Here is a 71,376-nt window from a genome sequence, read left to right on the forward strand (position 1 = left end):
CACCCTGTGTAGGGTGACACATGGGTGACACATGGGTGACAGCCCTGCCCAAGGGCTTTGTGCACACCTTGCACTAGGTGACAAACATCCACACATCAGCCACTGGAGCAAGTGTTTCTTATTTAGTAAATTTATTTTAAGGCATAAAAGCTGAGACAAAATGAGGCAAAGGCTGGAGAATGACTCCCATGCTTCCCTGTGCTCCCTGTAGTCTCTATCCCAGAGGGATTATATTCATTCCCTTTTAGTGTTAGAGGATGAAGCCCTAAGCAGATACTTGAGCTTTTTGCAAGCCCTGTTCCTCAGGCTGGTGGGTGGTGATTGCTATGCATGCTCCAAGTGGCAGGAGCTCCTCGTTGGGGCCTGGCCCCAGCCTCAACAGTCCCTATGGCTGGGGTGGAATGGTCTCGAGGCAGGCAACTCCTCTTGGGCAGGAGCTCTGCTGTGAGAAACAAAACAGAGAAGGTACTGAGCCATGGTCAGGGATGTCTCAGAGCCAGATACCCTCCTGGACCTCAGCACTGCAATTCACAGAGGTACTTCACAGAGTCATAGAATGGTTTGGGTTGGAAGGGACATTAAAGTTCATCCAGTTCCAAACCCCTGCCATGTGCAGGGCCACCTTCCACTAAACCAACTTGCTCAAAGGCCTATCCAACCTGGCCTTGGTTGGATTCCCTCTAAATAGTTTGGTGGTCAGTAGTAGCTTAACTTTTCTCCTGTACCAGTGCCCTTTACAGCCCTCGGCTGGAGGCTGAAGCCATCTCCAAGCCCAAAGCTGCACTACAAGGAGCAGAATGCATCAGCACTGCACACACCATGCAATTTTAATGCCCTTTCAGTTTCCAAGGATACAAAAAACAATCAATCAGCCACAATCCCTCGCTGCGGGTCTGGCTGCATGGGAGCTCTGTGAGGCAGCCCATGTCTGTGCCCCAGCCTGGGATGTGCAGTGATCACAACACTCTGTGAACTGGAGCACCCACATCCACATGCTGTCATCCCTGGCCCTTGCAGGTATTATATCCCAGCCACACTCACAGTGGAGCTGCTGGTTGTTGCAGAGATAAACTGCACCCAAGCAGAGCCCTGAGTCCCTCCATGACCAAACAGGCCAGAGACCAGTCACTGAAAACAGTCACGAGCCACACACCAGGGTGATGGGAGGGCTGGGTAACCACATGGAGCACTCAATTTATTAGCTAGTTCTAAAAAACATCCCTGTTAAATTAGGCCTGTCCAGATGTGACATGGAGACAGATTACACTGTTGACAGGGATGTGATTGCACCCATGACCTATGCCTGACTGTGTTGCTGTAAAACCCAGCACCGAGGGAAGGTATTAAGGCGAATTAGTGTTTATTATTTATACGATGCCCACAGTTAGTCAGGGTGGTGCAGACAAGCGTAAAGTCAAGGGCACCACACAGTGCTCTGGAACTGACAGCCCAGCTGACAGCAGGCACTGGGAGCATAATTTAGGGCTTTGTGACGAGGTGACAGCCTTAGAGCCTCCAGGAGCAGCAGCAAGAGGGGAGAGCAGACGGCTGAATGCCAGGAGGCACACGGTGTAGCTTCTGTCCCACCTTGGCTTTTGGCTGGGCTAAATTGCCTTTTGGAGAGGTGGAGTTCTCTGGCAGACTGGCAGCCCCTGTCCCCAGGAAATTTGTCTGTTCTTCCTCCCCAAACACGCCCCTGTCGGCAAAATGCTTCTAGTGCATAAGGGAGTGAGCCCTGCCCACCAAGGCAGCTCCAGGCATGCTGGCTGGGGCTCCAGGGGTGGCATCCTGCAGAGCTGCCACTGGTTCCCCACTGTCACCCTGGAATCAAAACAAAAAGAGTAAAGCAGACACGGGCTTGATAAAGAGAGTCCTGGCTGAGTGATGCTGGCTGTCCCATTAATGGACCCCCATCAATATAGGAACCCATTACCTAAATGGCTCTCTCACACTAGGTGCCCAGGATCCATCTGTACGCAGCTGAGAGAGGCAGGAACATCTTGAGAGCTATTTATCCCACTCAGCTTGATGGGAGGAACCGTCCTCCACCACCACTTGTCTCTCCCTTGGCCGCAGAGGAACAAAGGGCCCAGCACAGAGTAGCTGCCCGACTTCAGACAGCTTCAGTTGCCCCATCTCCTGAGCAGGAGGCTCTGCCTCCTCACAAGGAGCTTAACAACAGCACAGAGACAGGGCTGCAAAGCCAGCCAGGATCCATGACAATGGGAGAATGTGAGAGAGACACAAATGCAGAAAAACTTCAGAAATAACCAGAGAACCCTCTTGAATCAGTATCAGTGCTCCAGAGCAGCATTAGCATTTGCCCTGCAGCCGGAACGACCAGGGAAAATGAAACTCTCATCCAGTGTGACCCACATGGGTAGATGTGTACAGAGGATGAGGTTGTCCCTGCATCCCTGCAAGTGGCAGAGCCACCCTCTGGTGCCACTTAGCACCCATGACACAGCCTCCAGCCCTAAAAGCAGGCATATACAAGCAAGTCAGCTGGGCATTTTGAAGAGACATAAAACATTTTCAAGACGTTTCCCTGTGACAATAAATTAAACATCAGCTCATTACCACGGGAGGGCTCACTCCAGATGCAGCTCCTGGTGTCTTATTTCAGATTACGATCACATTAAAATGGTCTTGGGCTGGCTGATTGAAAAGGCGGCCTCCCATCTAGAGATCATTGTATCTGGCCGACTCTGCCTGAATCCTAGCACAGATCCTCCACTGGGAATATTATGGCCTTGTAGCTGTTCTTCCCAGGAAGGGAACAGGATCTGCTTAGAGCAAATAGAAGCCATTACGATCAGGATAAATTAGTAATGGTGAGTGGGAGAGAGAGAGGAGGGAAGGGAAAGAGGTTACTGTGATTTTTCTTGCTATAAAGTGGGTGTCTGAGCTACTTACACTGCCAGAAAACAGCTCCCTGGCTTCCCCTCTGAGTCCAAAGCTCAGACTGCTTGCTTACAGCTCAAGAGCTACTTTGGATTTTTAACAACTACTATAATGGTATTATGGGTTGTTAGATACATGAAATCTGATTTCTGTTCCTGCTGGTAGCATCTGCAGTTTAGCAGCAGCACAGGCTGGTCTGTAGAGAAAAGGCCAAACACTGCAGTCGCTCTGCCAGCACCGCTGAACACGTGCCTTTTCATCAGAAACTGCCAGGCCTGTTGAGGATTAGTTGTGGGGTCTTTAAGGTGCTGCAGGGGGTAGGACTTGTGGCTCTGTGGTGTTGTATAGTTTCCATTTTTAATATACAGGATGCCAAGTAATTCACTAAACCCTGATGGCAGTCCTGGAAAAAAGGGAAAACTAATCCACAGAAATGCCTTCATGCACAGGATTCCTTCCTTTCCTCCTACAGGAACCTAAAGCAGGGCTGGTTTAGCTAGTTTGGGTCCACAACAGAGGCTGAATTGCCACAGCCCAGAGACAAGTTCAACCATAATATGATTTTACAACATTTTAAAAAGCAAGTATCTGCCTGCTTAAGCGAGCACATATTTCAGGTCACTTGCAGGGCAAGTAACATCAGCCCCTTTCCAGCAGGAATATTTACTGGAGCCCTTGAGCATGAACCTGGTGAGACCAGCAAACCTAGCAAGCTCAGCTCCTGCTCCTGTTTGTGTTTTTCCACTCCTTCTAGGATGCTGCTGCCTGCTGACAGCTTCACCCTTCATTCAGACTTTACTATCTGAGATGAGGTATTTAAGCTGAGTGAATGGGAAATTAATGCAAAATGAAAAGGAGGTTGGTTTGGGGCTGCCAGTCTCCTGTATGGCTCCTGAAGGAGATATATCCAGCTCTCCATCATTCCCATCCCTCTCTCAGAAGAAAATCTCATATAAACAATTTATAGTAATTTCTCCATGGGCCTTCTGGAGACTGATGCTCAATTTTTGCACCTTCCAACCAGCCAACATGTTCAGAAGCGTGGGTGAAGGTGGCAAACACCCCAAAAGTGGGAATGGCCACTCTGGAGTTGCCCACTGTTGCTCAAACCTCATTGCTCCAAATCAGCCATCTCCTGCTCCGGACAGGCCAGGAGCTGGTCCTGCTGTCCCTAAACACCTGAGCCCTCCTGCAGCCCCACAAACTTCCCCCTGGCAGAGCTGTTCCTTGTGGCAGAGCCACCACTACCAGGAACCTCCCAAAAAATGCAGCCCCCTGGGAAGCAGTGGCTGCTCCTGGCTGACCCCATGGGAAGGGATTTCTGTTTCAAGGGCTCTCTAGTGGTCAGTGGATCTCGTGCAGCAGCAATGTTGCTGGGAGCTCCAGGAACACGTCCCGTGCACATCTATGCAAGCACTGATCTTGCATGGGGCTTCACAGTGAGCTTCCCAGTTTCTGCTGGCAACCTCTGTGACAGTGCTCAGAGTGACATCTGCTCCCAGGCATCCCCTCTAACACCTGAGGGGTACAAAGTAAGAGGCAGAAAAGAAAAAGGATTGAGCCATGAAAAATCTTTAAGTACAAACCAGACAACTAAAACAAATAATCAAACCAGGTGCTGAATATGCTCATGCTTAGTTATCAGGCCCAGAAATGTATTTATTCAGTTTTTGAAGCACCAGCCTATTTGATACATTTTTCAACTTAACAAGCCTGCAAAAATACGGCATTTTAAAATTTCAACAGATCACATTATTACAAGGGTTTATTTAGCCAGCGTTTTTTTTAATCTCCAAATCTCTACAGTACTTCAATTTTTTTCCCCACCTTGATGAAGGATAAAGCTAGGCAAATACTTAGTAATGGATAATTAATTCAGCCACTTCTTTCCATCTCCACTGAGGCACTCATTCAAGGTTCAACAATTCTTTCTTTCTCTTCTTTAGTTAGCTTCTAAACTATTTTCATTAGCTTCTGATACCTGATACGAATACTTTCTGACATGAATAATTTTGATGGCCACACATTATATTTGCCTGAGGAGGCAGAAATACTTTCTAGAATTTTGCTTTTTCTCCTTTTTTTTTTTTTAATCCTGGAAGAGTTCCAATAAAAAGTTTTATAAATCAGACAGTTACAACCCCACTCTTGTTGCCATCAGCACACACCTACAGGCCAGAGTCTCAGTTAGGTTCAGCTGACAACAAATGTCAGCATCATAAACCACATGCAAACAGGCCACTAACCTTATACCCACAAGATCCTCTGCTCCTCCACAGGACACTGGCAATAAATGTGCCTTAAATCATTTTATGATAAAGTGCTTTCTGTGCAGTAAGTGAAACACAGAGAGAATAGCAAATTTTACTGCCTCAGAATCAGCTGTGGGACACAAGTGTGTGTGGTTTGGCAGTGTAATCTTTTACTTTGATAAACTATTAAATGCCAAAGAAAGCTTCTTAAGTTAATCAGGGCTTAATTTAAACAAACAAGCCAGCAAAAGATTAACAAAAAATCCTCAGTGGAATCTGAATACAAGAATAGTCTCACAAAGTCCCGTGCCACGTTCATAAAAGTAACTCTGCTGGGATGAACTGGCCCACTGACCCCCTTTTTCTCCCCTTACTGGCACCACAAATGAAAAAGATGTTAATTTTCTGAACCACCAACAGAACCATTTCCAGCTCCATTGATGGAAACAGCACTTTTGGCAACATTGCCATGTACTAATGCTGCATGAGGAGGAGGAGGTGGGTTAACTCCACTTTCATGAGAGAGGAATCAGCTGAACCCACCGGGAAGAGACCTGGACCTGTCTGAGGCAGAGCCCCTGGTGTTACCAACCACTTTCCCAGCCACAGCAGAAATTCTGCCCCCAGGAATATCCCAATCCCTGCGGACAGGGAAGCACCCAGGAAGAAAGAAGCACTCCCATGGGCAACTTCACTGCCACAAGCCACCACCCACCCTATGACCAGGGCTCCTCACCCAGTAGGAGGAGGAGTAGGTAAGTTATACAAATGTATAAATACTCACATGTTCAGCACCTAAGCTAAAGATAATATTTTTAATACTCTCAACTTAGGCCCAGTATTGTTATTTTATCCCACAAAGGTAATAAATGACCAAATCTTGGTGAACAAAACATGTCAGGCTGGAGCCCATTCAAAGTATTTTTGGGCTGACATGTTACAGATGTATCAGCTCCTTCATTAGACAGTCACTGCTTAAATCTGTTGCTCTATGGACTCTCTCTTAGTGCTTTTATTACCATGTCTGGTACATTTCCAAGCATTGTCTTTTTCCAACTGCAGAACCACTTTAATTCTTTATTTTTTCCCATGAAAGCTGCTGATTATCTCCCAAATGTTTCCATTTAAAGAAAAAGTCTTGTTACTCCAAGTGTACATTTTCCCATTAATTTATTTACAACCATCTTTGCTAAGCTGAAAATTCACTAGGCTTGAGTTAAATAAAATCAATTCATTAAAGAAGAATATCAGAATAATCAGAGAGCCAAAATCTAAATTGGGATAGTTATAAAAAATATTTCTTCATAACATTTCACTTGCCCTTTGGCAAAACCACTTCATTATGACACAACAAAATTTAACACCTCTTTTGCTTGCTTTTTTGTTATTTAGAGCATGATAAAAATAGGTACAAGAAGACAAATTGATGACTAAAGAAAAACATTCTATTTAATCACAATATGTACATCCAAAATAGAAATTACAAAGCTGCAATTCAAAAGGTATTCACCACTCCACCACAGTCAATGTGCCAGATGCAAAGGTTTTTTGCAAGCTACTGGCAAAAGGGAAATTCCAGGCACAGACAACTCACTAACAGGCATCAGGTGAAAGGGACACTAGAGGGGCAGCAGGGGAGGCAGAGGTAGGAGGCCCCCAGGAAACCGCAGCTCTGCACTCCCTTCACATTCACTCACTCCCTACTCACCTCTCCCAGCAGCTCCCAGTATCTTCTGTGTTCCAGCGTGGTTTTCACCTTTCATCCCTGACCCATGGTGCCAGGCTAACGTGTGAACGTCCCCTACCTCATTAGTTCATACTGAAATGTGTTGCACACAAGGCATTGCAGAGGTGTGATTAGGCACATTAGCAATGTAACCATATTTCACATTTGGGCAAACACTTTAGTTTATATTGCACTCAAACTCTCACAAAGAAACTTGCCTGAGGTCACTGAGGAAGCCTGCGGGAAAGCCAGGAAAACAGCCCCTGCTTGCAAAATCCCACTAGCTGTAAGACCATCCTTGCACTCTTTCAGATTAAAGCAGAAAGAAATTAATATACTGAATTCCTCATTGCCATCCTCCTCAGGTTGCTTCATTTTGTGCTGCAAATAGTCCTCTCTTTCTTTATATGCACCTTGGAACTCAGTTTTCCTCATGTTAAAGAGGTGTTATCACCAGTGACAAATGCAAAGCTCCCGTTCTCAAACTGTGCTGGTGACTTGGAGCAATTGTACACCAAGTACAAAGTGTACCCCTTGCAGGGAGTATGAATAATACCACGCTGCTGCTTCAGTACAACTGCATCTCTGTGAGGAAAAAAATGGCACAAGAAACAGTAAAAAAATAAAAGTATCTGTATCTCCTTTTCCTTCTGCTAATGCTCCCAGAGCTTAATGGAATTCAAATATACTGAATACATAAATGATTAAACAAAAAGGCAAATTAAGTTTCTTCTTGGTCAGAATCACGTATAGCATCAGTTTGGCATCTTCCATGTCCTCCGTCAGTGGATTAGTATTTAACATGAACACCTCCAAGGTGATGCCCATTAATTGCCTTATCACCCTGACACTTGCAGCCCTGTGGATGGTCTCTTTCTCCCTGGTGCAGGAAGTTTCCCAATTCTAATGAACACTGGGCATTTCTATGGCACCAACGATGGGTTATTTCAGTTTTTTCCTCCCTGCCAGTGAGCGCAGTGGTAGCAATCCCTCGATCCATTCATTGGCAGCCAGCATCATCTCCTGCCAAAAGGCCACCTCCTCCTGTGTGGAATCCATCCAGTCCACAGAGATGCCATAGCTCAAACCTGAAAAGAATGAGAAAACTTGGAGAGCTACACAAAGAGTTCCCACCCTGTGCAAAAATACTCAATTGGATGTAACTGCTGCAGGCAGTGTCTTAACATAAAAGCTGCTGACTCCCCCTCAGCAAGTTGCACCCTGAGCACCTCCTGTTCTTCTGCCAATGGCCATTCAACACCAGAGTTCAGAATGAAGTCAATGCAAAAGCCATAAAATGCAAGAACCCTAAACACAACCTGCCAAGGAAAGCAATATTGGGCTCAAGCCCTTTCTGCATCATTTTGAATGGTAAAGAAGGTCTTAAAGGTTTGGTTTTCCCCTTAAAAGATTTTCTTGTGGACAAGGTAGAGTGAATTCTCTTGTTCTCAAAATTCTCGTTTCATTTCTATAGGAATCAAACATAGCAGAAAAGTGTGTACATCAATTTCAATTCAACCAAATTTTCAGGTGCCAATCACTTGTCAATGAGATTAAAAAAGTCTAAATTTAGATCACAGCTAATCTTGGGTTTGGTATTTTTATATCTTATAGTTCTTGCCCCTTCCCTCTGGAGAGCTCCCAACCCTCCTGGTGACGTTAGAGGTTGAAAACAGAGAATGCACAGGCAAATCCAATAGCCACAGGTGCACCTGCAAGCTACCATGAGCCTTGTCCCCCAAAGAACACTTATCCTTGACTGCAACACTGAGATCTCTCAGAGAGCACTTCAAGGCTGGACAGTCACCAGGTGGTGCTGTCCCGTGTGACATTCCAGTCCATCCCTGAGCACTCTTCCCTGGGAGGAGCACCAACGTAAGGTTGGTTTGTCATGCAGCCTGTTTTCCTGTAACAGCAGGAAAACTCTCTGAGGGACCCAAGGAGATTCTTGAGTTTTGCCAGACCTCAGATGTGATGTTGGCAGAAAATGTGGGAACAGAGGGTTGTTAACATGGTACCAGGGCCATCCCTCCAGGACATAGTGCAGGTACCAGTTACTGAGAAACCCCATTCCTGCTATCTCCCCAACAGGAAAATACTCTGTAACTTCCCACTTTACCTCGTGGCTCAGCACCATGGTAACAGTATTGAGTTAATATAAAGGAAAATACTCACCCGTCCCAAGGCCCAGCCTGATTCCTCCAAGGAAATGGTTGGTAAGCTTTTCATGATCCCACACAGTGAGTTCAACACATGCATCCTTCAGATCCTCAGTATGAAAGCCATCATACACAATGGTGTGATTGAAAACAGGGTTTGTGTCTCTCTTTATGACTCGGGTCTTTTGGTAGCTCTTCTTACTGGTGTCTGGCAGCACATAGCTTTGAGAGGAGAAAAAACACAGTATGAAGCATTGAACATTGACCAAGAGCTTTATCACAGCAAGGATTTTCCTAGTTTGGCCACAGGTGAATAACAAGGGCAATTCTCCCCTGCAGTTCTCCCAGTGCAACACAAAGGCTTTCCAGTATGGAGGCACAGCTTGGTGAGCCTGAGAACAGGGAAGGAAACACAGCCCTTTGTGTGGGCACAGAGCAGGAGCAGCACTGTGCTCATGCACTCACCACTTCACAAAGGAGTCAACTCCAGATGGACGCAACTGCAGCAGGTCCTTGACATCTTTGACCCAAATGTGAACTTCGCCAGAGGGAGGATTCTTGGGCCCTGCCATTTAGGAGATGAGAAAAGCTGTCGTGCCACTCAGAGCCATAGCTCCCAGAATGACAGGCCTGCTCTGCAGGGACCTGTGGGACCCTCATGGCTCCTCTGTGCTCACTGCCCCTCCCTGCAGGTCTCAGCACTGCAGCCAGCCCTGTCACTCCTGCAGCTGCAGAGGCTCCTGACACAACCTGCCAGTGCTGCATCAGACAGGAAAAGAGAAGGAACTGCTGAGCCAACCCAACCTCGTGTCTGCCCCACAGTAACATGGGTTCTGTGCTGCTCCTACCACATCACAGCACCCTACAGTGCCCACATGCTCATAACAGCTGATGAGTTGGAAGTTGTTGAGCCCCTCCTCTCTCCCCAACACTTTCCCAGTAAACCCAGATGTGAAAAACAGATGTAGGCTGCAAACAGTGCTGTCAAACACTGCTGGTTGTGCCTTTGTGCTGATGTCTAAGATCTTGCTCTAATGAGATTGCTCTTCAAGCAGCCCCTAAGCAGATGAGGCATTGCAAGGTGTGTGTTTGCACATGGGCAGTAGTCCTTAATGCATGAACCGCATTTACCTAGGCTTCCAGGGGGCACATACTTAATGGACAAACTCATCACTCCTCGATGATCCACACCATTAACAGCAGAAAGGCTCTGAAACAGAAAGAGTTATGACTGACTAAACGAAGGATTGTGAAACACAGCAAGGCAAACAGCTTTTCACTTCCGTGGAGGAGCACAAATGGACAAACTCTGATTTTCCACGGCTGGAGCAGCCCGTTCTTAGGGCAGCTCCTTTCTCTGTGGGTTTGTTCTCAAACTCAGTCTCTCAGAACCAAAAGCCTGAGGATCCAGAGTATAAGGCTGCCCTTCCAGACATGTCCAGCTGGATATAATTAAGCATCTTGGTTCTGAAAGATTAATGTCCTCTATTTGCTTAAAAGAGATCTCAAATCAGACCTGTGAATCCAGAAGCATGCAGGAAGCTGTACAGACTTTACAAACAGTGGCACCTGGGTATTTACCTCTCAAGGCATGTCAGCTGTTTCACCTAGTACTCTGCTGTCTGTTTTTGACGGATGGTCTTCATGTGAGTGGAGAGAATGGCAAAGTCATGTCAGAGTTGCTGTGATTAGTGTCAGGTTGCATTTATGAAAGTGTCCCTACAGATCAGTCACCAAAACAGACCCGAGAAGGCCATTGTTCCAAGCACTAAACTGCACTAAGGTTCCAGGGGTTGCTCCCTAGTACAGTTCAGGTTGTTCTGCTCCACCACACCCAAAGACCTTAAAGGAGTCAGGAAGGACTTTTGCCACCCTCAAGGCTTCAGGGCTGGGCTAGAAAGCAGGACTGCAGCTGAGACACACTTACCCGGGGCTTCAGTGGGTACCAGTTGAGTTTCCTGTTGCTCCAGTCCCAGCTGGCCAAGTCAATTTCAATCTCTCCCAAAAAACTGTTACGTCCCAATGGATCATTGTGCCAAACAGAGAGATTTAATTTTTGGATCAGCAATACCATTTTCTCTATTTTATACTAGAGGAAGAAAGAGAAGTCAGGTTGTTCAAATTTTTCTTCTGTTTCTTTCACAAACAGAAATAAACTACTCAAAAGCTTGAATAAGCTCTGAGACACTCAAACTCACCCCACACATGCACTACCAATGGACTGGCTTCAGTCTGAACACCTCTTTTTTTGTCCTGTAGCAATGCTACTACCCTGACAAAGCTTTTCTGCTGAGCACAGGGAAACCTGGCATTCCATTCATCACAGGGCAAAACCAATATTCTTTTAAGAATTATTAACACAGGCCTGGGCATTGTTAAATAATCCTCTATGCTTTGATGAGTATGATCACATAATGCAGACCCTTCTTACTAGTCCTATGCCTTGTGACTGCATGCCAGGGAAGGGAAGGACAAACAGCCCTTGCTCTGGCTGCAGGTCCCTATTGCATCCAAAGATCTGTGTAGTTTTGCAGAGAAATCACGAATCTCGGGTGCCACACAGATGGGTGCAGAGGAACGTTAACATCCCAGGCCTCTCAAACCCCAGGGAAGAGCAGTGCAGTGTTGGCAGGAGCCAGGCAAAAAATCTGGGCAAGAAGGCGGGATCTGATAGAGGTGCCTACTACAACAGAGGTTTTTAGAGCGTGGTTTGTTCTTACCCGTAACACCTCATTGTAAATGGGATTCACTGTCCTCTTCTTCACTGATGTTTTCCTCTTACCCATCCTAGCTTTGTCTGGGAGCAGGTAAGTTTTAACATACCTAGAAAAGGAAACAAACTCCAGTTGGATATTGCCCCACATCGCCAAGCTCTCTAATTAGCAGGCACACAGGAAGGAAGGAAGAAACCATGACATTTAAAGAAAATAAAAATTCTCCAGAACACACAATGCAGCAATGGAGAAGTCACAAGGCACCAGAACATCACTCACGGGTCAGATCTGCCTTTCTTCTCATCCACTACAGCCAAGTCCTTGCACTGGGAAACGTGGACCTGGAACTCCCGGTTCTTCTCGTCATAGTCTAGAGCAAATTCCACGGTTCCTTGGGCATCCACACTCCCAAAATCGCCGCTGTAGACACTGAGCACACTGCCACTCACCTGCCAGGGGGAAGAGCAAGGTCAGTGCCACTGAAACAGGCACAGTCTGACTCGGTTCTGGACAAAGACAATAGTCTGAGAAACGCATTCCCAGAGAAAAAATATGGCATTCCCATCTTTGTGCAGTGTGATGTTGACACAGAGATGGTTCACAGCTGTGGCTGCTCTCACACAAGCCAGGGCTGGGGAACCCAAATGAGGGTCTCACAAGGATGTGCTATCCTAGACCAGGACTCAGAAGCACTGAATGCTCAAGAAATTCAGAAGTTTTTTCACTCCTAAATCCCAAAACTTTGGGAAATGGACTTAAATATTACTGGGGGGACAACACAAGTCTCTTCTGTATGCTTACAGTACAAAAACTGATATCCTCACCCAATCTTATCACTAAGAAAGAAAGATATTGAGAGAACTTGAACTATCTTATATGAACTTGTTATTTCAGGTAGATACAGTCACACAATTGTCAATCCATTTAAAAACAGGCTAATAAGAACCCTATCAGACTAGAAATGTAGGAAGAACTATTCCTTTCTTGTTGCTTACTCACAATGTGCATGGAGCAGTACCAAACAGATACAACCCTGTCCTGAAGAGCCACTGCTCCACCAGAGACAGCCCATGCTTGCCCCAAAGGCACAGGAACATGAGGTTTCTCCAGATACAAATCTGGAGCTAGGCACCCAGAGTCACTTGCTCTCCCAGAACAAACTGCATTTTGCCCAGACAACTTTGGCTTCTTTTTTCAAGTCTTTGTCTTTCACTGGTGGAAAGTAATGAAGCACAAGCAAAGCTCAGCTACAGAAAGATGAGGTAATTTTCTATTGCACTCATGACTCCTGACGGGATATCATAAAAGCCAATGCTGTTTACAAAGCAAATCATTAACCCTCGTGGCACTTTTCTGTGGTACAGTCATGAACATTTATCAAAAAACTTTCCTAGTAATTAACCCAATTCTTCTCTGTCTTTCCCTACTTACTTTGGTTCTGAATTTTATTATAACCTCCAAAAACCTGCTAAACATCTCCTGTCAGACCTTGGAGCTGCATTTACCATCCCATCAGGATACTCACTCCAGCAGAGAATCTTGAACGAGATTTTCAAGAACACCTGCATGACCTGGACTCATTTTCAGCTCCCAGATGCTCCAAATTAGGAGAAGAACTCATATGCCCCGAAGTTTTTAACATATTTATCTACATTCATGACCTTTCCCTACCAGCTTTGCTTCACATATATTCTTTAAATCTCAAATATACTCCTTGGAGAAACCCATAACAGTAACACAGCAAATACAAGCACTTTTAAGTAGCTCCCTCCCCAAATACTGTCTCTAAGGAATCTTTTAAAAATGTTCAACTAAACACATTTGGCTTTTTTCAGTTTTCCTCAGAAGCTGAAGCTCCAAAACATGCCTTTGCTGTCCAGCTCTGAGTTCCCTCTTATCTGCTGATAAAGGATGAGCTTGCAGAGGGCACCCATCTGCAGTTCTGAACCACAAACATGTCCTTTAATAGCTGTGTGCCTCATTTTCCCACCTAGAAACCCCCTCCCCCACCTCCTGCACCGCCAGGATTCAGAGCATCCACACCTGGCAGAGGGGGCTGTCGCTTACGGGGAGTTTGACCAGCGACGACTCGATGGGTCTCTATTTTGAGATGGTACCTGGATTCACTCCATTAACCCGAGTGAGTAATTAACCACCCCTGTTCTGTTAATAATGTACCCTGCAGAAAGCAGCAGGATACCCTGGAGGCCACACCATCAGCATCAGCTGAAATGCAGCGTCACTGCATCCAACGCAGGAGCCCTGTCCGGGAGCCGCCGGCGCTTGGTACCTACCGAGGAGACAGAAGCCATGTCAGACGAGTGGCTGCCAATGCTGGGTGTCTTCTTGTGCCTGTTAAACTGGAAGCTGATTTCTGAAGCTGTGTCTGATTCAGTCTGCTCAGAAAATAAGAAGCATCTTTAAGCTCTGCCGAATGAGCACTTTGCAACACTAGAGAGAAAAACCAATTGCTCAGCAGAGTCCCATTAAGCAGAGATCAGGTTAGGAGAGTGGAGGAGAGTGCAGAGAGCCTCCCCAGGGCATCCCCTCCAACCAGCACTGAACGTCATCATTAACTGCTTCCAAACAGAGCTGCATGCCCCGCCTGGGCTCTGGGAAAGGGCACAGAACAGCATGGTTTGAGACACAGCAAAACACTTAAACTCCTCCAGGATGGAACAGCTGCTCTGGGTTACTGGGGGCTTTTCTCTTAAGGCTTTTCTCATTTATTCATGACAAAATGAGCTTTTCTCATTTATTCATGCTCTAAAGCAAGTACTGCTGGTGTCCAGGAGAGACATTCTCATGAAACCAACTGCCATTCAGGGGATGCTGTGAATACTATTTCAGCCACTTCTGGCATCAACCCACCTCAGACAACAGGACAGGAGAGGATCTGCTCAGCTCTTTGACTCTTTCAGGTTCAAGAAATTGATGTGGTATCAAATGAGGTTTATTGTATGCTGCAGGTACAAAAAAAAGACATCAAGATAGCTTGTCAGAATCAAGCAATTATAAATCACACTTTAGTTTAAGGGCACAAGGAAGGATGAAAAGCTTGTGGGAGGCACTGGGGTACTACCTACTTGCCCTGTCTGTGTCACCTGTCATTGAAGCTGATCCTTCCCAAGACAAAAACTGCTAATTAACATCCTAGAGCTATTTTCGGTGTGTTTTAATTCACTGTGTGGGAGTGTAGAACTCCCTCTAGTGGCTCATCTAATGCCCTTATCAGCACAAGGACGTCGATGTTGCCTGCTCTATGTAGACTAACTTACACTAAAACCACGCAAATCTACCTCCTTGTCAAAGAAACCAATCATGTCCACATTTTTATCTCACAGCACACTGCCCTGTAAAAAAGAGCACTAAAAATATTTAGACCCACAATTTCACCATTGCATACACTTCTTAAATACTCTGATAGACACAGAGGTGTACAAAAACCACACTATCTAAAAGAAGGTCAGAAACCTTCCTATCAATAGAAAGATGGTTACCAGACTGCTTAAATGTTTAACTAAAACCTATTTTTTGTATCTTTGCCTTCTCCCACTAACTCTCTTGAAGATTACTTTCTCCATCCCAGAAGAATTTGTTTTGAAAAGATCTATGTATATGAACATGCATGTTCATATACACACTTGTTTAGCATGTTAGGCATGATGGCACATTCTTTGGTGCTCAAAATGCCCAAGAGCTTCTTGATTTACCACTCATTTGATATTTACTATTCTGTGTCCAAGCTTGAATAAATAAGTGTAGCCAGCCCGCTCCACAGACTATTTGCTATATTTGCAAACAAGGAACTGTAACTCTGTAGAGGAGGGTTTCCAAGGATGGAGTTTGGGGCCCTAGATTAAGGGAAGCTGAAATCTTGGTTGTCTGTGTGGAGACCATGCCCTTGAACAGCAATGTGGGGCCTGGAGCCTCGAGCCACCGTGCTCTGTGACATGTTGGGCACCACAGGATGGGGCAGAGCTCGGCACGAGGTGCCAGCCAGGGTGGGCACAGCCACAGGGCTGTGCAGTGTGACCTGCCTGCAAGCTGCCCCTGACAGAGCCCCAAAGGGGACTGTCCTCCCTCCCATAACCAGGGGTTGGACTTCAATTATCTCAATCAAAGCCTCCAAGTGGCTTTACCTTTCCTTGGGGCATTGCCTTCCCATGCTTCTCATTTCAGTCCTGGCAGCCTTGGCCTCAACACTTTCTTTTTAAGCAAGCTCTTAGCTGTCTTTTTGGGCTTGCCAGCTTTCACCCTCTGGGGATTGTCGTTGGCTTTCTTGGGCACAGAGGTTGCTGCTGCCTTCCCTCAGGTGCTTTCCATGGCTGCAGCTTTCTTGGGCTTCTTCAGGTAGGCTGGTGCTTCCTTGGTTGCCTTCTCTTTATCTTCTCTAGGTTTCTCAGGGAGAGACTGTCACCATAAAACATGTCCCAGTTGGCAGCTGGGGACATCAGTCCAGCCACGGGCTCTGCTCTGGGTGAGGGGACAGGCCCCATGAGCAGGAGTCTGTGGCACAACTTGTACCAGGTCTGGCACCTTAGATCAATCCACAGGCTGCCAACACATCCCACAGCCCTCGTGCAGGAACAGGAAAGACGAGCACAAGCTTCTTGCCAACCCTTTGAAGCCCTTGTGTTTTTGCTGAAGTAACAAACCATCAATCTAGCTGCAATTTCCTGGCTCTGAATTCAATTTTAGGCACTATAAACTTTCTAATTTGATGATGAAACAATATGTCATTTTCCTAGCCTGGTACACACACACAAGCATGGTGATGAAAAACTGGCATAATATATTACCTTCAGCAAATGTAAACCAAAAAGAAGAAAGAAAGACGTTACTCACTCTCTGTGGTTGTGTAAATGTTCACCATGCTCTTTGCAAGATTAATGCTATTTGCTCGGGCCAGTGCCTGAGCAGCAGGAGAATGATCCCCATCTTCCTCTGGAATACACGAAAAGCCAAGTCAACATGGTAAATAAATAAACACGAATGGGCAGTGTGTCAACAAGCCCATGTGGGTGTGGGCCTCCCTTGGTCACTCTGCTAGAGCACACTGCAGTTACACTGCACAGGGCTGCTTTCCAACCATCCGGGTGTCTGATGTCTCCCCTGAGAAAAACTCTTCACACTGTGTCAGGAAATGTAAATACTGGATTAACCCAGTCCCCAAGACAGATCAGCTCTTGTGAAGAGCTTCCAGTGAAACACAGCCATCTGCTAATATCATCCTGAAAGGAATGAATTAATAAAGGAAAAAGCCCTGAGAAATATTAGAATGATCTGGTGTATAAATGGTTGGACTTAATGATCTTAGATGTCTTTCACAACCCAAAATATACCATAAAGAAAATATTTGCATTGACCTGAAGTGCAACTCAGGATTTTCATAGGAATGTTATCTGAGCTAGGAAATTAGCCAAGAAATTACATAATTAAAAAATAAAAACTAGGTGAGTCTGTGGAAAATCCTCTCAAACAGGTCTTACCCAGGTACATGAGAGCAGAAAATTTGGAAAAAGGAGGTAAGATGCTCTCTCTTTGTAGGTCTTCGCTTGGAAGAGAGCAGAGCTGTGGGTAATCAGAGCCCAAATGTAAAGTGAGTTGCAAACAACATTTTCTCATAATAATAGTCACTACAAGAGCCCATCAAACCTGGAGCAAGAGGCTGCTGAAATGGTGATACTATTGACACCACCATGGTTGAGAACATGGTATCAGGCCCCAGGAAGATCAGACTCCTTTTTCAGTCCGCTTTGCTTAAAGTTTAATATCGAAGTTCACTTGTGCATTCCAAAAAGACCCAAAATGTCCTTAAGGCACTGACAGCCAGTGGCAGTATCAAGGTTCTCTAAGAGCCAGCGTATTTATTAAACACTTTACCTCACATTTTATTTCTTCTATTTGTGTTAGACTTATCTCTACTACCACAAAGAATTCCTCCAGTCCCACATTTGAAGAAATTCAATCTTGCCAGTGAGTGAAATAAAGTGAGTTCCTGTGATGTGTTGTAGGTAGTGCAGGGCTGTCTCGAGGTGAGGTGCTTGAAAGTAAGGCACAGGGGCTGGGAGTGGGGAAGAAAGCAAGAGAGTATGGCAGTGTCCCCTTCTGCACTCACACTAGGCTACGCTAGATTTGTTTCCAGAGCTCTTTGCAAAATACATTCCACACAAGCTAACTCCGCACAAATTGCAATATAGGATAAAGGGACAGATGAAGAAAATGTGCAAAATGCAGAAGGGTTAGGGAAGAAAATAAGCTTAGGGATGGCTCTCTGTTTGGATTTCACAGGGTGAGGTCACAGCCCTCAGTACCTGAGTAAACAGCTGAGTCTGTTCCCTGAACAGCCTCTCTCTCTCCAGATGGTTCACCGGCTGCTGGCTGGTCTGAAGACTCGCACATTTTTTCCTCAGGTAGCTCTCCATTTATTTCCATGTTGTCAAGAGTGCCCAAATCAGATCTTTCCTCTTTTGCATCATCGCCTTCATCATCTGTGAGCACAGGCTCGATCAGTATCTGCACCCTGCTCGCCTGGGACCTCGCAGTGGGCTTGTGCTCTTCTGCCATGACCAGCTCCTCCGCAGGCGTCCCTGGCTCCAACATGTTGCCAGAAACATCCTTGGTAGGTGACTCGAGTTTGATGGAAGGCGCCTGCACAGGCAATCTGGATTTCTTGGAGCAGTGCTGCCCCACCTTCTCTTCCTCTGGCATCAGCAGCTTCCCATTGCTTTCACTCAGCGAGTCATTTCTTGTAACCAGGCCGCCTTTGCTCTTGGCATACGTGGATCTGGGAGTGAGGGAAACCGAGCCCTTCCTTGCAGGGGTGGCACAGCTTGGCTCTTCCTCGCTAGAAGACAACGTTACTGTCCTTTTGTAGGGACTCTTTGTTTTGGTGAAGGCGCCAGGTTTTTCCACAGCGTCCTGGCCTTGCCCAGACTGCACGGAGAGCGAGCGGCACAGCTTGAACTGCCGACCGTCTGCCTCCGCCCTGCCCAGCTCCGCCACCGAGCTCCCCACTGCCACCGAGTCTGCTCCCTTCTCCCAGAAGTTCTTCAAGTTCCTGAAGTGCTCACGGTCGAGGCCGATATCCTCCTCTTTGCTGCTCATCGATGAGATTGTGTAGTTCACGCCCTGCTTCCCAGCCTGGCTGCTTTCCCCCTCTGTGGGCAGTGGTCTGGGGCTTGCCAGCGGCTCTTTCTTTGTAAGGCTGTTCTCTGCTGGCCCCACAAGATTCACAAACTGCTCGGATCTGGGGAAGGTTCTGCTTGGTTTCTTCTTAACTGGTATCTTGCTGGGAGTGTAAGCTTCTTCGGGTGGAATTTTTGGCCGCTCTGTAGCGCCGGTGGCCCCATCAAGAGCTTCTCCTCCAGCTGCAGTGCTGGGCTGAGGCACAGCATCCTCTGAAAGCTTGGTGGGCAATGAAGATACTCCATGACCTACAACAACAACAAATGCTCAGAGCCTGTCCCACTGCATCACATCCAATCTCCCCAGAAGGTCTGGGCTGCAATTTCTCAATGAGAAGCCAGGGGAATTTTCAGAAACCAACAATATATTCCTAATTCTTTTCCATATTCAGACTCTAGAAATCCCTTCCATCTGAGAAAGCCATGAAAATCCCAGTTCTTCTCCCTGCAACAGGGCACAGAAAAAATCCACTGAGCTGTAAACTGTTGCTGCAAGTTGTGGATTTGTTTGCAGGTTCCCTTTCAATTTGACAGCTTCCCTACTGGCTATTTGCTATGTTCCAAAACTACACTATACATTCAGTGCTGGAAAGAGAGGGCAAGTTCTCTTCTGGATTAAAGAGTTGAGAGTCAAGCATTCAGTTTAAAATGTACTGAGAGCCCAGAGAAGTTTCAGTCATCAGACTGCCTTTTGCCTTGTTCCCTGCTGCCCTGGCTGTAATTCATACAAATGTTGGCAGCCCATTCTTACATGCCAAGGTACTCCTTGTTATTTATTTGTACAGACACTGAAAAGCATCTTGTCTCTTGGTGTTTGATGTTGAATAACAAAAACACCAATAGCTCACTGAACAAAAAACTTACCTTTCCTAGACAAATGAAAGCTGTTTGTTGCAGTCACAAATGGACTTATTCCAGTGTCACTCTCTGAGGAAGAGACGTCATGTATGCTGGATCCCTGAACAGAAAACAAATCTTATCAGTGTATATATACTGGCAAGACCTGAAAAAATGTATTTTATTTGAGCAGACACACCAGGGCAGGCAGCCTGTGGAGCCCCTGTCAGTAGGTATAGACTGTGTGAAGCTCCAAGAAATAACAAAACAAAGTGCAGAGGCTGTGCCTGTACTACCTTGTATGATGCAGACAACTGGACAGGAAGTCTTGGCTTCGGTTTTGGCAAAATTTTCTTTTCTGTGGTTTCAAGAGTAGGTCTACTGGATCTGTGAGAGAGGAGAAATGCCTGAACAAGGAGGTCTGTGGCAATGATGTGCCTATCTGGGGGCTCAGGCAGTCTTCAACATGACCTCGGTTCTGCTCAGACACAGAACTTGCTCAATAAAAACAATGTGTGTCAACTACTAGATTTATTCAGGTTTTCCCCTTCTGGGAAGTGCCAGAAGAGCCCAAGGGCCATGCAGAAGGGAGAGGCATTTCTATGCTAGGGCCCAGGAAGGAACAGGCCACACCTGGCTTTAGATTGAATGAGAAAAACAAAGCAAGCTTTTCAGGATTTAACCAACCCCCCCCCCCCCCCCCCAAAAAAAAAAACCTCCTGAATGTTGTGCCAGCAAAGCAGGAGCACCTTAGGCTTGTTGCCTCTGGATCCTTCATTAAACAACACCCACTAATCAGCTGCAAGAGGTTTCCCAGTGTTGTCAAGGCCCATATTTAATATTTAACTGGAGCAACTGCCACCTGTGAGAATGATTCCTCATTCTACTGACAAAAAAGGCAAATGAGATGGGAACAATACATGAATATGTGAATTTTAATTGCTTCTCCATAGCCCACGGATATTGAGCGAGATCACTGACTTGCTCATTGGAGTGCTTTTAGTAGATGTTTCTGCTCAGTCAGCACAACGTGAAATCCTACCAAGCCTTGATGGAGAGTGCTGAGGACCGGACACAGAGGTTGGCACCAGCAGGAAATGAGCAGTTTCCTCAAACAGTTCATTTTGTTAGTGTTGCTCCATAGCAAAAATTAAACAAATAAAACCATAATTACTTTGAAAAACTAACCAGCATATCCTGACATTAGAGACAACTTCCATTTCACTGATCCCTTATCAAATCATGCAGGAAAAGACCTTTGTGGGATAAGCACATTAGCACTTGATTATTAGGGGTGGATTGATATTCTGACAATTCCTGGAAGAAGGACTTAAAAAATATCCTATAGAACTTATTACTTATACAGTCTTGGAAACTCAGTTAAAGACCAGAGTTTAACGGGTTGCATTCAATCTTCATTAGAAATAAGAGCAGCAGCCAGAGCACTGCACACGCAGCAGTGTTACCTTCCCTCTCCTCTATCAGCAACATCCTCAGGAAAGGCAGGACTCGGGACAGCTTTGCTTTCCAGACCCATCTGGATGTGCTTGTTGGCCTCATCTGTAATGCAACAGACAACTGAGAAATGACATTTCATTAAACTTGTAATGCTTGGTGTGTTTTGTTTGGGGAAAGAAGAAGTTTTGCCCAGTGAAAATGAGTGGCACAATCCCTGGGGGTTCAAGAGGAGAGGGCTGTCAGGGGTTCTGCCTGCTCTCCCCAAGGATGGGGAGGCCCCAAGGCACTTCCACACCCCACAGGTCCAAGAGGTCAAAGCTGCCCAACGCCCAACTCATGCCAGGAGCTGTCACATCACTGGAAACCTCCACAGGATGCTGCCACAACTGTCAATAAAGTTAATCCGTTCCAGGATTTAAATTTAGCCATTTCCTGTTTTGACTCAAGTCATCCGATCTTGGCAAACAAAGGAGGAGGCCAATACAGTTAATGAGGAGATCCCTGTTATTTTTACTGGCACAAGGCTCAGCTATCTCTTCTAAGCTCCCAAAGACCCCAAAGGAAAAACAATAGAGGACGGTACCCTTTACAGCAGACTGCCAGGGTACAAAATTGCATTAGATATTTTGTTAGCAAATGGGTTTTCTCGCTACAGCAAAACCAAAAAGATTAAACTCTCAAGCAGTGAATAAAAACTAAGCCTAGTCTGGTCAAAAAGATCTGCATGTATTTATTCACATGTAGCTAGGTCTATTTTAAAGAGAAAATCTACCTGTTACAAGAACTGTCACACCATTGTAGGATATATTTCATTAAACATTACAATAGAAAAAGTAGTTCAGAGGATTCAGAAGTAATATTAAACAGCATAGCCTCTCTTTGTTATCTGGCTGGAAAACCACATGAGGCCCAAGAGCAGGCCAGTCCTATGGTCAGACAAGACTCCACACAGGCAGCGTGGTGCCATCCAGCACCAGCACAGTCAGCCTGCAAGTCACAGGAGTATCCAAAGGTTCATTCCCCCTTGCCTGTGCATTCCTATGGAGAAAAATGCTGCATTCCCAATCTTCCTGTCTGCCCAGCGCCTGGCCCTGAGGTGCAGGGACACAACAGCAGCTGCTGCTCAGAGCTGTCTGCATTAGGACTGCATGTCTGGCACACACAGGAGGTGGCAGCCGGGTGGCCCCGTGGTTTCCACAGCAGCAGGAAGTCAGGGAGCCACTCCTGCTGAAAAACAAGAGTCTGGTTGTGTAGGAACGAGCCAGTTTTAGAGAGCTTGTTTCTGAGAGAGGGACTGTTCTGCCCATGCGAACGCTGATGCGCACAAAGCATCACTGAATGCTGTTTTAGGAGAGCGAAGCCGAGGCATGGTTGGTGGCACGTGCAGGCCATGGCACGTGCGGGCACAGGAAGGCACACTGAGGAGATTTATTGACACAGTGAGCCACATCCTCCTCTTCTGTCTCACACCTGGGGGAGGGAGGTGCCAGCAGGTAGCTGTGCTGGAAGTAAAGGAACCAAACACAGAGCTCCCACACTTTCCCTTTGCCTGTCATGGTTGAAAAGACCTTGACAACCAAAGACTGCATTCATTTCTCACCCCACTTGCAAAGGCACTGTGTCATACTTGCTCTTCACTGACACTTCCCCCTCAGACAGAGCTCTTCCCTCCTGGCTGGCAGAGGCAGCAGGAAGCCTTCCACCCATCCAAATCCCTGCCCTGCAAAATGGCTCAGCCACTGACACAGCTTCGCCTGGCTCCTAACACCACAAACAAATAAGCTATGTTAGTACGTTATAATCCATCAAAACAAGCAATATGCCTTTGCTAACTTTAGGATGAGACAACATAAGAAGCAAATTCCAACAGAAATTAGGAGTGGCCTGACCAGTTTAACTTGTTCATACATATATTTTTATATGTGTGTACAAAACTGACAGGCACTCCTGCTTAACACTTTTACTCATTTCCTACCACTCTAAAATAAAGGTTCTCCATGTCTGGGGAAAGCACGACTAACTGTGCATCAGGGCTCACTTGCCACAGCAGGTGGATAAAATGGTCTCTCTCACAGGTGGTTTTTATCCCTCAAGTTATTGCACATAAGCACAAGGAGAAGTTACCATCAAATTCATCCATCTGTGCTGCTCTGCAGGCTGTAGTTTAAACATAGGGTATCTATCTGTTTTATAGATTAGAATTACTGCCCATGACTAGTGTTTTCTACTATAATCAATACCAACTGTGAAAACCCTTAGGGATCCCCACCACCCTCCCTTCTGAAGGCTAAAACCCTCCTCTAGAAAAGATCACTGGGAATTTTCCTTTGCAAGCACAAATTTTCCCCCCTCCTCAGCCTGCTCACCTCGCAAACGGAATGCCAGCAATTATCTCTGTGGGGCTTTTCCATGCAGGAATTTTCTCATTTAACTCCCTAACACAGACTCAAGTCTATAAAGACTTAAATCAGGAGTTATGAACACAGATTTGACTAAATGAACTTTCATCACATTGAAAGCCAACAGAGGTGAATGACTGATCTTTCCAGGGGAAGGAAGAAAGGTGTCAATATGGCAAGCAAAGGCCCTTATCTCATCTAAGGTGAATATATTAGCTGCAGAATCTTGATGCACAGTGATATAAAATGGCAGAAAGAGGAAGGAACAAAGTCACATGTTATACCTGTGCTTTATCAAAATAAGTCTGAGAATAGAAATAGAGGGGAAAAGGGAAGAAAAAAAGTTGAAAAAGGAATAAAGGCTAAATCTAAACATAACTATTACAGTAATATAATAACATTTGCTCCTTCCTTCTTAAAACAGCATTAGTCAAGTAAGGCACATGCAAAGACTATCTTGCATAATGCTGCTAAGGAGATTATTTAAGTGATGAACTGAGACTTCATCTCATATGTGCACATTAGCCCAAAAAGTTAAATCTAAAACCAACAGTACTTCAAATTCTGCTTTCCTGAAGTGGGCAGAGAGCTAAGGGTGCAAGGCAAAGGACAGACAATTCTATTCACTGCAGGCTAGTAGCTGGGTTGCAGGTGACAGAGTATTTGCCTGACCTGGGCCCTGGCAGAGAAGCTGCTGAAGCTCTGCCCCTTCATACCAAGAGGGTGCAAGCACAAATGCACATTCTCAAAAAGAAGAACACGCTCTGCAGAAAAGCCAGGCACCTCTGCCAAGATGGAAAAGGTTTTATATGTTTTAGCATTCTGGAGGTATGATAAAATAGTAAATTTAATGACATCATGAATTCATAATACCAAGGATAAAAGCAACTTCATATGAAATATGATGGGCCAGTTCTGCATGAGAGGCTCCAATGAATCTATGCTAAGTTATGAGAGCTGCCAGGGGTAGGTAAAGAGCAAAAAGAAAATGAGGCTCTCAGTGAAGTCTCTAGTCAGCATTTAGCTTTCAGAATGTATCTAAGTAACATGGAGCAAGGAGGGCTACCCTAAACCCAGGCAATTCCTGCTACAGACATCCGGGCCAAGGAGGCCCACCAAACAAAGGAGTGATCTGTACTGCTGCTCCCCCCCAGCAGGAATGGGAAACTGGGCCCAGGAAAGATGGCTGAACTGAACTGCTGGAGATGACATCTGAGTGCTGGACAGATGCCCCTTTGTCAGGGGCAGTAGCCTTCACTGCAGAAGAGCAGAGCCCGGGTATGGGGCCCTTGTGTTACAGACAGCAGCAGACTTTGCTCAGAGCTGCCTGGCAGGGCCAAGGCTTCCTAAGGGCAGCAGCAGCCAGCAGCTCCCCAGCCATGGCTGAGGGTCTGTGACTGCCCACCCTGACAAATCAGGAGGTTGTGTGACACTGGGCTGTGGGGGTGGGCTGGCCTGTCCTCATGGTGAGGACTGGATGTGAATCATCCCCAGTTCTGCTTTGCACAGATGTTCAGCACAAAGTTCCAGCTCCAGGCTGGTTACATTTTGACTCTCAGCACAGTCCTGTTTGTTTCACACAGGGCTGATCTCTTGCCCTGAGCTGACAAATCTGCTTTGATCTGTTTTACACAGCACCATGAAAGTTTATCTGCACGTCAAACAACATGCAACACATCTGCTTCTAATTAGCACGTGGTCCCAGATACAGCCTGGCTGTGGCACACAGCCTGGGTACCATTCAGTCTTGCCCACAAAGCCCTTTTTACTTTGAAAACCACATTTTGCCTTGGAATTATTTCCATGTAAAAAGCTAGGCATGGACCCTCTCAAGTGGGCAAATACTTGCCAGGAGGAGAGAGGCACCATCTCCCTTTGCAGAGATGTGACTGACCCCACCACCCCAGAGACCTGTGAGAGCAGCTCTTGTCAGACCACTTCAGGAATTGGGGCAGGGGGATGTGTTTAACCCACACATGTCAGTTTGATGCCAGAAACTGTCCTACATCATCCCCTTCTCCTTTTATTTCTGTGGTAAGAAATGATACCAGTGACCTCTAGCAAACAGAAATTTTGGGAAAAAGAAGCTGAAGTGGGGAAAAGGCATTGGCTGCAGATGGCTTTTGCTTTGGTCCTCTGCCACAGTGTAATTTTTTCTTTGTGCCCTGATTTTGATAACAAGGGCTGTTTTTCTAGTACTGAAAACATAGCTGAGAATCCCCTTATTACAACACAGGGACTGCTTCTCAACAGACTCCCAGTACAAGGAGGCTCCCATCCTGGACCAATTTTTTGTGGTCACTCAATTTGTTTTCTTAAGATGCACGCTAACATACTTACTTTCTAGTTTGCCCTTTTTCCTTCTAATTGATGCCCGAAGTAGATCCGGCCCCTCCAAGTCTTGCTGAAACCGTTTTGCCTTCACTTCCGAAAACCATTCACCTGTCACAAACTTCTTCTTCTTTTCATCCTTGATGGAGCCTTGTATCCTCCTGAAAGTCAGTAAGAGCATTACACACCAAAAAGATCTCCAAACTTTTGACTTCCCCTGAGCTACCTTTGCAACATGTCCATGGGTTCACCTCTCTGACTACGAAGGATCCAGAGATGATTCTCTGCAATCACAAGAGCCAAACCAGCATTAAAACAGCAGCTGATTTATTCTTTATCTGAAATGGCAACAGCACCTTGTAAACACAAGCTTTCACCTCTTCCAAATTTCACAAATCCAAATCAGTCACCTGGCAAGGAGATGTGTCCACTTGCTTGGCTGCCCTGAGGATTAAGGAAGGGGTGGGGCTGTCTTGCACTTCTCCATTTTATTTGTCTATTAATCTCTTTATGAGCAGCAAAACCTTTTGAATCAAATTTGCTGCAAACTACAGAAATAAATAATGATATTTAGAGAAGCAACCTGTCCCTGCAGCAATCTCCTTGGACACTGCTCCTCTCCCTGCTCCTCCTGCCATGCCCATTTTGGCACTCATGGTTAGCTCTCCTTCCTGAGCATGGCTTCTCCCACTGTAACTCACTCAGGCACACCCCGGGCTGGTTTTAGGCATCTAAGCCTGTCAGTGCTCTGTTTGCCAGCCCATACTCTAACCCTCCTCACCATGGCTTGCTGAATTAGCTGCCTTTCAGCTAGCACTGCCTCCCACAGCTCACCACAGTTCAGGATCCCTGTGAAACCTGGGAGGCCAGAGGAAGCTCCCACCTCAGCCTGGTTCTCAGCAGGAAGAGGGGGCAAACCCCCAGATAACCCTGGAGCCTTGAGGGGTCACACATGGCTGCCTAAAGGCCAGGAGGGAGCAGGTATGGGATAACTGGGCTCAAGCCTCTGCAGGCTGTGCTGGGGGCTCAACAGGAGCTCCCATCTAGGCCAGGGCTGCACCTGCCTCCATGAGGGTCTCAAGGAGCTGGGCCAGAGGAAATAGATATTTTAATCTTGTTGACACCAGATCAAAGAAATGCCATTGACTTCATTTTTCCCAGCAGACAGGTTGTGTTGGAACCAAACATGTCTTACTGCAGGTAGCCAAACTGACAACAAGGGGCTCTGGGCAGGACCTAATTCACTCCCAAATCAAAGCCTCCTGTGCAACAGCTTCCAAAGAGAAGTGAAACAAAACCAAAATAATCCAAACACTCTTTTTACCAAACCTCCACTTCAGAGGAAAAATTTATTCCATTTCAGAAACAAACAAACAAAGCCCAAAATAATTAAAAAACAAACCTTTTTGAAATTGTTTCAATTCAGAGGAGAGGTGAGAGCATGCAGACACATACACCCCAAGTCCAAGCTTCTGGCTTCCAGTTGTTTCCCCAGCCCTCACCTCCAAGCAGAGGCCAGGGCACACAGGGTCCCAGGAACCTGCAGCAAAGCTTCCTGCTCCCCTTTCAAGCTTTGAGCATCCTTCCTATACAGGGCTTACTCTTCTTTTGGCTCAACAGCAAGTCGAAGACTCACATCCTTAGTTGGGGTAAACTGGCACACTGCCACCCACACTCACTGAGCTACTAATTTCTTGCTGTAGAGAATTCGTTGCCAGATCCCTGAGCCTGGTGCATACTGTCAGCCCAGATGGTCTAATGGCTGGCATTTAAAAAGTGACAGCAGCAACAAGCAATCCTGATCAACCAGACCTGAGCTCCAGGATGGCCGGTGGCAAAGGAGCTGAACTGAGCAAGAATCCCTGGCTCTGGAATGGCTCCCTGCAAACCTCTGGCAGATCATGGAGCCTCTAATCACCCCTCTCTGCATGATAGATGGTGCACACACATCCACCTCAAAGAGCAATGGGGGGACATAAAGCAGAGAAGGGGATGTAAAATCTCATTTTAAAACACACTGTGGCCTTTCTGTGCTACCAAGTGAGTAAAACAAGATAGCGGCTACTCCCCTGCTCAGACCTCTGCCACCAAGAAATCAGCATTTTCCTCCCCAGAACAGGAAAGGGGAGATTGCCCTTGGCATCTCTGAGGGCTGATGATTAACTCAAAAGGAGAGTCCACTCCTGCAAAGAGGGAACAACAGCAGCGACAGAAGGATGGCTGAGAAAGCAGTGGTACAATGAAAAGATCTATCGGGATCTGAGCAAAAGGGACAGCACTGCTGCAACCTGCACCTCTCCTTGTTCACGCACACACAGACACACACGTGCTCCTCTCTCAGAGAAGTGAAAAAGTCTCCCCAAGGGAGGCTCACATCCTGCTGCTATCACACGCTCTCTCACCTGATCCGATCCCCATCCTTCTTCTTCAGCTCTGCATCTCTCTGCAGAACCTTCATCAGCTTTTCATACTCCTCTTCAGTCAGGAAGCTCAAGTCCAACATCTTCCCTACAATCTTCTTCAGTTCTTCGGATGGCTGGAGCAAAGACAGAGCAGGCACTAATCCAGCCCAGGCTGCCGCAGTGCCATGGGCAGCCCCTCGCAGCTGCCCTGGTGCTGAGCAAGATGTGGCTGAGGAGAAAGGATTCACCACAGCATGGCTTGGGTGGAACTCGCCTTAGCACCTGCACTTGCGCTTCCAGGCTCTTGGCTGGCACGTCTCTCTGCACTGCATGCCTCCCCCTGCCAGGAAAATTCTCTCAGCGAAATTAGGCTCCTTTGCTTTGCTTTTCTTCAGGCACAGTTGCAGCAATCTGGATGCCAACGTCAATCACCGAGGGAAGCACGGCAAGGAGCGAGCTCCCGCCGCCCGCCGGAGCTGCCTCAAGAGGCACGAAAGCTCATCTCACCACCGGCACCCGCAGCACCTCTGGCATGCGCTCTCCTCAACAGGGAGTTCTGCTCTGTGGAGTTCAAGCATCCCTGCAAAGAAATAGCACCGAGATGCCTTTTATGATACATGTGACATATGGTAACCGAGTGTGTACATTGGGGGTTTTTATTTGTTCTCCAGCACAAGTTCCAAAACAAGCTGCCCTACTTTCCTCCCTGTCCTAGAGCTCCTCACGTGGTATTAACCTAACCAAGACAATGTTTTATTTTAGCCCTTTCCTACTAACAGGTAAACAGTTGACTCAGCATGCTACAAGCAAAATATGCATATAAATTACCAAATTGCTTACTTGCTTTTTACCTCCATTCTTATCCTCACTTCTTTCTGCCCTAAATGAGACCAAGGATAGGCAGCCAACCTTTGTAAAGCAATCAGAAAATGACAGAACAGCAAGCTGCAAGCATTTCTGCTGCATGTCATGCTATGAAATACCAGGGGCTGCTCATCTTCTAATATGCCCTTTGCTTTATGCTGCACTGGTATTTGCTATTCAAACACTACTGGTGCAGATCACTTTGTGTCTCAAAAGACTGCGAAAATGGCCAGAGGCTGCAGGGCGTGGAGGAAAGGTAAATCAAGCGTTGCCTTGCCACTTTATTTCTTTTCCTCTCTCCTGGCCAACTTGAGGGCAGTAAGGCACACCTTCAAGGGAGCAAAAGTTCTGTTCCTGCCCATGTAGGCGGTTTCTAGCTCACTCAATTTTTCCAGTGTTTCCAAACCTTTCAAGTGATTGTGGTTTTCATGACACTTTGCTATTTCTTCCAAAGCCACAGCCTTAGGAGTCAGATCATTACCATTTTCATGGCAGACATGATCTGAAGGTCATCAGGCCCATTCCCTAACCCCAAAGCCTGTATCACCCTTACTCTCTAATCTGCCCCTTTGAGGATACCAACCTCAGCCCTTTCAGGCCATCTATTTCAGTGCTTTGCTGTCAGCAAGAAACCTCTTCCTATTGCCTACCCCAGACCTCCCTGATAGGTGTCAGCCCGTCCTAGCTAGCACAGGAATGATCCCTTTGCAGCCACCCTCACTGGGCTTGACACCTCAGCCTCCATGTTAGCCAACCACAGCTCCTTCAGATTCCGCAAAGCTGGTATTTTCATCATTTCTGTCACTTCTTTGCCTCTACATGGTGCATCTCTTCCATCAACTGACCCATGCAAAGCTGAGAACCAGAGCTTCAGGTGAAGTTTGCTCATCTGACATAATTTCACAGATTTACCTTATTTTATGGATGATACGTATTCACAAATGTTTGCCTTTTTTGTAAGGGTGTAACAACACATTAAAAGAAAGAACAGGCATTTGGCTGTAATATTTACAAAGAAATACCACAGAACATTGCATGAAAAAGCTCATAAAAGGAATGGCATTATCATAAAAGCTCTTATTTTTTTTGTAAAAAATTGTTGGAGGAAAGGAAACAACATTTCCTATTTCTTTTAGGCAAGAAGGGCTGTGCTTGTCACACTACAATTATAGCCTTTATCATCTGAGAAACTATCAATATCATTCTAAATAGTTTAAACAAAAACAATAATAAAAAGTCCTGGTGAATCTCTACTGTTTAAAACTACATTTCATCCAGCTTGGCGTGGCTCTTCCATGCTTAGTTTCCATCTACTCTCTCTGGTTCTCAGGCCAATCCTACTTCTACAAAGACATTCACAGAATTTTCTGGGACAGATTCTATTTTTGAAAAGGCATCTAGGGACATATCACAGTATTTGCTTCTCAAGAACTTTTACTTATTTTTAACAAACCCCATGACATGTGGGCTGAAACTACTTCAGAAAATATTTTCAGTGAAGACTCATATTTATTCATCAGTATGGCAGTCAATTCAAAATAAAGGCTACTTCTTGGGAAAAAGGCTACTTGTAAAGAGACTTTTTTTTTCTTTCACATGAAAATGTTTTATCTTACTGGAATAGCTACATTAGAAGGAAAAGGTTAACAGAAACCAAGCAGCCAAGTCCTTATTTTGTTTTATATAGTTAAAAATCAAACCACTTGATGCACCTGCTATGGGAAAGTGAGCTGGTCCAGAAGACCGCTCCACCGGAGGTGGAGGTTTTGCTGGAAGTGTCAGGTGCTGCAAAGCTGTTGACCCAGACCTGCAGGAATAAACAAGGCTGGGAAATGATCTCCATCTGCATCTCTATGGCCATGGGGCTGTCCCTGCTGCAGCTGAGCCTGGGCAGCCTCTGATGGGCACCCCATGTGTGTCTTGGGCAGTGCAGAGGCTCGAAAGGAGAACCCTACCATGAACCACTCAGGTGCAGAGCATTAAGGGAGAGTGCTAATTGTTTACATGGGTCTGCAAGCACAAGAGATTAAGGATAAGAATAACCTGACAGGTAAAGAATGTTATGAGGCAGGCACAGTGCTCTGTGCCCAGCCATCACCCATTCCCCTGATTGCTTAATCCACACTCCTGCAGCAGCACCACACAGCTTGGATTTGCTCTGTTAGATTACACATAATCCTCTCCCCTCTCAAAGCCTTGCTAATGGACAGTTTGGACACCACAGAGGTGATGTGGTACAAACACCTAAATCAGCAGATCCACAGGAAAGTCCATGGGTCTTACACAGATATAAAGTGCCCAGCCCTGGCCTTGCCACCTCTGCAAACAGCTGGGAAGGGAAACACAAAAGCCATGCAGCTTTGTAGGGCAATGGTGGGAGTCATTGCACAGTGCTGGGGCAGATTTTATCCCAGACTGGGACCTCTTCAGGCATGCACTTTATTTAGCTTACTGGTGGTGTAAACTGGTTTTGGACAAACTGTGACAAGCACAAAGAAAGTTGCACTCTCCTTCCCTCCGACCAGTGGGAGACCCCTCCTAGCTCAGGACTGCTCTCTGGTGACAGGAGCAAAATGGAGAGTCATAAAAAAGTGAATTGTGTCTGCAGAGTCAGCTTCTGCCCAAGGCATGTCCCACCATGCAGAACAAACCTGGGCTGCCCTCAGATTCTGCACCACCACAACACCCCAAAGCAGGGGGAGCCCTGCTGGGTCCTGCCACTGTCACAACACAGCAGATGGGTAAAATGGATTATCATGCCTACAGGAAAGACCATAAATCTGAACAGAGGAGTATGCTGGATGTCCAAAGGACCTTCTCTCCTCTAACTGCTCTCTGGGGAAGAGAACATCACAAAGATCAACTCACATGCCCAGCCACGTTGACAAAAGCTGGGTGTGGAACGGGTGTGGAGACAATCAGCAGCAGAACCCATCATGTGGCAAAACTGGCTGCATCTCCTGCTGTGATAGCTTTTGATTTCTTGTGGCCACCTCCCCAAGAAGAAGCCAATGCTTCAGTCTCCAGAAAAGATCTGTGATGGTGTATTACACTGCTGTGCAGCTTGTCAAACACAGAGCCCCGGCATGTGTGCATCTCATCCCCCAACAGACTGTCCGTGTCCAATGTAAAAATACAGGGAAGGCCATACACAGCTGGACTGAAGGTCCCTGTAAGGCACCGGTTTATTTTCAACAAGGGCTAACAGGACATGGCCAGAGCTGTCCTGTGCCCTGGCTTCCTGCAAGGTACCAGGCAGGGATGCCCTGAAAACAGGGGCACTGTCCCTGCATTTCAGCTTTTCCAATTACCTTCTGAACTCACATTAATTTTAAGCATTTGCAATATCCTCAAAAGCCTCACAGTCCCACAGCTTCACTACACTTTAAACACAAGAGTACCTGCCCTTGATCTGTTTTCACCTGCCACTTGCTTGTTTCATTTGATATCCTCAAGTATTTTATTAGAAAACCCAGTAAGGATCACTCTGCACTCACCTGCTCCATATTGTGCATTTTGCAGACCTGTGTCACAGCCATGGCTTCTCTTTCCAGACAAAGGGAGTTTGTTGTTTGCTCATTCCAGGTGTTACTCAGGGAGCTTTGCTCATTCCTCACACCCTTCTCAGCCCTGGATCTAGATTGCTACAGAACTGCTTAGCAGTGTTCAGGTGCAAAAAGGCTCTTCCCAACAGCTGCAGCCTTCAGAATATTCACCTGGGGGACTGGTTTTGCAGTGCCAGGAGAGCTGGTGTAAGCTGTGCCCAGCTGCAGCTCTGCAGCCAGGAGGGAGACAGGCAATGCCAGCCTTCACACAGGGCACAGCAGATGACTCTGCCAAGCCCCCAGAGAGTGGAGAGCTCTGATCACCTGCAGAAAAGCCAAGAAGGTTACTAATAAAAGTAGTGGAGAAGGCTGTTGTTCCGGAAGCTGTTTGGGTTTTTTGAAGTAACTCTCTTTCAAATAGTTTCACCAGGTGAAAATTAAAAGCTTGCTTGGCCTAGCAGGTGTGAAACATCCCCTTTTGGAAAGGCAGATGCTGAAGGGGCTGACACCTTCTTTGTGCTGCATTTTAATTTTATTTCTGGGAGGTTTAACTGAGCTCCAGCTCAAAACAGAACTATGTTAATGCTCTGCATAACTAATTCAAGCACACACTGCTAAGATGCCCAGCACCAGCTTAGTGCTCTTGCTGACATCTGCCTACAGACACAAATTATCTGTAGGCCATCTGCAGGGCACTCCAGTCTTGGTTCTGATCTCTCAGCATGCACCTTTCCTTCAAAATGCTGCACATCTTCCTCAGCACTGGGATGTGCACAGATTAACAATATACACCATGGGCCAAGCAGATTTCATTGACTAGACACCGAGTGGCATGGAAAGAGGGAGGAGGAATTTAGGAACTGTAACCTGACAAACTGGTAGTCAGGACCCCATTCCATCACCTAGGTAAGCATAGGACCATCTAGACCCACCTCACCCTTTAGATCTGGAGCTGCACATAGGTCCATGTAATAAAGATATGAAAACCTCCTAACACAAAATGTAACAAAACCTGGAACAGATAATACTGATCTCACAAGACTATTCATAGCCCGATGAAAATAGCAGCTAGCTGAAAAGGCTGCTGTCCTTACCTCTTTGTCCACATCATGTCACAATGTAAGGAAATAACCTCCTTTTGCTTTACAATGTATGGACACTTCCCAGTACCCTCATTAGTCAAGACAGCCCTTGTAGGGCAGGTCAAAACCAAGAGTAGCATTGTATTAAGAATGATGGATGTGGTCCTGGCACCCACAGTCATACTGCAGTTCCCAGGATCTGCTGCAGTTAACAGCACCAGAAAGGTGTAGAGTCCATGATCAGCCCTGTGCCCCTCTCTGTCTCACGCTGGAAAGTCCAGCCCCATTCTTCCTCCCATCTGATCTCTTCTGCAGTCAGTGAAATATGCAGAGGCATTGCCATCATTACTTTACAGGCAAACCACTGACAGGCATTATAATGCTCATTGTCATAATACTATGATGTTTAATGGATGCCCTCTGCCAGGAGAGTAAAAATAAAAAGCGAACTGTAGGATGGTCTTTCTCTTTGGGAGGAATGGGCTGAAAACCAGCATAAAACCTCTTGTCCGTGGGGCTGGGCTGTGTTTCCCTGCCTGGAGTCCGGTGCTGCAGCCGCAGAGGGAGCGGTGTGGTCCCAGTTTGTGCCCAGTGTTTGTGCCCAGTGTTGGCTGCAGCCGGCGCTGGCCACGGTCACCACGGTCACTGGGCGGCTGTGAGCAATGGGGCAGCTGCAGCAGGAGGGGGCCAGATGTGAGTCCCACTTAGACCTGTGGCAGCTCAGCTGATCCAAATGCTCCCTTTTACACAGACAAGCCCTCAAGGTGCAAAAATACAGATGGGAACAGTACTGCACAAGTTTACAAACACTCCTCTTAAGAATGAAATCGCTGGCAAGTAGGACAGTGCTCCTAAGGCAGCCAAGGGCTGTCCCACTGGGAAGGCACATGGCTGAACAGCAGACACCCCTACCCAGGTCTATTCTGCCTGTGGCCACACTCACACCACCAACCCTCTTTCCCCCTCTCTGTGCTCACATCTCTCCTCTCACTGGAATGAAATAAATATATAAAATACCTGCCTTTTGTTTAGTTGTTGAAGCTCCACAGCATCACGTGAGCTCTTCCAAGGTGCATTATTTTCTCATAATTTGCAATAAACACTTGCAGCTCTGAACTGTCTACTCCTCTGCTGACTAAGAACAGCTGTGAACTACAAGAGCAGAGAATATATTTAATTGCTTTCTGAAAAGCTATTCCACTAAAAATGCTGCCACTGCACTGACTGCAATGATATTTTGTCTGATGTGTCACAGAGAAATGAGAGAAGGAGGCCTACTGTTCCTACCTAAAAACCTCCTAAGCAGCTAAGTCACAGAAATGGCCTTCAGATGAGAGACAGCTGATAAGATAAAGAATAACTGCAAACAAAGTAGGTAATTGTGGTCTCCCAGAGCAGTCCACATCTAAACACATCTGTTACCATCACACAGGAAATGTCAAGGCCGAGTTCTGGTGATGCCAGGCATAAATGCCAGAATTACTCAAACTCAACTGCTCACAGACTTTATACATATTTTTCTCTATTCAGTGAGGGCCATACATGACACAGTGTGCCATTCCCACCTCAGACAGAACGATGAACAGCTCGTGTTGCTGATAACCCCCACCTGAAGGCAGCTTTGGCAGGCCCCGAGGGGCAGCTAGAAGAGAGCAGCTCTGACCTAGAGATGGCTCTCCACTCCAGTGTGCATCCCAGAACAAAAAACTACTGCTCAGTTCATTCTGAGCACAGCCCTGGGTGGTTTCTCTCAGATCAAGGCATTGTTTCACATCACACTTTCCAATAATGTCCAGCATGATGGAAAATCTCTGCTGTTTTATTAAAATCTCTTCCCTCCCCTTGGGCAGCTTTAGTGAAGGATGTCCATTGATCAAGAATGGCTCTGAGATGGCACAGAGGAATTGCAGGAATTTATCAGAGCAAGCAGGTCTCTAGCCCAGCCTCTTGGGAACAGCCAGGAGAAGGTATTTGAGAACAAAAATATAACACAAAGCCAAAAAAATGAGCAAACTCCCCTATTCAGTGCACGTGGGGAATGCAAAACTGAGGAAATGCTCCACTGACCACATCAGAAGTGGGTGAATTCTGCTTATTTGCACTCAGCCTCAGAAATACCTTGGCTTCCAAAGAACAGACCCAGGACATTACAAAAGGTTCAGTTAAGGATGCATAAGGATTTTTCCTCCCCTGTACATTTCCACCCAATGCAATGTAACCACCACATGAATAATTATCTCCACTGAACTCTACTCATCTCCTTCTAACAAGGAACTGCATGGGTGGAATTTGCATTACACACAATTTACTTCCTTTTAACCATTTTTAATTAAATTAACCATCCTACGGTTACCACCTAGGGTAAACAAAAGACTGAGCTTCTCAATCTTAATCATTATTTCCTAGAGCCAACATTGCCAAAATAAAAACATCCATCAGAGGAGAAGTGTGACTCAGACTCCTTAAGGTCAACAAGTTCTTTTAGTGGTAATAAACTGATAATCCAATGCTATAGTCTAAATATTTGAGAGTTCTGTTTATTTCATAGGTGGGAACTATTTGCAGAGTTTGCAGGACGTAGTTCATTGTAATTCTGTAGATTGCCAGAACACAAATAAACAAGCACAGCCACTTGGGACACCAAGAAATCCCCTAATATCCCAGTGAAGAGCGATGGCTGCATCTCCAGAGAGGATGCCAGTATTTCAGGGGCTTTGCTCTGCCATCCTGGCGGACCTGCTCTGCCTCCGTTCATTCCCAGCACAGGCATTCCACTCCCAAGAGCTTTGGTGGAGGCAAGAGGGAAGAGCTCCCACACCTCCACTAAATGCACTTGGCTTTGGGGTAGGGGCTGGAGCTTGTGCTGAGGTTTGCTCTAAATTTGCACTTATGTCCTCAAAAGAATTAGTTCTAAAAGAATTTGCATTCCCTATGTATTAGTTTGGAACAAGCCTTCACCCCCAGAGCGTAGCTGTGAGCCAGTTTAGGGCTTCTCATGGACATCGTGCTGCGCTTCTGCTGCACCGACATTTCCATCAGAGAAACATCCTGGTGTCCAGGCTTCCCTCTCAGCCAAGGGAGAACAGACATGTTATATCAGCTTTAAAGAACCCAGCTGTCCTGCTAGCAGGGTTTCTAGATGCCACATGGTATGATGGGTACTCTTAAAAGCATCTTCTCAGCTGTTATACTTGAAAAGGCAACAATAAATAAATATATGGTATCTAAAACTGAGCAATTAACAGCTTAAAGCTAGAACACTGCAAGTATTTAGATTAATTACACCCCTGTCCCCCTTTGTCACTCACTCATCCTCAGAACCCAGATATTTTCAATATGAAAAATGGGAGGTGGAAGATAAGTTTTGGCTGAGTTCAAACAAAGAAACTGCAGAAATGGAAGATGAAGAAAAAAGCAACCACCCATGAGAACTTCTGGCTTTTATTTTTGACCCAGAAAAATATTTGCTGACCTCAGCTGTGTTTCCTTCCAAACATAATTTCTCCATGTTTGCCTGCAGTGGTGACATGTCTTAAATTGCTTTCCTGACCCTGCTTGCTATGCCCCAATAATTGTGAGCTTGCAACACCTATCCTGGTCAGGAGCCCTCCGGATCAGAAGCCATTTTATTTAAAAAAACACAATGCTAAAACCACCTCGTTTTGTAACATGGTGGAGAAGTTAAAAATATGCGGAGCCCAACTCCTTTGTACTCCTTGCCTGCTGAGCTCAATGGCATGAGGCACAGCATGGTGATAAATCCCAAGGGAAAACAGTGCTGTTTGTTTAGGAAACTTTGCATACTGAGGGATCCTTCCTTCTGGTCACTGATTATTTTTAAGCCTCGGCCACGCCTGGATGATTCTGAAATACCTTCATTCTAGTTCTGAGTTAACTGTAAAACAGCAGAGTGCATCTCATCATTCTTTGAGATATCTGGAAGGTATAATTCCCTCCAACATCTGGGAACAGGGCTTGTGGAAACACTCTAAGAAGTAATCTCCTGATCTGTAGTTTCTAGTTATTGATGCCAAAACAAAAAGGGGCTACATCCAGAGGCTGGGGTTAGCCCCCACATTATGGAAGGGCAGAAAAATGATGCTCAAGTCCATGTCTGATCTGGGATCCACACCTTTTTCTCTTCTAATTCCCAAGCACGTGCTGAGGCCTGGACTGGTCTGTGCTGGGCCTGGTTCTAGTACAGAAATGCACTACACTAAAATTTTAACTAAAGCTGTTTTACTTTGTCACCCTGACATACAGTGAAAGGAAGTTCCAGGGAGAATAAGCCCATTGCTGAAGCTGCCACATCACCTGCTTTCCATCACTTGTTTTCCATGAGAAAACAAATTCATACATGGCAATATTTTTTTAAAAACTGGCCACTTTCCTTCCAGAAACAATGCAGTTTCCAATACAAACACAGACTCAGTCATTAATTCACCTACTGCAGCCATGTATATGCTCTAGGAGCTGGATGACCCGAATGGAACAGGAGGTCCTGGCAGCACTCGCTACTCACAAGAAGGAAAAAGGCACCTGCTTCCACTGTCTGTCCCCTGCAGTGCTCTGAGTAGGTGAAAGATTTCAGTCTGTCCAGTGAAGGATGACATCCAACACCTACAGCCGTGAGGAGGCTAATACTACCAGAGATGGATAGTCTCAATTCACAAGGAAATTAATAATTAAGTAAATCAGATGCTACAGTAATTTCAACACAAAGCCACAGTTCTCATACTATGCTCTCTCTGCTGGAGAAAGTTGCAGTAGGTTAATTAGCTACAGGCACAGCTATAAACAGCTGTGCTTAAACTAGCACAAATCTGCATGTGGACATGGCCTGTCATTTAGTTTAGCTTAGCATAAAAGTTCAAGCAAACTCAAATGAGAAACCCACACAGAGATTACACTGATTTAATTAAATAACTAAAAATAAAATCAGTATCAGATGATCATCTGGTACCACTTCCTTGCACAGACAAGGTGTTTCTTCCATCTGTGCAGCTACATGAACACTTAGCAAATCTTGAAGGAAGGTAGGGAAAACAGACTTTTTGGATAAAAATAACAAGGTCACCTGAACTGTTGAGCATTGTAGTTTTACTTCCAGGTACTTAAGCTGAATAAGATTGGGAGCTTTTATATGAGCAGTGACAACTCTCATTCTGCCCAGACATAACTGCATGATGATGCTGTTGTGTAAAATGCACGTTATGCTGCAGAGGGTAGGATGCCTGCCCAGGGACACTCCACACTGGTGACTCTGCTCTGCGGTGTCAGCCCTGTGAGCTGCACATCTGCAAGAAGGCAACAGCTTGGGCTGAACCTCCTGAAGTGTGATGGAGGCTCAGCCAAGCAGCCACCCAGAGCAGTTCCCAGCATAATCCTCCCTGGGTGAATTTCTAATCCCATCTGGTTTGGCCCTCCAAGACCAACTGCACCATTAGGTTTAACTTGCAAAAAAAGTAACTGTTTTGAATCAAGTGTCACTAACAAACCCTTATTTTTCTCAGGCTCTGATGCCTGCTGACACCCAAGGACAGCCTTGTACTCCTTCCAACTTTGTTGCAAACATTGATTATTGCTGTTTTTCTCCCCCCACATACTCCCCTGCTACATCTCTGAATGCAGATAACAATATTGATTTAAATGGAATCAAAGTGAGCCTGATGTACAATGAACACTTTGTCCATGTTGTGCCATACTGTGGCAAGGGCTGCCCCTTTCCCAGGGACGGAGGCCCATTAAAGGGACATGATTTATGAGTTCAGGAGGAAAAAAACAAGTTTGCGCTTCAATTACAGAATTGTGCAGGAGAGCAGAAACTTGGGTCACCACGTGGAGTTTCTCAGATGTTCTGCCAAAGGTGGAATGGGAAGGGAGGTAAAGGAGATGGGTTCAGCCCTCAGAACCAACTAGCCCCTGCCTGCTGACACCCTCACAGAGGTTTCACAGGGGCAGGTCAGTAGATTTCCACCGTCTGGACCATGCCCTGTGCTATGCCCCAGGGGCAGAGATGCAGAGGTCCAGAATGGTCTATAGCATCACTGGAGAGAATAAGCTCCACTGCAAACTATTTTATGTGAAAATGACTCACTGCCAAAGCAATCCAAGAAAGGCAGAAGAACCAAATAGGTCATAGGCCATAGGTTACCATGGCTTATACAACAGCACTGATCACACTGGAGAGATGGCTGCAAAGGGAGCAGAAATTAATAAATGCTGGCTTTATTGCCATGCCAAGCATTTACAACAATGAAGCATGAACAAAGAAGTAAATAAAACCAGGATGGAGAGGGGAGACTAGGAAAATACAGACAAAACAGCAGAAGTCACAGGAAAATGACACATCATGTTCAAGGTTTTTTACAAATAATTTAGAATACAAAGTGGGGAAGCAATAACAAAAAGTACATTATAAATCATCAAAAGTACCCCTTATTTTCTAGGACTTTCCTTTTCTCAGAAGTTTTTTAGGTCAGATTTTTGCTACAGAGAAAGTTGTGGATGCCCCATCCCTGGAAGTGTTCAAGGCCAGATTGGACGGGGCTTTGAGCAACCTGGTCTAGTGTAAGGTGTCCCTTCCCATAGCAGGGGGGCTGGAATTAGATGATCTTTAGGGTCCCTTCCAACCCAAATTATTCTGATTCTATGATCTCTCTCCTCTGAAAACTGGCAGCTGCCTCACAAACTTAATTTTAATAGATGGGACAAAAACACTCTGCCACTCTGCAAGAGGATTTAATAACGCAATTCATCAACGCAAGATAAGATACACTTTTATTTAAACAGCCCAAAGTCCCGGCCAGACCCACGGGAGTGATGCCCCATGTCAAAGCAGGGCCCCGCCAGCCCGGTCTGCCCCGAGCCGTCACCTGCAGAGCTGCGAAAGGCACGGCCACCCCTGTGCCCTCGGCCCCGCCGGCCGGCACTGTGGCTGTGCCAGGCGCTGTCCCGACCCCGAGCGCTGCCGCCGAGCACACGGGCACCTACAGCCCGCGTCCCCACCGGCACTGCCGCCCCCGCCACGGGCGCCGAGGCTGCCCCCGTGTCCTGCCCGCTGTCCTGCCCGGCAGCTGCTCCGTGCACCTTTCCGACCCCACGCTCCGTGCCCAGCGCACGGAGCCCTCGCGGGCAGACCCTGCCCGGACAGGAGGTCCCGGACCCCTCCGGGGACCCGCGGGCGCGGCCCAGGGGCGGGGGGCAGGGGGGAGCGCTACCTCCGCCCGGCCGGCGAGCGAGGTCCGGCAGGCACCGGTGTGTCCGCTCCGGCGGCTGAACCCGGCACACGGAATGGACACGGAGCGCTCGTACCGAGCCCGGCCCGGGGCTGCGCTCCCGCCATCCCCCCCGCTTACCAGGGCTGTGCCCGGCACGGCGGAACCCCACAGCCCTTACCTGCCCTCGGCGGCGCGGGGCGGGAGCGGGGCTATCCCGGGGCGGGGCGGGGCTATCCCGGGTGGGGCCATCCGGGGCGGGGCTATCCCGGGTGGGGCCATCCGGGGCGGGGCTATCCCGGGTGGGGCCATCCCGGGGCGGGGCTATCCCGGGTGGGGCCATCCCGGGGCGGGGCCATCCCGGGGCGGGGCCATCCCGGGCGGGGCTATCCCGGGTGGGGCCATCCGGGGCGGGGCTATCCCGGGGCGGGGTCAGCCCTGGTGGGGCCGTGCCCACCCCGCGCGACAGGCACGCGCAAAACCCGGGCCGGAGCAGGGGCGGGGGTCAGGCCGGTCAGCGGGGGCAGGGTGGGGTTGGAGGCAGCTTGGGCTGGGGATCCTTTCAGTCTTTCCGAATACTGTTAGTGTATATTAACACAAAGTAATCAGTGTCATGCTTGTCTCAGGCAGGGCAGGACTCGCCTTGGAAAGGCAAGGTGTTAGGAGAAGTGTAGGGTGTTAGAGGAGCAGATGTAAGTTACCAGGAGAGGTGTGAGGTGTTCGGAGAGGAGGTGTCGGCAGGAAGGCCACCTTAGCCCCAGCGCGCTGTGTGAGGCAGCCGCCGGGCTCGGAGAAGGCAGAGCAGCCGCCCCATCTCCTCTCAGCATGGCAAAGTTGTCTCCTTTTGAAACAAAAGCTGTCCTCACCTCGGTGTCCCTGGGGACAGGAGGGAGTGGAGAGGGATGCTGGGGACCGAGCGTTATTCCAGCCTTTAACTCGGGCAGGTAACAAAGACTGAACCCGCCCAGCCCCTGTTCTAACCCAAACCAGCAAAAATTAAGCTCCACGTTAGGATTCGAAGGTACAGTTCCAGCAATTCCAGTTTATTGGGATTTCTACTCCCTGCTGTTTACCTCGGTAACTCAATCTAGACCTGTGACGCTGCCCTCTTCAGTGCCCCGCCGGTCTGCGTCCTCTCGCACCAGGGCACTGCTCCCAAGACGCAGTAATGCATACATGAGACAAATCCTAGGTGGGAAGGAAAAATCAGGAGGCTCCAGGAGACCTAGGAAATGTGCCTGCCTCACTAATTCCCCGGGGATCGTTTACAGTGCGCCAGTGCCACGTTAGGAAAAAAGCAGTGCATCCCTGAAAGGATGCAGCGCCCAGGCACGGAGAGCAACACGCAGCTGCTGGCTGTCCCTGCTGTCCCCACCCGCCGCAGACACGGCAGCTCCCCCTGTTTTCATCTTCTACAACAGAGAAGGCTGAAGCAAAGCCAATCACACTTTGACATCACTAAGAGTTTGAATTTCTGGGTGCTGGACAGTCAATGCTTCTGCATAAAGTGGAGGCAGGAACAAGAGCTTAGTGTAGGGTTTATTTCTGGCCACTCCTGTTCAATGCTAGAGAAAAGTGTGACTTGGGAGTGAGTAAATACAGTCACATGGGGACAACTTTACAACAGCCTGTAAAATCAGTGAAGAAATATGTTTTATTACCACAGCCTGTGCCTCCAATGCTTTTCTCACGTTTCAGTCTTTTAATATCTTCGGGGAAACAACTGGCAGAAATCACATAAAACACTAAAATAGTAGGCAGAGGTGGGAAAAAAATTGGATTTACTTGCTACTTTCTCTGTAGGTTTTCATGGTCCATATCCTAAAATGAACTGCTGATTCAAGCCTAAGCTTTGGGCTATTAAGCTTAAAGCATCAGGAGGTGTTCTGAGTCTGAGAGATGCTGATTGCTGCCTGCCCCTATGTCATTCATTATTATGACTTCTGTCTTCCAGAACAACTGCTCTGTGTACTGAAGCCCTGCTTCCTGGAAAGTGGCTGGACATTGCCTGCTGATGGGAAGTAGAGAATAAATCTTTTGTTCTCTTTCACTGCCATATGCATCCTTTGCTTTTGCTTTATTAAACTGTCTTTATCTTGACCCGTGGGTTTTTCCCATCTTACTTCTCTCCACCCCATCCTGTCCTGCTGAGGAAGGCAGTGATAGAGCAGATTGGTGAGCACCTGGCATCCAGCCGACATCAACCCACCACAAAAGGTTTGTTCATTCATATTCCCATCACAAAGAAAAGTCCCTCAAAACCGTCATGACTTTTCAGAGTACATTGTAGGACTCCCCTTTAGATGAGGTGCACCTCTAGTTCAGGTGAACGGTCCTCTTGTTAACTTGCCCATGTTGGGACCTTTGCAAGTACAGCCATAGCACAACCCGTTGTTCTAAGGATTTTCTTTCTGTGCTATCCTTTTTCTTAACTCAAATCCCATTAAGCCTAGAGTGTTTTCAGTATTTTTAGCTGTGACATTCAAAAGGCTGCCAAAAGATAGCTGAAAAGTGTATACCAGTGTGATTAATGCTCTCGGCGTTTCTTCATGATTCAGCTCTCTTAGAGGAACTAAATGTGGAAGCGTGACAAAATCACCAACAACTGTTTCACTGGGGGTTTTCGTTCAAATTTTTGCAACCCCAAAATTTTCTCCCCAGCTACATGACTGCAGTTCTAAAATTACTGAAAGCACCAAGGGAAGAACACAGTGCTTTGGAGATGCCATTTACTTCCCACTGTCTTATCACAAAAATATTTTACTGAGAACAAACTGCTTCTCAGTTTTGTTTACTGAGTATTAGAATTTTGGTTTACAGCTTGCCAGAATAAAGAAACAGATAAAATCCTCACTCCACTAGGACAAATGCTCCACCAGCAAACCATAAACATAAATTCAGACTCCAAAGGAGAAAAAAAACCCTGAGAAATGTGTATATGAGCAGGATCCTACTTCTATCTGCAGGAACTGGACAGGAGCAGAGTAACAACATGTCTCTTTAGACACATCCTTTGCAATCCTGCTGCATGTCTTACTTGGTAAGAGAAGGTGAGTCATGTAACAGCCAAAATTCAGCAAGTAAAATTCAGTGCAGGTCAAGTGACACTACATGGAGCTCATCCAGTTTAAACCAGCTAAGAACCTGGCCTTATTTTATTTGGCACTGTGGACTTCAGCTTTTACTGACGAAAAGCTGAGCTGTTTTAATCAAAAACTGAGGCTCTGTGTCCTTTCTGCTGTAAGGTAGAAATCTGTATTGGTTGGCAGCAAGAACCATGAAATATTTTTGATACCATCTTGCTCAGCAGTGCAAGATGATTCTTTCTTTTAATGTAATAAGAGTTTTAAAAGACAAGTTGGCTCATGTTTCAGGGAACTTTCTGAGAGACTTACGAATCATGTGGCCCAAGTCATGGGAAAGATGTTACTAGTTGCTTACAGCAAAGCCAACAGTTTTTGTAGGGCCACATTCATCCTGGCTACCAGTGACGGATTGGGATGGCAAACTGCATGCAGCCACCCATGGCTCAAGCAACACAAGGGGCTTGAGTCTGCACCAGGTACAGGGCAAGGTCCAGGCTCCTCTCTGGAGTGAGAAGAGATGGTTACTAGAGGTGAGGTTTCCCTGTAGAAAAGGAGAAACCCAGGCACCTGTAGAAAAGCAATATCCTTCTGGAAAACAGACCTACAAGCCTGAGACCTCCAACCGTATCTCAAGACTGGTATTGATCAGTGTTCGTAAAGGAAACGGGAGAGTTTCCACATGCATGAGATAAACCAGCATGGGTTGGTTTTGTACTGCTCTGTTGCAATACATTTATTTCTGGCCAGAGTGAAACCAGCACAGAAAAGGAAACACCATGCAGCTCTTGCCACCATTGTCACTCCAGGTTTGCTGTGCTGAACTGAGGATTTAGGTTAGATACATAGCAAAAAGCATCCTGAGAAATCTGTTCTCTGGCTCCCAATAAGCGCAGTGACCCAGCTTACAGCAGAAGACAACACGGAGCAGAAAGTGACTTCTCGAAGAGGGATGATTAGGAAAGCTTTACCATTTGCAGACAGAAATGTGCTATTCATGGTTAAGTGATACTGCCTGGTGTTCCTTCTGCACACTGTTCCATCCCTGCCCTCTGGATGCCCTGCACACTCCCTTCTTGTCAGCAGGAAGCCCTGAGAGATGTATGTTTGCTCTTAACTGGCTTTAAAATTGCAGTGTGTTGTAAGAGGAAATAATACGTTCTCTTCTGTTGGGAAGACATCCAGGCATTCCTTTAAAACAAGCAAACAATAAATCTTCTCTCATATAGAGGTTTCTTTGAAATATTAGTGAGTTTGCTGTGCCTCTTGCAGTCCAAATCACATTTAAGAAATGGGTTTCTCTTTGGTTCTGAGAGGATGTCCTAAGTAGTGGCTACGCTGCTGCACAATACCCCACAAGGAAAGGTAACACAGAGGCAAATCTGTTTTCAAGATACAAAAACAGGAGTAGGTTTTTCTCTGCTTAATGAGGACATCTGCAGTTAGATTACTGAGCAAACTCCAGTGAATAAAAGTGAAGGATAAAATTACCTACAGTGGCACAATGTTCCCCACAGCTGCTGTTTCACCACCAGCACTGCTCAGCACTGTTGCATTTCATTATGAGAAACCTTTTACCAGCAGGGTACCAGCATGCTGGAGAGCCAGGCCTTCCAGCCCACCCTCCAACCTCCGGGGTCGGCAGAGGCTGGATTCGTTCATGGATCTGTCAAGTCAAATAAGAAATCTAAGCAGAAATGTTGTTTAGCAGTACGAAACCATGCTCTGCTCCAACACAAGAGTCAGCACACAAACATTTCAGGTCCATAAGACTACTTGTTACAATCAGTACTGCACATTATCAACTCTGGGATTTCTTTTTTGAACTAAAAGTCCACATTTTCCCACTAATTCTTCAAGTGCTGTAAGTAAACACCTGTCTTGAGAGAAGTCCCACTGAACTGCCGGACATCAGTGTACAAACTCTACTCAAATGGGTTTCAAAACTGCTTATAGGCATAATTTTGAAGGACGAAATGCATTTGGTAGCTTGTGCCTTAATAAGCAGTCAAAGCAGAGAGGAGAATTCTTAAGAATAATTATTTTAAAAGGAGAAGGGAACCTTAGTTTGAAGATGATTTCTCATTATGAAATATCAGAATGTTTTTCCCTGACCCCTTACAACAGAACACATATGTCTTCCTTTCCCCCTGGTTCCATCAATCCACGCAAGGCTGAAGCACTCACCTGAGCACATTCCCATCTCAAAAAGGAGGTTTTATCCAGTAATGTACACAAAGATTTTGTATTGTAAAAAAGGCTATCAAAATAGGCTGTTTACTTAACATGCATGGAATAAACCAGGACTCTGCCAGACTTTTATATTATTAAAACATGAAAAAAGATGCCTAACTGCATTATGCTGATATTTACTTAGAGGAAGTATTGCTTTTGCTGTATTTGACCTGAGGGACTACTGAAGAAAACGAGTTTGGCTTACAGGAATAAGATCACAAAAATAGCATTTTCTAAGGAAACAGGAAAGATTTGCTGATGTTCTTTGGAAGTGCAAATTAAGCTGCTGCATGAGGGATAACACATAAAAGGTATTTAAAAACTGTCACATGGATTTGTGCTCAATCACAACTAAAATAGTCCTTTTTAATTGTCAAGAGCCAGCCCTTGTATTGAACTCCCACACCATTTGATGATCTCTTTGTTCAGTTCATGATCTAAAAAAGGAAACATTTGCAAAAAATGCAAGCACCCTATGAATGGCATTTGAACTGCAAGAGAGATTATATTATTCAAATAAACTTATTTCTAGAACTTAGCAACTAATTGTCAACAATATTATTATTATTATTATTGTTATTATTAATACAATGTTGAAGTATCAGGAAGAGGCATTGCCCTGGTTGGCTTAAAAGTCCAAACTGCAAGAAGCTGCTCATAGTTTTTAGTCCTTTCTGAACATGATGACATATTCAAGATCACTGTGTGCTTCTGTAGGGCCGTACTTTTTAAAAAATAAAAATTATGTAAGTCATTGATTTGCTTTCTGGTTTTTGCTCTTTTAGGGTATACTTGGAACTATTTTAAGATTTATTTCCATGCAATCCACAGGATGGAAGCAACCTTTCCTTAATGAAAGAGCAAATGAAACTGACCTTTCGTGTCATTGTTCACCACCACTGTGCCCAGAGGTAGAAATTTAGGGGAAACCATTAATTATTGCATGGGTCATGATAACTTTGACAATCCTGGTGCACCTTAGGTCAGTGTTTCCCATCTATAACATATTCTAATGATGAAACATAGAGGCTAAACAGCAACTTTCTACACACATATGCTCAGTGATGCAATCCTCGTTGCCTGCCCTCAGCCCTGCTCCCACAGCTGCCTGCACATGGATGGCTCCCGTGCTGCAGGAATCTCACCGACACCACGGGACTCAAATGAAGGCTGCAAATGATCGTTTGTAAGGTCAGGGGCTTCCTGTCCCAGGAAGACACACTAATTACATGTAATTACTGCTAGCAAGGTACAACCACTCTAATCTATCTGCTACAGGTCATTTGTCAGCTGGGGTGTGACCTGCCTCCCAAAATCACAGTGAACCAAAACCAGCTTTTTCCAGATATGCACAGTGACCGTGACGGATGCCAAACAGAGCAGTCCCAGCTGGATACATGATGTTAACCTGCAGAATGAAAAGGAGCAGAATGAAAAGCTGATGCTAATTAAGTACCAGTCACATCAGTGGGGCTGATAGATAAGTCCTTGAACTGGGTTTTAAGCCATTATTTCTTTCTGGGGGTTGTCTGCTTATAGAATTGGAAGCTTTTCAGCATTTCATACAGGCTCCAAGAATATATCACTTATTGAACATTATAGAAAAGGCCACCCGGTAGGAGTTTTACATCATCTCTGGCACAGAATCAGTACTCAGCGCTTGGGAAGAAAAGGAGAAAAAAAGAGCCCAACTGCATTTCTGATAATTTTACAAAGCCATTTCATTCTTTGGGAACGCCTGTACAAGCCTGTGGCTTTTCGCTTTTCCCTTGCGAGAGTGGGAATTACAAGGTAGTTTATAAACCAAGGCTGGTGCAGCAGGTGGAGTGTTGTGCAGGTGCAGAGGCAGGAGGAGCCCGGGAGCAGCACGGGGGGTTCCCCTGGCGCCCGGGGCTCTGCGGCACCTCCGGCCTGGCACGGGCACATCCAGCCCTGGCACGGGAGCAAGGACACGGCCCCAGGCGGCAGCCGTGCGGGACACAGAGCTGCACGGAGCGGGACTGCGGGCCACGGCTGTGTGCAGTGTGCCACCGCCACCGGCCGCGCTCCGGGCATCATCACCGGCACAGGGTTGCACGGCTGCCAGCCCCTGGTGCCGGGGGGAAGGCGCGACAGGGGTGTAACTGTGCCAGGCTGGGCTGCCCCACGGCTTTTATTAGCTCGTTTGAATCAAATTGCCGTGTACAACTGGATTAGACAGTTGTTCTTCAAAGGTTACACCCTACACACTATTAAGATTCATATGTTTTTCAGATAAAGTCATCTGAGCTATTGCTTTCCCAGCTGCTCCCACGATGTACAGGCTGCTGACAGTTCCATTTTTCCATTACTTCTCTCCACTTTGCAAACTCAGTGCCCACTTGATCACTGAAGGATAACAAGTGCTTCCAAAGAATTTGAACAGCAGTGTGTAACAAAGCACACGGGGTACAGGATCTGAGTCCCAATCAGTTGACGATAAACTTTGGTTGCCTGCCACAAGCAAGTCAGAGGCAGGACAAAACAAGTGCTCAGGTTTATCTCAGCTGGTCTCCTACACTGTTTTTTATTCAGGATTGCTGATCCTCTGCTCCACAACTTCATCATGTCATTGTGCTGCCATACTCAGTGTAATGAAAATAATTGAGTCTAATGAGATTATTAACGAAGCAGGAAAGGAAGCATCTTATCATTCTTCCTGAGAATTAAAACCAAGCAAACAAGTAACCTTCTCCTGGGAAGCTCCTGGGAATCAAAAGGAAAATTGTCGTGAAGCCAGGCAAGCAGCTGCTCTTGGTTCTCATCACATTAGCTCGTTCACCTTAACATACTGCAGCATTTCCAAAGCATTGCCCAGCTTCCGGGAACCTGGAGTTTCCCAAGGAAAATGCCCCATCATATCCCACCTCAAGGAGCCAGTGCCAGAGCAGTCTGGGAAGCTGGCTGCCAGCAGGCAGAGCCAGGCTCCAGCTGCCACCAGGGACCCCGTGGCACGCCTGCTGGGAGAAGGGCAGCTGGGGCAAATCCAGCCATACAACCATTCATTAATAATTAATGGAATATGCAAATATTATTCTGCCTCCCCAAGGAAAAGGCCACACAGTCCCACCAAACTCAGGCTCCTTCAGAGGGCAGCTGAGTTGCAGAGCCTGGATGCAGAAACAGCTTCTCAGTTCCCTCCAGGGGCCAGTGACATGAATTAAAATGAAAGGGATTTACAGCCAGGTCAAACTCAGGCAGGCAAAGCAATGTTCAGACAGAGGCTGCTTTAGTCTCCTTCCTAAACTGGAGCATGCCAAAAGCAAAGAGATTTGTAGCAGTACATGGAGTAGGGAGCAGCTGAGGTCAGCACTGAGTCCAAAAATTTCCTTGGAACAGTGAGAATTAAAAAACTGGCTATTTTTTAAAATAAAAAATGAGATCACCTTGTAATCATTTGACAGCATGAACTAGTGTGTTTGAAAGCACAAAACACTTCCTTTTAACATCAATGCACCTGAACTCTCCACTTCAGAGACAGCAGGAGCAGGTGGAAAGCCTAGAGTTCAGCCCAATTGCATTAATTTTATGCCAGGTTTTAATATGGCAGAGTAATCCTAAAATTACATTATCATGCCTGTTAAGGCAAGCAGCCACCATATAAATTATGCAGTTCCATGCACTCTTAAGCTGAAAGCATTTTTCATTTTAGACAAGGACAACAAATGCTGCCAAAATGAAAGAACAATAACACTTGATAGTTTTGAAAATTGTTAATCTACAAAAATGCAAACGATGACTGAAAAAAGGCCTTTCCCTTGGATAAGGTTGATAGCTTAATCCACAGATAGTGTGAATTTTCCTTTTCTTTTCCTTTTTTTTTTTTTTGTTTGATTAGCTTCAATTCTGAAACTACATGAAAAAGAGAAAGGTCAAAAGAAAAAAGACATAAGGAGAGTTAATCATATGCAGGGAAAAGGTTATGCAGCCAATGCAAACCCAAGGGCACAGCAATGGTACAAAGGCAGGACCATTTCACTGTGATTTACCACGCAGGGGAGAGCCTGCTTTGGCTTTGACACTCGAGCCACAGAGCAGGAGTGGATTCTCTGATGGTGGCACTTTATGCTAGAAAGTCATTCTTTATCCTGCATCCATCAGGGCACTTGTGGTGCTCAGCTCTCCTGCACACAACGTGTTTAAATTTACCATGTATAGTAACACCACAGCTGCTGCAGAACCATCCCCTGCTTCTGCAACAAAGCTCCTTCCATCACTTCCATCATCCTGGTCCAGCACAGTCCAAGGCAGCCTAATCCCAGGCTATGTGGATGCTACACCAGCATCCCCAGGAGGTCTGGGGCAGCATCACAGGGAGCTGTTTCTCCTTTTTTTCCTCAGGTCAGAAGGCAGGGGAGACCAGAGGAGTGTTACTGTCAACCCAAAAGGCCTGAGCCAGATCCATAAATTTGTCCAGGTGCTTATATTCACATCAATTTCACATGGAACTTGGTGACTAAACGCACACTGCTGTGGGTCCAGGTGTCACAGTTCTATTGCAGGTGTTGCACACAAACAAATCCCTTTGACTGCAGCAGGCATCAGCGTCCTAAAACAATACAAGAAAACTTCCTACATCATCTGTGTCTGTCAAACAGGCTGGATCTCCTCCCCACCCTGTCCAGCTCTGTGGAGGCCAGTGCAGTGCACAGGCAGGCAGCTGCACCCTGGGAGAGTCCTCCATGGCAGAGCAAGAGCAGTGAGTGGGTGCTCCATCTCCTTTCAGTGCTTGCTTTTCTTTTTTTTCCCCCCAGAAAGAGGAAAGCTTGTTGGACAGGGATTTTTCTCTAGGAAACTCTGGCTTTTGAATGGCTAAAAGGAAAATAGACCTTCTTTCTGGAGTAAGAAAAGGGACAATATTTAAAAAAAAAAAAAAAAAAAAAGACCATTCCAGACCCTTTACAAGGAAATGGAATTGTGCTTTTTGATAATAAGCTGTGCTCATTCTGGCAATTGAATACAGAGGATTAGGTGTATTTCTGACCAAGTGACTTTGAGGTGACAAGCTATGGTGCTCTCCTCAGAAGAGTTTATGTTATTGGTACCTTACAGACATGCACTCTCTGCAAGCTTAAAAATAACAGTGAGTTTGTGAATTAACTTTAAGACTGCAAACACTACTCAAAAACTTATAAATATTTTTTTAAACCACAAACAAGGCTGTGCAATAAGCAAGCAAACTGTACTGTGCATTTGAAAATCAACCTAATGATGGATTTAGAGGCTTAAAGCAACTCTTTCACTGCACCTGTTGGAATCTTTAATTACACACTTCTCTTCATCCCCAGCCATCAGCTGTGATACTGAACTAGAGAGCTTCACAAATCACTGGGTTAGACTGGGTTTAGTGTCCTCACACAATTACAGATTTAGCTTATTTCAGGAAGACAGAGCAGTTGGAACGCTGCTGAGCTTTATCAAGTGAAACGTGGAATTGTCCAGGAAGATTTTAAATTAGGTTTCAGGCCAACAGAAGCAACTCCTAAATATCCTGGCAGTGCTTTGTCTGGATGATGCTGCCTTGCTTGGGGTTTGCCTCTGGGCTTCATTTTTTGGTGACTGACACTTCTGTTTAGAGAGTGAATACATGGGAGCTGCTTGAAAGGGAACATTTCTGAATACATTTCAGTGTACACAGATTTGAGTCACGAAGTCTGTTAACACACAGTTCCTGGTACTGGCCCCTTCTATTTTATCTCAAGATAGGAGTCTTTGCTCCACCCCTAGCAAAGTGACTGCTGTGCTGCTGCACTCTGAGCTGTTCTCTCCTCTTAGCTGAGCAGTGTAAGCAAGAGCTTCTTTGTTATCCCACTCTAACTTAAAACATCAAACCAAAGCAGATTTTGCTTTCTGTGTTCAGTTCTCCTGAACAGGCAGTGCTGCTCTCCAGGAGCAATGAGTCAGAAGCAAAGTCAGCAGCTGACAGGTGACATCGATTACCTTCACAGGAGAGTAACCCTGGAGGGCCTGGAAGTTTAATGCTAGGGAACCTCTGCTTTGAGTGAAATGAGCCCCAGGTGGTTTATAGTGAAACATAAACACTCCTGGTGTTCAGAATCCTCTGTAAAACAGGGTGATGGTTGTAATCTTTTGCTATGAGCTGTACCCATTCTGTAACTGGTAATCTCAGCCCTTCATCCCAAGCTTTAAGGGGCACATGTTGATACAGAATTTGTGTTCTTGGCTCCTGTTCTATGGTCAAACTGAGCATTTCACCCTCCAGGAATGTAGTTCTGTCATTTTTCAAAGCCTTAATTGGCAAAAAGTGAATGTAACGAGCAAAAATACGTATTAGCTGAGGGGGCTTTAAATGCCAGAGAAAGGACTTTGGGGTTGATAGATGAGAGGGAATTAGAGGATACACTGATGTCGTGGTAAAGATACAGGATCGTGCACATGCCAGTTTACTCAGCAGGGTAGCAGTGGTTTTATGCATCTTCTTGAAAATTGCTGGTTTTGCAAAGGATCGGGGCTCTGTGAGCTACTTGTCAGACTCCTGGGTATTATGGAGCTGCCACAGGCAATCACTGAAATGTATGTGTAGGTTGTCTCATGTTCAGATCGTTTGCACTCATGCACAGCTAAATGGTTGGAAATCAGCAGCAGCTCCCATTTTAGGCTTTGGGAACAGCCAGTGAGAACTTCTCATGTGTGCTTGTGATCCCTCCATGCTTCCTCAGTGAAGGTGAATCTAAGTGCTTTTCAACTTTTGGAAGAAATCTGAATTTGAATTTCAGTCTTTCAATGTACATATTCCTTTTTGGACTCTCCTGTGATTCTTGGATAAGACATTTAACAGTTCCAAGACTTGCCCTTCCCATCGTTTAAAGACAGGCACTGCCCACTTTGTGGGAATGCTGTGTGAAGTGCTGACAGTCAGAACTAAGGAGACATCTCCAAAACTGTTGGAGACAGCTCATATAAAAATATCATCAAACTCTGCCATCTGCCCAGAGATTATTCAGGCATCTGCCATGCGCAGAAATATGTGGCAGAATAAAATAGTCCATAAACCTGATCCCAATAGTAACAAATGCAACCAGTAACTTGACTTCTTTGCTGAAGAATCTACCACCACATCACATGAGAGATGAGGGAGAGCCTGGTCATACCTTTCCCCTCCAACCACACATGGCCAGATGCTGAACCCCACCTTCCAAAAGGGCTTCCCATGCTGCAGCATGACTCCTGCCACAGAGGAAGTGGCTGCCCTTCCTGCCACTATAAAGATGGGATCATCAGGCATGAACTAGTCCCATGTTTTCAACAAGCATAGAAAAAAGTCCCTGGCCATGTTACTTGCCTTGGTCCCAGGTGCAGGCACACGTGTACAAGGCAATGCTGCCCTCTGCTATGTGAGGCACTCACGCCCCGTGGCTGTGCCAGAGCCAGCTACTCCCATCACAGCTCAGGGCTCTGAATCAGCCTCAGCCAAATGACACAGCACAAAAAGCAAATCTGGCTCCTGCAGGAAGCTGAACACCCTCAGTTCCTAATGAGCTTCAGAGTGTGTTCTGAAACCAGTAAGGACAGAGAAATTTAAGTTATCCTAATTAGTTCTTCAAGTTCTAACCTTCATCCACTGCTTTTTCACTTAAAAAATCTAGTATTAACATTTAAATAAAAATCAACATATTCACCTTGTCCCTTTTTTGATTAGTAACATCCAGCTTCATGGATTAAAACTAGATGAAACAGATTTCATTAACAGTTCAGAAGATAACTTTTATTTGATCTTCATTTTGGTATGTTATCTTATTGATGAGTGCAGTATGGAAATTCCAAGGCAATCATGTGTCCAATGTAACCATTCTGTATAAAGCTGTATAAGATACATGTTTTGAATTGAAAATGTACTGACAATGTATTATCTACATATGCCCATTTTTAAAAGGAAATTACAGAATTAATGGGAAATAAAGATTATTCATATTAGGCCTGACTCCAACTAGTAATCAGATTGGCTGTTAAATAGCCCCACAAACACTTTTCTTGTACTCAGTGGAAGTACTTAGGTAGGCAAATACTGCAGGGCCCTGGCAAAAGTGGGAGAATCTGGGCTCCTCTGATTCAAAGGTTTATTATTAACAAAACCCTCAGTTGCTCAAACCCCACAAAATGGTTTCAAGTGAACAGTCACACCACTAGTCAGAGAAAGGCAGGCGTGATAAAGGAGAATGAAACAGCTCACTGACGTGTTGAAACGCAGCTGATAAGGAAAACAAAAAACCTACCTCAAAAAATAAAACAGTTGAGTTTCAGCAGAAGCCAGAAGCAGCACCTGATCTCTTTTCTCTCCCAGCATCGAGGAGGTGTGTGTGACAATGCTGAAGATATTTCCAATTCTAGCTGTCCTTGCAGGTAAGAATAACAAACTGATTGAAATAGCACTGGGACAAAGGAACTTGAAGTAAGAGAGCAGGTGAACCTGACTGGCAAACTAGGAGAACATTCAAGATTAATTATTTCAGGATGGAATGAAAATCGTGGCTATACTGCCAGACCATTTTATGGAAATCCACAAACTGACCCCTGCCTGGTAAGAGGTTTTTGCTCAAGAACAGAATTTTGGCTTTGGTAGATTAATGCTTTGCTCTGATGTCAAGAAGAGGCAAAGAGCTCTCGTATGGAGAATTCAGGTCTTTCAAGTGTTTCAAGGTCAGGTTTTTCCATATTTGGCTTTTTTCTCCCCTTGATAATAGGATTGGAAAATGATGCATCAGTCCCTCAACCACCAAAAAATTTGGGGGGGATGCTTAGCTTTAAGCATGCAAATAATCTTTAGATTTCCCTGAAATTAAACAAGGACATAATACTTTGTGGAATCTAGGGATTTCATGGTATAGTAAAAACTATATATTATTCATGTTTCGAGGGCATTTCATTGTGCTGAGCTTTATTTCTAATACATACAGAAGCAGTCACTTTAAGTCTAATGCTCCATGGAGATGAACAGCCCCTGTATCCACTACAGAAAATGAAAGCATCTCCTTTTCCAGATGGAATTATCTGGTTTGGGTGCCACAGAAATATTTTAAGTAGTTGCTCCTGGAGTTTCAGTGTTCTAACTCTCACACACATATACACCCAACAGATTCTTCCTTAGATATGAAAAGTAATTCAGGGTAGGTACCAATAATTTTCAAAGCAATGTCCTCTAATTTGAAAATTCTGGATTTAAGACTAGCAATGTGTTCATATTGATGGGCACCACTGACTGTGGGTTTCTGTCATGGCTCAGAAAAGATCAGCAAACTTGGATTAATTTAATGAATGTTGAAAACTGCAAAGGACTTCAGTGGAAGTGGGAGATTGCTAATTAACTGCAATGACTTTCTCTGTGGGAAGGAAACAGTCTCACTATAATATTGATGAGTAAAGACATGGATCAACCATTTTTAACAAGTTATGGTCCTGTTCACACTAGCTGTTTTCACTGAGTTATTTCTTATTTGTGCACTTTTTAAAAATTAAACCAAAAGGCCTGTATGTATGAATCTTGCAATTTTTATTGGCTTTAAACAGCCTCACTGGACAATGTCAGTTTGATAGGTTTTGACGGTATCTTTTTACTTGAGTGAAGATCTTTTCAATTAAATGTTTTTCTTCAAAATACAGTTTTATGGAACCTAGAATGCTTTGTGGAGTCGTTTCTGCTAAAATCAATTTCTTCGGGAAAAGCTTGTAACAGTCAGACTCTGTGGCACTCCTGACTCCAAAACCAGAGAATGATAAAGTAAATATGTGGAGCAGATGACTGGAAAATTGATGTTTTCAGTAGAATAACATTGTGTTGAAAGACGGTACTTTAACCCTGCAAAGAGCAGAAAATAAATACATGTAAACTGTGACAAGAAACTGTCATCCTCTGGCCAACACTAATTCTTAAAGCTGAGAACAGTGAACTGAGACACCTAAAGTAATATGGCACAGCATTCATATTAGATCTCAGTAAGGAGTAAGCTGCTGTGAACTCACAAGACAAGTAGGACTCACAGCCAGCCTGGGATGCCCTCTTTCCCCAAGGCAGGTTTGACACATTTAGGTCGGTCTCCAGCCATTCCTGTGACACTGTCTTCACATACAATATAAATCTTGTTGTAGTTTAAACCCATTAATTTCCATCCTAGCCACCACCAATACAGAAAGTATATTATTCCTTTCTTCCTTGCAGTAAGCTTTTACTATTGAAGCCATCAAACACAGAAAACAGTATGCAAAGAGTTCAGATAGGTTTGCATACTGTACTAACTTATGAATTTGCAATATTTACATTAAAAAAAAAGACAAAATAGATTGTTTCTTTTCATAAACAATGTTTTCTCACATAGGGCTGTTAATTTCAGCAAAATACTCTTTGGTATTGCTGCAGGTTCTGCTTAAACTCTCAAAAGCAGTACCCAAACATAAGATGTACAGATCCTGCATTGGGAAAAATATTTCACATCTTTTGTGTCTATCATTAATATATGCAATAAACCCACATGAAAATTATTGTAACATGAAATTCTCACCTTGTCTCTTTTGCACTGAAAGCTCCAAAAGACTTATGTTTTCCATGCCATTCAAAAGAAATACATTCTCCATCTGAATCTTTAGACCTTGGCTTTGAAGCTGGACTCAGTGACCTACCAAAACCCTGAAATTCAGACTTATTTTTCTGACAGCTCTAGCTTTGCTGTCATGTGCCATCATGGCTAGTAATTTACACAGAGGATAGAAACAGATAAATACTGTAAGGTGGTGCTTGATTCCTTTAATTACTATGATCGTGTAGTCAAGTGTGACCAGAAAACTATGGGAAGGGCTCACAAGTTGTGTTTGCTCCCTTTCTGCTTTGAGCACAACACAAAGGGTTGATTGAGTTATCAAAGAACTCTGTACAACCCACATAGTAAAAGCAGCTCCAAAAAGTTTAGTTTTATTTTTCCAATGTAATAGTGTTAGAAAAAAACCCCAGCTTCTGGAGGTAAGCCCTTAGAAACCGAAACAAAAGGAAAGTAATTCACAAAAGAAAAGCAGAGAAAAGCTGCTGGGCTCCAGCCTGAGGTGAGGGTGTATGTAAAGGAGACCAGACATCTAAAGAAATAACTGCAAAAAGGCCAAAAAGGGCAAGAAAGGTGTAAGAGATGGGTAGACACAGCTGTGAATGAGAGTGCAAGCACAGGAAAACACTGTGAGTGCAGAAGAAAGGTTCCGTTTAACCACTGACTCTTAGTGAGAATATGAGTATCAGCAAACAAGAACAAGTATGGGTTTAGGAACTCTGCTTTTTAAGAACATTATTTGTTGTAAGGGCAGAGGTGTTCTGGGGGATTTATTTGCTTGCTAGCTTTTACCCAGCCACAGCTTGTTATCACTGAAATTTTCACACAAAGCCTGAGGGAAACTGTGCTGAAAAGGAGAACGGCCAGATATATCCTACAGCTTTCTTCAGTCACACAGCGAGTAAGGCACTCCTGCAGGGCTCCCAGGGCGAGCCCCAGCTGATCTCTCCTCACCACACTTACTGCCCACAGGCCACGCCAGCGGGGTTGTGGTGACCGTCCCTGAGAAGACAGTGAATGTCACGACAGGTGGAAACGCAACCCTCCTCTGCACATACACCAGTCCTGGACCGCTGGGAAATTTCTTTATTCAGTGGAGTTTTTACAGTGCCAAAGAGAGCCAGCTGCACACCGTAAGATATTTATTTCTTATTACTATGAAATTGTATTTAAGATATCCCTAAGTCCTCAAAGAGTCTTGTTACCTTTGATAGGGTGATCCTTACTACAGACCAGGTAATGTTGGGGTTCCTACCCTAGATACTAAGGACTGGGGTGCGGCAAAATTTAGGGGCAGATGAACAAATTATCTAGGCTCCTGGTTCCCACTGACATGCCTGAAAGCCGTCACAAACTGATGAGAAAGTACAAAAGTGATTCAGATGCTCAAACCACTTGCTCCAAGTCACACAGGAAGCGTGAAGCAAAGACCAGGTGTCCAAAAACCACACAAGCGCTGCAGCCCCTGGACCAGCTCCCTTTTCTCTTGTCTGGCAGATATTTCCTGCCATTGTGAAAGCTGCTTTCCTGGTGAGACGCCCTTGCCTATGACAATGTGTTGTTCCCCATTTAAGGGTCAAATGAGAACTCTTGACTCAGGCACTGCAGTTGCCTTTTGGCAGATCAGTAAGAGGTGCTGTGCATGACAGTGGACTGTGGGCACAAAATGAGCAGCAGGAGTGTTGGCAGCATTCTGCAGAAAGTCATCACAGCAGGAGATCTGCCACAGCAAACTTGCATTGGTATTTCACAGCATCCCATGGCTGTCACTGTGGAAACAGAACAATTACAGGTCAAGGGCAAATGGTCCCTGCCCTTCCTGAGACCCCAAGAGGCTGCAGAGCCAAACAATATCTTACTCTGGGGGTATAATGAGACGGTGTTGTAGGCTGGAGTGTCAGCACAGATGGGATTGGGAAGGACATCAATAGCAGGTAGTGACTTGCTCTAACCACTGCCTGAGCCTCTCACATGGCTGTAAAGACCTTGCAGAGCAGCCTGGTCTGCCTGGAAGGAGTCAGGAATGGGATCTGTAACTGCCTATATGTACTCACACTACTGCCCAAACTTCAAGAGCTACCCATTAATCTGATGTTTTGGTGGGAAAATGAACCCATGAATTTCATTCCCAGCATAACACACAAGGTATGAGTTCCCATCAGCTCAGTCCTGACCCTGAGCAGTCAGCAACTCCTTCCTTTGTAAGAAGAAATCCTGATTACAAGTGTTGCTGAATCCTTGAAGACAGCTGGGATTCCTTTTCCATGCCCTGGTGTCAGGCTTGTGCTTGTGGGACGATCATTTCCCATTGTTTTTATCCTGTTGCCAGCATTTTTCTTCTGAAAGTTCAATCCTCCTTCCTGGTGTGACAGCTGAGAGTTGATGTAAAGAGATTTGACTTAGAGGAGTGTCACAGTCCACACTCAGGATATTTTTGTCATGTTCACAAGTTTCCTAATATTACAGTAGGAGGTTTGCCATTGCTGATAGAGTTGTACCCTCTATCTGGTTTATCAATTACACAGAATTAGCTGTAATTTGCAGAATGTGCAGGTTGTAACGTATTTGGCATTGAACAGCAATAGCCAGTATGTAAGAAATTACAATTTAACCTAAGACAGAAGTGCTCACTCTCCTGCAGTATATCACAGCCACAGATTATGCCTGTATCAGTGCTAAGTACAAACTCTGGGCCCATCCCAAATTCTAACTCTAGCTGAATGCCAGACTGATGTATGCACACCTTGCCTGATTAATTGTGTGAGTAGTTGTTACTCATTGTTTGCTTTCCTCAAGTTATAACTATTTTATTAAATTAAGAACTATTCCTGAAAGGGTGGTAGCTGCAGGTTTCCTAAATTGCATTTTGTACAATATATTATTATTTTGATCCAGTATGTTACATCTTAAATTTTAATTGCTCATTCAGGTGGGAAGTACAGTACTGACATAAGATCAAGCTTGTCTTCTCCAGGTTTGGTTAGAGTCTTTCTGTTCTATTTGCATCCAATTTCCCATATTGCAACACCCTAAATGCCATACATTTTTCTGGTCACAATCAAGAGAAATAAGCAGATTGCAGCTGTAAGTAGTTTAGAGGGAGAATCACACAGTTTCAAGAGATCCAGGAGGGGAAAACCATTTGTAAACTGTGAGTAATGATGAGAAAAATACCCCCTGAGAATTATAATCATAAAATTCTGTGGGTGGTTCAGAATACGCTCAACAAGAACTAACTGATGCAAGACTACCAAATGTCAGGGAAACCTTATGGATCAATCCCTCCAGTGCTCCCTCCCGGCTTCTGCAGCTCTCACTGCAGGCAATGGGAAAGCTGTGCCTAAAAGGTCTGTAAGAAACACTGCTGGGGAAAACTGCAGCTGGATTTCCCCATCTGAAACTAATTTCATGGCAAATTCACTTTCACACCGCAGCACATTTGTAATGTCTGCATTTGTGATGGATGATTTGCCTTCTCTTGACATAAAGTCAGTTCGATCTGGAAAGGCCATGGTTTAGTGCCAATCCTGTTCTCCCTGAGCACCAAGGCACCATCTCCTCTCACTGCAGCTCCAGTTATCGTGGGCTGGCACGCTCAGTGAGGCTCAGAGGGTTCCCTTTGCTCCCTGCAGTCTGCTGGTGCCCCTGGAGGGTGCAGGACTGGGGCACTGCTCTTTTTGAAATGCTTTCAGCAACTCATTCATTCTTATATTACTTAACCCTATATCCTTTTACCACCACCTGGCCATTCCTTATCATTTTGAACCTATTCACAATAAAATTAATGCTGTTAATGTGAACACTGGGAAGAAAGGACTGTGATTACTTGTGGAAAATATGGTTTAAGAAATCACACAACACAGCTGAATATAAAGTTGGATTTTCACCCTCCCTCTGAATGAGGTTGGTATTTCTATTTCAGGCTGGTGACTCTTCTGAGTTTTCAGAAAGGACTGGCAGCCTGAAAGCCCACATGTTTTTCTTCTACAAGTTTAAACAAAAATATAATCTCTCTACAAACCTGGCTTTGCCCTGGTGGCTTGGCACATAGCTGAATTAAGTTTCATATTTTGTTCCAAGTAGGAAACATATGCATGGCAATGGAGGAGGTTGCCAGCTTTGGCTTTCAATGTTCAGGTAAAACAATACTAATGTGCAATTCAAAAATATATTTAATATGCTGGTAAGATGACAAACCCAACTATATTGGAAAGACTGGCACCGTATCTTACCGAGCACCGGAACAATAGCTTGCATTTTAAGTGGAATGAAATTATTTAATTTTTTGAGACATTTAGATTCTTCTAACAGATCTGTAAAAAACCAAACACTTCCTTAGAAATAACATATTTTTGTCCTGAAAAATTTGTTGAAAATTCTGGCTCTATTCAAAATTTGCCAATTTTTTCAGCAACTAATTGGATAACATTTTCAAATTCCATTCTTGAAAATTGGAAAGTTCTGCCAAGTATTTTGAAGACAGGAGACTTACAACTTTTGTGAAAAATTACAGAAAATACATCTTCTCCCACCTACTACATTTTAAAATATTCCTGACATCTTACTAAATGTTAGCTGTCTTGATTACCACATTATTCACATGGGCAGTACACTCATAATAAAAAGATTAAGCAGAGGAGATATTCTCTATAACAAATACGTGTGGAAAAAATTATTGATTTTAATAAATACTGTTTATTTAAACAATTGAGAACATGGCCCTTTCTCTCTACAGTGGCAACAAATAAAAGAGCAAGCTGTGAATATTATATACATTTATGAATGTTACATGTAATTAAGGCAAATCTATACCATTAAGAAGTTTTGGCTTTTATTACTAGATTTTAGGACATAACATACAATAAGCAGAGGCCATGGGTACCCCTTTATTTTACACTGCCACTTACGTACAGATTTTGCAGTGTTTTGAGATCCATAAGCTCAGGTACAGTCCTGGCTGGAGTGGAATCAGTAAGGCCAGGATCAGGACCAGTGCCAGTGTTAATTTAATGTCCCTAAGCATTCAGCAACAGGTTTTACCTTGCCTCAAGGGGAGGCTGTGCTTTTCATTACTTTGCAGACCTGCTACTGATGCAGAGCTGCCTCCCAGCACAGCCTCTGTGAGGTTGGTTTTGTCTTTTACTGCTTGTTCTGGTGTTTTCATGCCCTGTTCTGCCTTGCCCGCCCTCCCCAGTGCTGCCACAGGTGCTTGCCAGCTCTGACCACGGCAGTTACACCACAGCCAGGCTGCTCACAGGCAGCACGATGAAAAGGGAGGCAGCAAACAGAGCCAGGTGTTCACAGCACTGTTTTGAAGACAGCACAACTTTACAAGATGTGTGAATATAGACCTTTTTTACTAGTTGAGCGTAACTCTGCTCTTTTCCTGAGAAGTTTCTCTAGTAGAAGTAATTTCCCTCACTTGAACTTAATGATGCAAGTATAAAATCATGGAAAATAGGATGCCATGCATATTTTTAACTTTTTCTTCTTGCCATTTAGCCCTTAGCAGCATGTCCTTTAATATTAAATTTAAGTTTTAAATAATGACTCCCAGCCAAAGATCTTGAGAACTTTCCAATACTGAGCGATCTCTATTTTACATCTAGACAAACTGAGGCTAACACTATTCTGCTTACCCAGAGTACATCACAGCCTGGCCTGGTTCATAAGGTAAAGCCTCAGCTCCTGCTAAGACCTACATCTCTGCTTCATTTCGTGCTCTGAGTCACTTGGCTGGCCCCAGTGTAAGGCACCTAAGTAAATGTTTGAAAGCTGAAGCCTCTGTTGACTCTTCACAGGCGCGGCTGCAGCCTTGCAAAGCTAAATACAACTCCTGAACCTAACCAGGGCCACACCTTGAGCCTCCAGCCCAGGCCACCCACAGCTAAAGTCAGTGAAATGATCAGGGACAAGACCTGGCTAACCAAGATCGAAATTTTAAATTCACTATGAGAGTAAAGATCATGGATGCCTGTTACTTATAGGCAAAACAGAATTATTGACAGACTTCTTATGAAAACGTTCTCTAAAAAAAAGCGAGCTTGTGGCACATTGGTCAGCAACAGGGGACAGGGAGAGAAAGCCCAAAGGAGGAAAGAGGCAAGAAGAGTGACCTGAGCACAGATGTGCTGGCTGCTTCCACCCTGACACCCCAAATTCAGATTATCAGTAGTCCCAATGCCAGCACAGCTCTGCTGCCCAGCACAAAGCAAGGCACAGCTGTGCACACTGGGCTACCACGCGGGAGAGCCAGAGGCCAGCCAGCCCTGTATGTGTGGGGTTTCCATAAAAGCATTTGAATGAGCAAATTCCCCTCCATGTAGTCTGAGCAGTTCGGGGGACACCTTCACACACTTTCAGCCACAAGAAACCTGAGATCCTGTGTTGCAGAGGCTGTCAGTGCTGCAGGGGACACCAGCTTGGGAGCAGAGCAGTCCATTCCAGCCCATGAGAAAGATGAGCCTGTGTGAAGCACCTCTTGAGGCAGTACAGGAAAACTTCCTGGAAAGGGCCTCTCTCATACCTAAGCATTTCTTTTTGCCTAGAGGTGATTTTTTAAAACTGAGTTTTATCTAGCACTTAGATGACTGAGCAGGCACTGTAAGGAACAGCTTCATGGAAAGCAGAGGCAACACCTCCAATGCAGAGGAATGGAGATGCTGTTGTCATGTCAGTGCAGTTGGAGTGACTCTGGATGTCAGTGGGACTATGGTGGCCTGCCTGTGGTTATCACAAAGGGAAGTACAGCCTAGCAGAAAATAGTCAGATTGTAACTGGGGTGCTTGGAGCAAACATTAGACTTCAATCTTAGTTTGCCTAATTTTAAGTAAATCTTAGGAATAAGCTCCTATTGCATCTTGCAGTTGACAAGGCCTGAGATACTTTCTGCACAATACACCGAGCATGAGGCACCCTGCCCTTGTGATCAGCATGGATGGTAGGTGGGGAGCTGTGTGGAGGAGTGGCTCTTTGATTTTGGGGGAACATTTAAAGTCTCATTTAACTCTCAGATCAGCACATTTTTACTCAAATACAGCATTCCCCGTGTCATGGTATTCTGAGTATGGATGAAAAGTCAGTCAGTCTTTGTCAAAAGACGGTGTATGTGACAGATGCACGGGGAAGATGTAGCTGGAGATACAAGGTAAGAAAACAATCCCCATAATATTAAGGGGGAAAAAAGAGCTAAATAGCTTCTACTAGATTTGTGCTACTCTGAAACCTGTGTTCATATTCTGTGTTGAAATCTCAAAACCAGCACATGACTGAAATAAGTTGAATCAGATGTATCATTCAGAATTTTTAACTCACCCTATTTTTTATTTCATTTTTCTCTGTCAAAATTATTTTGGAAGTAGCTGTTGTGTTGGGGTTTTTTCCCCACACCTATTCTAGGTGGCTGAACCGGCACCTTCAGGAATATTCTACCCAAAGGGTATCTGAAGGGTGTGTGCACCCACCAGGAGCCTCTGGGCTGAATGCGAGCAAGACTGGATAGCCCAATCTTGGGGCTACATATTTACATAGGAAAAAATAATCATGCTGAATCTCCTTTCTAGAATATAAAAACATTTTGAGATGTGATGGATCTTGACACTGAGCTGAACCAGCTTCCTCTCAGCTGTCAGCTCAGCGTTCCAGCTGTAATCCATTCCAAACTTGCTTTGGCTGCAGCAGGATTCCTGTCTCACCATGAAGTACAGGGTACAGCCCAATGTAAACTGAGGTCTAATAATAACTGCTGAAGAGCAGTCACACCAAATGCACTAAGAAAACGTGTTTGTGCTTGATGCACTGTAGGAATTATTCACTGATAGTTCAGCCACAAGAATGATACTGTGAGAACATGAAAGCTGCTCCTCCAATGTATTTGCATCAGTTAAAGCTGCTGAATGATTAATCCTCTAAAGGCTTCTGACTCCCTCCCTTTCTTCTTCTATCAATGCGCTATTGTGACAAGACGCTTCTAGTCATTGCTAATATCCTTAATTCTCATGCAAAAATCCCAGCAAGGCAGGACATAATATCCCTACTACCTTCTGGCAGATCAGAGTTTTGACAAAAATGTGTGAAAAGAAGCTGTGGATGAAATAAGGGATTTGGGCCCAGACCCAGGCATGTGACACATGCTGAAGAAACCAACACATGCGTGAGCATTTGCTTTCTTAGCTAGCTGAGTTCAGAATCTGAGCTTTGGGCCTTCGTTAACGCTCTGAGTATGCAGCATTTGTTCTCTAATTAGATGGTAAGATGCTTAAGGGAGTGATGAATATTTTTTTCCCTTGTTGTTATTTTATAAATTCTGTCTGTCCTCAGAATTCAAAAAGAGATCATGATCTCAAACCAGGAAAGTCATTAATATCCTCCATTTTCTAGTAGCTTGGGAAAATGTCAAACAGAAAATGACAAACCAACCCGATGACAGGGCCCTCTGGACACTGGAGCTTTCCAGCTCTCCAGGCAAATACTGTGAGTCACACGCCGAATCCATCAGAAAAACATCATCCAACAGGATGCTAGAGCTTTACATGTGCTGGTGGGGGAAAGGGAGAAGAAAGACAGGTACTGGAGAGGAGGTCATGTCCTGAAACTGCCCCCAGTCAGGGAGTCAGGATTCTGTGCAGATTAAGCAGGACACTTTGTAATGAACCTTCAAGTAACCTCATAACTTTGATATCCATAAGTACTAGGCATGTACAGCACTGTGATTCAGTGACTCTGGGAGATGGGGATGGAAGAGTATTGACCTAGAACTTATGAACGAGTCCATCCGAAGCCATCTGAAAGACACATATTTACGCAAATTCTGATATATATTTGTCCAGTCCTAAGAAGAAAAAGAACAGCAGAGGGAGACATGTTTCTTCCAGTTTCCTGCCAGCTTCTTCACACACCCCCTTCACACCCTAAGGAAGATCTTTCTATAGAAGTTGTACAAAGAAAACCTGTGGGTGGGTTCCTCACACTCTGCCAAACATCTGGCAGCCTTTGGAAGTCCTCAGCTCAGCATCAGCTCTGCTGCCTGCTTCCTCTGCAGGCAAATACTTTCCACACCATCACTCTAGAAGAAACTGCCTGTGGACATGAAGAGTAACCACAGCACTGCCTCAGAAAGCCTGGAAGGATGGCTGGCTGGAGACAGCAGGGCACTGCCCGGCCCACAGGTTGAGGAACCAACTGAGCTGCGACCCTTTCTAAGGTCAGGGAGATGTCTTCTGGGCAGCTTTGCTGTTTAGCAGAAACAGGTGTCTCAGATTAGGAAGTTTTGAGGGACAACAGATTTAGGAGAGATAATCTCTGCTCCTCTTTCTGTCAGTTGTTTCCTTAGTCACCCAGGCAGCTGCTTCCATGAAATGTGAAAAGGCACCATTATATAATAACTTGCCTGAACAAACTAGCTGGTAAGAAGGAGCAACAAGCATTAATGCACCCTCAGTATTGTTTCTACCCTGGTAAATCATCAACTTCATTAGAGCTGCCCATGATTTGCTTGAGGACATAAAAAGCTTTTTTTTTTTTTTGAAGGGAAGCGCAGCAGATTTCTTTTGGTTTGGGTTTTTGTCGGGTTTTTTGCATTCGAGATGGTGCACTTAAGATATCTTTATCACACCAGATTAAAAAGGTTTCCAGAAAAAGTCTACCATTGACTAAATATACAGTTTTCCCTTACACACGTTTTAGGTAAAATGGAAAGAAATGTCAAGGAGATGTGTGTCTGTAGGAGGAAACATTAGCTGTCAGTTGCCCAAAACCAGAAAGTTTTCCATATCTTAAACAGAAAACAAGCTTTTTACTTATGAATTGGAACAGAAACACTTTTGCAAAAATTTTCATTTCAGTTTTCTGGAAGCCACAAACCACCTTTTCAAGGACAGCATAAAACCACTTTGAACTAGGGTTTAAAATACTCATTTTGAGTGTATTGTTTAAAATGGACTATGAATTCACAGCCAATTAACTGAAACATATTCCTCTTAAATGAAATTTCCTGTGTACACAATCCAATCATACCTCTGGGACAAGATATACACTCAGTAATTAATCAGAACGTTATTCAGCCTTTTTGGTGATTACCACCTTCCTTCAGGCAATGAACTCCAGAGCCAGTGAGATAAGCATCAAACAGGAGAGAACAGAGAACAGGCAGGAGCCTGCAGAGGAACTGAATGCATTGCCTGAGAATGTTTCACTGCCTTTATGTTCATGGTTGAAAAAAAAATAACCCAGAAATACTCTGTTTGAATCCATGAAGAGAAGAAATAGTCTCTGATGTGTTGACACCTGCCTCAGATTTAACAGTGTACACAAAATATTTTCTCTGCATTCATTGAATCAGAAAGAGAGAACACAGGGGGTTAATTTTTCAGTGCACTGTATGAGGATTTAAGCACATAATTCACCTCACTCCAGGTCAAATATAAGGAGGTGCACTTGCTCCTCTACAGTGTTTACTGACATGCCCTGACTGCATTTAAGACTTGCAGTGCCAGTCTTATTCCAGGAAGATATGCTGTGGCTAAATAAGCATTCAGTGGACCCCTTCTTCTACTCTTTACTCTGACAAAAAATCCCAGATCACTCTGAGGTAGGTACATTGAGTAGAAATTAGCCCCTTTTTCCAGCAATCAAGCTTTTAATAGGGTGTGATGGGCCTACCACTCCTCTCATGCTGCAGCAAGACACACATTACTTCATTTAATTCACTGTAGAGCTTAATTTCACATCAGTGTAAAGAGCTGATGGAACCCCTTTCACTGCCCAACTCCAACAGGTGCAGTTGATGGAGAGGAGATGGAAATCCAGCCCACCACTGCTGAGAGCTATCCAGGGACATCAGCCAGAAGAGTGTGAAGTCAGAAGTCACAGTTCTTGTAACTTCAGACTTTTGAAAGAAACAGTGATAAATAATACTCTGCTATTGCTCAGATAAATGTAGACCGAGACTAATGTGCCCAATGTGGTTTTGTAATTCCAGGCAGACAACGTTTTTGATGAGCGATTTGTTTAAACCAAACTCCCTATTTTGAACACTCTCCTTCTGCAGGGAATACAGTCTCTCCATCCAGACTCCGGTTTTGTAAGAGAGTTCCATCTCTAGACATTTGCAAAGCATAAAATCAGGTTTAAAACTGGTGGTATTGCATGCACACAATGGAAACTGGGAGGAGTATCCAGCTTCAGCAGACTTTCTAACCAGGTCTGACACCAAGCTAACCCTGGACCTTCTTATGCTTCCCCACTGCAGTACCAAGGTTCCACACCTTGGGAATGCTTTGGTGTTCAGAGCCCTGCATCAATTGTACCTGGTGTTTGTAAACCTGGGGCAGGGAAAGATAAAGTCTGGCTGAGGAGTATGCAAAATTGCACTTGAGATGAGGCCAAGCTGCAGTCCTGGAGCTGCTGGTGTTGTGCAACCTGGGTTCTGACCTTCATTTCAAAGCCGTATCTTTGCATAAACCAGTCCTGCTCTGACAGTTTTGGGGTGTACCTTGCCTTAAGCTAATAAAGGCTTTTAGATAACATTTCTTAAAGACTTCAGTCAACACCATATCAGGGAGGATAAATAGAATTAAGAATAAATATTCTTAATTCAAAATGCAATCAGTTGATCTGCAAAGTAAAGCAAATTATACTTCTCTACTGGGGATCTGCAGTATCCCTAAAAGGCAGAGAACTTTTACCAAAAGGAAATTTTTATACTAGTCAAGTAAGAATGGCCTGTGAAGAGGAGTCTGTGAAGCTTTTTCCTACAAGCATTTTCCCACTGTTTCCATTAAAAAGCATACTGTTAGTTCAACTTCAGTAAATACATTTACACTGATGATTCTGGAATACTGCCTGTAAGAACAATGTTAGATCAATATGGGTCACAACCTGTAATTCTATATGGTCACCTCTCACCAGTTTAAACAAATGACTGAGTGTGCTGAACTGTTCACTTTGCCTAGTTTGTGCATGTAGACCGTGGGAGAACATACTGCCCATCCCAAATACTGTCACTTTTATACAACAATACCATTAACACCTCAGAAAAACAATTAATGAATCATAGTTTTCCACTTCTTTGTTCTTTGAGGTCTTGGTTTCAGAGCAGTTAGATTGGACAGAGGGCAGGTACTCCTTGAGAACAATTATATTTACCCCAGAGCATATGAGATACTGCAGTTCCTGAACAGACTCAGGGCCCAAGGCTCGGACTACCATCCAGGATCCACAATTCTACCTCTCCTTTCCATCAGCAGACAAAAAGTTCAGGCTTATGAGGCCACTTCTACTCCACAGTGCTGCTAAGAGCAGTCGATGCTACTGAAATCAGTGAAATCAGTCAATGTTAAATCAGCAATTTTTACTCGGGAGGAAATGTTACATTCCTTAGAAACATTTATCCTTGCTATGTCTATCATTTGGCAAAACATTTTTTTATTACTTAGTAAAAGGGGAACTTCTTGATCCCAAATAGGAACCCCTCCAAACACTGAGGCCAACAGGTATTCTTTACTTCCTCCCTGGTATAAATTCAAAAAACCAAGACAGTCCATGACACAGCCTCCAACACTGATGACACAAATAAGAACAGCATGGCTGCTCTAATTGCATGTGTGATGACTCTGCTCTGTTCTTGTACTGCATCCTTATGGCTTTCAAATTTACTGCCAACAGATCAGGTGCCTTGTTTGCTTAGACCTTTGGCTTGTGAATTCATTTCAGTTCTCTGTTTGCCAGATTCTGTATTTGGAAAGCTCTGCAACCACCCACTTTTACCAATGACAGGTCCATCCTTGTCATAATCTTCTACTGAGCCGCTTATTAATGATACCACGAATTACCAATGCTTCACTTAATATCATTACTCACTGTGCATGACAGCATTTTTTCGTAGAATTGTCATATGATGGTCAATGGTCTCACCTTTGTTTTCACAAATGCATCAGTCTGTGCTTGGAGTATCCACAAAGCTTTAGCTACTGTCAATTACACAGCAAAAAATGCCATTTCAGAAAAGTTTGTCTTTTAAGAACCTTTAGAAATATGTATTCAAATGTACCATGTTTTCATTTCTGCTTTCTTGGGGGAGGAGGCAAGAAAGGGGGTGACATTGCTTGGCTTTAATTGGAAATCAAATATATTCTGAGTATGGAACAAAGCAGCAAGAAGATCTTTTGTTATTAAACTAACAATTGTTTCTTTATCGCAGATCTATTATTATTCGGGAGGCCAGTCTTACTCCTATGGAGCATTTAAGAACAGGATAACAGCTTCAACAAGTCCAGGGAATGCATCAATAACAATCTCCAACATGCAGCCCTCAGACACTGGTTCCTACACCTGTGAAGTTTTCAGCCCTCAGGGTGATGCTGGACAGAGTCAAAAATCTGTGATTGTCAGTGTGCTGGGTAAGCGCCTTCCCTCTCTATTGCTGTATTGTTGTTCCCTTCCCGTGTTATGAAACACTGAATTCACAGCTCAAAATACATAGGGCCAGAGGGAATGACAGGCTGTGGTAAACAAGGCCCGTGATGCAGGGAGAAGCTCCCTGAGTCACTGCTGCAGAGTGTTTCCAAGGGCTTCGGAGGCAGGCAGAGCCTGGGTGCCCTCTAGCTTCCAGCTACAGCTGACCTGGTTCCACTCCACAGCTGCCTTTGCCTGAACTGCAGCCAAATCTCCTTCTCCCACCACTGGCCTTCAGAGTCACTCTGTGTTCTCAAAAAGTTACCTTATGTAAGCAGGTAAGAGGGTGGCTGGAATTACCCAACTTCACTCTATTTTTCATACTGGAAAACAAAGTGATAATAGTTTTGATTAAAATAAAACACCCTTTTAGCTGGGAGTGACAACTTCTCACTGAAACCAATACATGCAGCCCCAGCACAGTCCAAAACTTCGCTAATTTTACCTCATGTTGATCATGGTGACTTGTGTAAATCTAGGGAGAGGCAGCAGCACAACCCAAGCGTTCTGGCTCACATCAGCTCCCAAAAGCTCTAGAAGCTTAGTACATGTTGGCTGAAAGTAGTACGAAGTCTGTTTTGCATGGAAGAAAGCAATAGTTCAACCATGAACTGGCAGAACAGAAAGGATGAAAAGCAGTGGAATGAGATGTTTTATTTCCTAGTAAGAGTACTAGACATTGTACTAACAATGTCTAATAATTCCTTTTATCTTGAGAATTCATACCTGGTCAGAGTGACAAATCACAAACATATGGGAACATGATTACAGGCTCACTTGCCTACTTCTCAGGGATAAGAAAAAGATACATGTAAACTCATTCCCTGAAAAATCAAAGTACCACTGATAATTCTCATCTAAAATTTCCAAAATACATAGTAAATCTTGGAGCAGTTGAGTAAAAGACTGCACTTTTCACATGAAAACCAAGAGAAGTTGTTGGTTGGGCTGTGTTCATTGC

At 45.0% G+C, this 71,376-nt stretch overlaps 2 protein-coding genes across 6 annotated transcripts in view; one reads left to right on the plus strand and one right to left on the minus strand.

Moving 5' to 3' along the window:
* Positions 1–4,537: 4,537 nt before the first annotated feature.
* On the minus strand, positions 4,538–41,307 carry LOC121664984 (synaptotagmin-like protein 2). Of its 4 annotated transcripts, none has more exons than XM_042028805.1 (17): positions 41,262–41,307; positions 28,373–28,952; positions 25,980–26,131; positions 21,249–21,342; positions 20,079–20,169; positions 19,810–19,903; positions 18,073–19,194; positions 16,604–16,702; positions 14,627–14,718; positions 14,050–14,151; positions 12,035–12,204; positions 11,762–11,864; positions 10,969–11,130; positions 10,173–10,251; positions 9,507–9,606; positions 9,058–9,263; positions 4,538–7,970 (listed from the first exon to the last, which is right to left on the minus strand). In XM_042028805.1, the coding sequence occupies exons 2-17, from the start codon at positions 28,471–28,473 to the stop codon at positions 7,825–7,827; spliced, it is 2,913 nt and encodes a 970-aa protein (XP_041884739.1). In that variant the 5' UTR covers positions 28,474–28,952; positions 41,262–41,307; the 3' UTR covers positions 4,538–7,824. The 4 variants fall into 4 exon arrangements, with proteins under 4 accessions (XP_041884739.1, XP_041884720.1, XP_041884730.1 ...); XM_042028786.1 differs by having other exon boundaries at positions 21,249–21,360; XM_042028796.1 differs by lacking the exon at positions 41,262–41,307 and adding an exon at positions 32,734–33,089 and having other exon boundaries at positions 21,249–21,360.
* A 13,224-nt stretch (positions 41,308–54,531) lies between these two features.
* Positions 54,532–71,376, plus strand: part of VSIG1 (V-set and immunoglobulin domain containing 1) — a 23,992-nt gene continuing 7,147 nt past the window's right edge. Inside the window, exons 1-4 of one of the 2 annotated variants that reach the window (XM_042028915.1) lie at positions 54,532–54,777; positions 57,936–58,096; positions 64,003–64,110; positions 70,162–70,360. In XM_042028915.1, coding sequence (XP_041884849.1) covers positions 54,741–54,777; positions 57,936–58,096; positions 64,003–64,110; positions 70,162–70,360 — 505 coding nt within the window. In that variant the 5' untranslated portion in view covers positions 54,532–54,740. The remainder of the gene's footprint in view (positions 54,778–57,935; positions 58,097–64,002; positions 64,111–70,161; positions 70,361–71,376) is intronic. The other variant, XM_042028922.1, reaches the window with a different exon arrangement.

Source organism: Corvus kubaryi, unplaced genomic scaffold, assembly GCF_017639235.1.
Source record: "Corvus kubaryi isolate FWS band 111438036 unplaced genomic scaffold, C.kubaryi_AGA036_p1.0 130, whole genome shotgun sequence".
In the NCBI taxonomy this organism is placed as follows: Eukaryota; Metazoa; Chordata; class Aves; order Passeriformes; family Corvidae; genus Corvus; species Corvus kubaryi.

Bases quoted from the DNA above. Each gene is read 5' to 3' on its own strand.
- LOC121664984 (XM_042028786.1), bottom strand. From the start codon at position 28,473: ATGTTGGACTTGAGCTTCCTGACTGAAGAGGAGTATGAAAAGCTGATG. The intron at 14,152-14,626 runs GTGGGTTGATGC...TTTTCTGAGCAG, and splicing joins CTCCTGTCCTGTTGTCTGAG to ACTGAATCAGACACAGCTTC. The intron at 12,205-14,049 runs GTAGGTACCAAG...TCCCCCTGGCAG, and splicing joins ACATGGCTTCTGTCTCCTCG to GTGAGTGGCAGTGTGCTCAG.